Raw genomic sequence first — 60,948 nt, 5'->3', positions numbered from 1 at the left:
TAAAAACGTGCTAGTTTGCCTTAATGAATGCGACCATCCAACAGCACATATAGAGATAGTTTACCAACACGTCCAATGTCAAAGATGCATCGAATTATTACAGATGGTATTCTGGTACTAGAATATTGTCAATATTTTATGGCTGAAATGCAAGTGAAAAAGTATGGTAGCATTTATGCAATTCTATAGGCTATGGACACACACATTTAAATATAATCATCCCACGGTATTCAACACGTTGTTTGCATTCTTTATGCGAAGTTGATGTGACCTATTAAAAAGTGCACCCACAGATCTAGACATACAACCCCACCGAGGAAATCTACAGGAATGTTCATAGGCGCACTACAACTACCGCAAGCAGTAAACTGCGCCGCTCACAGAAACAGCATTGGATTGTGGGTAAAATAATATCTTGTGTTTCCTGAATTAGTTATGGCAACAGTAACAGAAGGTTAACGTTTATAGAAATAACGTTTTTTTCTTTAGTTTAGAATTTCAATTGTATGTCAATTCGCATGAGGCCGCATCTTGTGTAGAACTACAGGTTGACTGCTTGAAAAGTTATAACGGTAGCCAGCAATGAGTTTGAACGAACACTCTTTGCAAGCTCTGTCATGGAGAAAACTTTACTTGAGTCGAGCAAAGCTGAAGGCTACGAGCAGAACTTCTGCTCTCCTGTCGGGTTTCGCGATGGTGAGTACTGGACTCAGAGATTGGAGAGGATTCTGGCAACTTTGCCAAAATTGAGTTATATGACGCACAATTTCTTGACACATGACACCTACCGGCCTATTTGACTATCTAAAAATGTAGCGTTCGTAACCGAGTGGGAAGGTAGTAATTACCAGTTGTAAATACCAATTCAAGTTTTTTGAACTTGTTGAGAAACGCCGATTGGCTAATGTAATGGCCAACAAGCCGTGTCAACCATTAACTGAAAGTGGGCTCACAGCTATCATGTCTGTAAACAAATTATAGTGTTCAAAAACCATAATTAATAGATTGCTTTTTATAAATAATATTTTGTTAAACGTATCTGCCGAAAATGTTATCGAGGTCATTCCCTTAGTAGAAGTCAGAGGTCAGCATGTGGGAGAAGTCAGAACTCAGGGATGATGTCTCATTCAAATCAACTGGGAACTTGGAAATCTCGGACTACAGTGCATTCAAGAAAAATACATTTGATGGATCATCCAACTCGGAATTCCAAGTCGGAAACTCCGGCATCTTTCTAGACCTGAATGACTTGATCTCGTTTTTAGCATTCAGGGCTTGAACCACCCGATTTATAATGGCCATTATAAACTGGGTGGTTCGAGCACTGAATGCTGATTGGCTAACAGCCGTGGTATATCAGACCGTATACAACAGGTATGACGAAACATTTATTTTTACTGCTCTAATTACGTTGGTTTATAATAGCAATAAGGCACCTCGGGGGTTTGTGATATATGGCCAATATACCACGGCTAAGGGTTGTTTCCAGATACTCAGCGTTGCGTTACGCTTAAGAAGAGACATGGTATATTTAAGCAATAAGGCACGAGGGGTTGTGGTATATAGCCAATATACCACGGTTAAGGGCTGTTCTTAAGTACGCCGCGAAGCGGAGTGCCTGGATACAAGCCTTAACAGTGGCATATTGGCCGTAAACCACAAACCCCAGAGGTGCCTATTGCTATTATAAACAGGATACCAACATAAATATAATAGTAAACAACTAGTTTTGCTTCATACCTGTGGTATATTTTCTGATTTACACACGGCTGGAATGTTGTTGTTTCATCATCCAGGACCCAAACTACCTGGTTTATAATGCTGGATAAACCACAACTTTTTCATTGAAAATAACCTGTGGACAGATTTAACGATACAACTTAAAAAAAAATCTGTATGAAACCGGATACTTTGCAATTTGTGACGCATAGATTTGCACACCCACGGCCACGGATGGGGCATAGTTGAATGCATTGAAATGTCTCTGCAAGTTTAAACCTCTATGCAAGGCCAGATGCAAAGTAAGGATGCCATTAGTGAGTCAGAGTCATATCTAAACCTTAACCTACCACAAATTAACTGCAGAATATCCTACTGTACTATACAAGCCAATAACATTTCATCTGACAGTCACTCACCCAACAGACAGTTAGACCCAGTACAGTTGTTACCTGGTCAGAGGGGTTAGGCTACATCTTTCTGTGCAGCCGGCACCCAACAGAGAAAAACATGGAATTGTCACTTGAAGTGGTTGAGCTATAAAATAGATAATTGTCTCTGAATGAAATCCTGGTCGTTGCTTTCTCGGTCAGTGTTTCGTGTTAAAATGCCTCTCTGTATTTCAGGTGGCTATGGTAGAGGTGCAGCTGGAGCCAGATCATGTGTATCCCCCAGGGCTGCTGATAGCCTTCAGCGCCTGCACCACTGTCCTAGTGGCAGTGCACCTCTTCGCCCTGATGATCAGCACCTGTATCCTGCCAAATCTGGAGGCGGTCAGCAACGTTCACAACTTAAACTCGGTCAACGAGTCACCCCATGAGCGCATGCATCGCCACATTGAACTGGCCTGGGCCTTCTCCACTGTTATCGGTACCCTGCTCTTCCTAACCGAGGTGGTTCTGCTGTGCTGGGTCAAGTTCCTGCCCCTCAGGCGCCCCACTGATAATGGCACCATCAGTTCTGGTGAGGCGGCAGCCATTGCCTCCACCTCCATCATGGTGCCATTTGGATTGGTGTTCATCGTCTTCGCTGTGCACTTCTACCGCTCTCTGGTCAGTCACAAAACTGACCGTCAGTTTCAGGAGCTGGAGGAGCTGTCCAATATCACCCGGCTGCAGAACCAGCTGGACCACAGGGCAGAGACGACCAGTCTGCAGCCCTCCTCTGTCCACTTCCCCTAACAGGAACATACACATGAGTAGAGAGAATAGAGCATTAGACAGCTGTACGAAATCTATAATGAAGCATTTTTTTTATCTATTTGCATGAGCACCCTGAGAAAGGATACATTTATAGTAATATATCATTTCTACAGATGTTTTGTATTGGGATTTGGACTCTGCTCTTGGCTTTTTTCTATTTTCTTAAATGGTTGTGGAGAGGTGAGGAGAATTTGCTTTGTATTGTTCATTCGATTGGACTCGAGATACTTTTTGTTTTTACTTTGCTGCATGTCTATTGTCTTCCTTATGTCTTCAGAAACACATCTGAATAGCTGAATGTGAGTGTGAAATTTGTAGTTGAATATTCTTGGATATCTTCATTACATAGATGATATTTGTATTTATATCACATACACATGACTAAACTACATTTTGTCTATGGCGGCTGGGGAACACCAAAAATGTGGGATGAACATTTTGTGAAGTAGCTAGAATTATTCATTTACAAACGATAACCGGCCAATTTCCATGAAAGTAAAACTCCTCAGGAGAGTATAACATGTATTAACTGCCGTAATAGTTATGGTGCAAGCGAAATGCAGAATTCAGATATTTTTTAGTCAGGTGACCTTAATCTGTCCATCAGGTTTGAAATATTTATATTTTATCTTTTTAAACTCAACATTATTGATAATTAAAGATATGCTCTGATGGTTTTTTGATAAGTTAATGCATTTTAAGCACACTACTCATACTGTTGTTACATGATAGATGAACTCTTATACTGTAGTTGCGAAAATATTAGGCTGAAATATTGTCCTCAACATAATGTACTTCCTTTAACAATACTGTAAAGCACTGATTGTTTTGCGTTTATGTGAAGTCACAAGTAGCCACTTCTAAATTAATTTCAATGGAGGCAAAACTTCAGATCTTTATCGTCAACCTTTGAATGTGATCCAAGTGCACATATTACTTTAATAAAATAATGGCATATGATTATTTGCGGTTTTTATTATTTATACATCAGTATATTGGATGATGGTTGACACCTTTTTTTAAAACATCCCCTTTAGATGCCATTTGATGTTTTTAAGATGTTCTGTTTGAGGGCTTATTAAGCCCCACACAATTATGTTTACTCTGACTATACTGCCTTGTGTCTGTTGCCAAATGCAAGAGGTTGAATAGTTTTATAGTCGTATACTGTAAATCTGTTACAATGTGGTGAGTCTCCCCAAAGGTAAGTGAATTGGATTGAGAAAACCTCTTTATTAGACAATCATTAACATTTATGAAATACATTATACATATTTTGTATGTCATATCTGATTACATTCATTGTCATTGGAAGGACTGGAGTCAATGTGCAATTGTTATTATGCATAACAACCCTAGGCTTACCGAATAATGAATTCTACAAGCAAATCCAGATTTATGTTGCTTCATTTAATCATATTAATGTTTTTTTTTTTTTTACATCTATGAGATGTACTATGTGAATTACTGTTTGAGTCAACCTTCTCTTTTGTATAAATTAAAAGATTTGGATGCATCAAAATGAAAAATACAATGGAACCTTCAATTATTATACAATAGTACCTTCAACTTCTTCCTCATGCATCCTTAATTTTCTAAGACCAAATGTCCCCATTTGTGGTTCTATAACTTGAGGGCGTTGTTCATTTCTATTAAAGAAACACATTTTGACAATATGTCAAGAATTAGCAGGAAGGAATAACAAAGGAAGTCGGTTAGCAGAAGGGTAAAATGCAGCAACAATATTATAAGAGGACTCGTAGGGAGAAGTAGTCTGTCATCATCTGTGTTTTCCCTGAGTAGGGCTAGAGTATTGTCTGTTTCAGGAGCTCACGGTGGTGGATAGCATTATCTCTTGGGTCACAGAAGGGCACAGAATCTTTGCCTTTCTGGATTTCCTTGTTGCTGCAAGGGCTCGTTTGGTAGCCTCTCTGAATATGTCCTCCACATTCTCCTTGTATTTGGCTGAACACTCCAAGTAGAGCTCAGCATTGATCTTCCTTTTGGTCTCTTCACCCTGCTCAGATTATTAAAAAAGTTGTGATATTCCTAATTGAGAGGCCAAAAAAACATAAACCTTGTCCTACTACTCTGAGGTAACTCTTCCTGTTAGGTGTTTTTAGAAAAAACCCTGAAGGCACAGTGATGCTGAAACATTGGTGTTTTTTTACCCAATAAATAACTGGGAGGTTATATATATGGAGTCTGTGACTCTCTTTGTTTTTATAGCTTACAGTTTATTCTCTGTTAGTCAGCACCTCTACACTAAATCATTTTCTCTGGGTGTGCGCCAGCTCATGCTGTTTATTAGACAAATATTGTATGACAAAAGTTCCCTCTCTGACATGAACTAGTTCTGTTGTCAAAAAGAAAATGGCAGATAAATAAATTGAGTCCATGTAAAAGGGTTATTCAGAAATTGGATTACCACTCACAAATGTGGGGATTCGCCTTGTAATTACTGTCATAAACATAATATCATCAACGCTCTTGGTCTTTTGAAAATGTTTTTGTTCAAACACTTCTGATCAAAGTCTCCCATTCCAATCACACAACCCTAATTCAACCACTTGTGTTGCATTTTCAATAAACCCAATACTAATTACTTATTATGTAAGTGGCATGGCAAATGTACATTCAATGTATATAAGTTATACATACATACATACATACAGTATGGCTATGTATGAAATCTACCTGGATGTATGTGATGGGGTTCTGGCCTGAAGACCACAGTTTCCTTGCCAAGGCCTTGTCTTTCCGCAGATCTGTTTTGCATCCTACCAGGATAATAGGCACGCCATGGCAGAAGTGATGCACCTCGGGATACCACTGAAATATATGTAAACAGAGTTAGATATTATAAACATTCTACGTCATGCATTCTTGTGAGAGTGACTACATCTACTGTGCAAAAATAATTCACCATGAACCTGATAAATACTTGCTTGAGCAAGTATTCAAATAGATTTCTGATACTGACATATCTTCATATCATATATATATATATATATATCATATTCATATATGATACTGACATCTTCAGCGACTTTAATTCTGTTGTAAATGTCATAAAACTTTATATGGCAAGTATGTTAATAAGGTTTCTTCCTCGTTCTGGGGATTTAAACAGACAAACAAGCAGTAAAGTATGAAGAGAAGACAGTGCAGTACCTTTATTAGGACATTGTCATAACTTGAGGGGCAAATTACATCATAGCAGATCAACACCAGGTTGGCATTCGGATAGGACAGAGGCCGTAATCGGTCATAGTCCGCTTGACCTGAAATACACAGAAATACACAGAAACAGATGGATGTGCATTATTAGTCTGCCATGAAAATAATCGTATAGAAAAATATCACTCTCTTAAGACGTTGGTTACTTAAATTAATGGCAGCCTTATCTGTTATTCCTAAATGTGTTATACCTCTATCTTTCTTTAAAATATAAATGTGTATAACTCTCTCCTGAATTTCACTTAGGCCTATAGTAAATGATTAAGATTATTTAGCAACCAGAGGGTGTTTGTTATTGCATTTCTAAGATATCTTTGACTACTTAATAATAGCACAACACGCCCACCAAAGACTTGGGATACCTGTTTAGCCAGGTGTAAGTGCACTGGTGCTTTCAAAAGCATGGGTATACAAGACCTTACCTGCAGTATCATAGAGGTTCAGGCGAAACTCAGCCCCTCTGTACCTCACCTTGGCGACACATTTTTCAAACACAGAGGGAATATATTTCTGAAATGTATAGACAAAAATGTAGTTATATTTCAAGTCCTGTATTTTTTTTTTTCAGATATGATAGCTAAAAAGGTTGAAATTAACTTTGCTCTTTTCGTCATTTTCGGAGGATATATAAATATAATTTTTGTCACATACAGTCAATTACTTCTCACTATAATTTGCTTACATGCAGAGTAAGAATAGTGCTGAAAAATGAATAACAATAGATAGACACTTCTCACTCAAAGCAAGTGTAAAAAGAGAAGAGAAGCAGCCAGCTGGCTTTGTCAATTGTCTTACCTCTGGAAAGTCTTTTTTAGTGTAAACCATGAGGAGGGAGGTTTTCCCACATCCACAATCACCTACTATCACAACCTTCAACTCCTCTCGCCGCCTGGTATGCCCACTGCTCACGCCTGGCACGTTCTGTGGCATGCCTCTCTCTGAGAAGCTAGATGAAAATGTGGCAAAAGAGCCTCCTCTTGTTGAAGAAGATTTGGTTATCTGGATAACGGCCACAGACCCTTGAGATAAGAATAAATGACAACAAACCCTGAGTGAGAAAACTAGCTTAACATAGTGTGAATAGCACTGTCCATTGTCACCTTGTACATACCTGGGCTGAATATCCAGTGGTTTTAAGGATGCTCCTCTTGGTTGAGTACTTACCCCTCCCACGACAGAAAAGTAGGGCCTCCCCTTTTCTCTGCCCCACCCCACCCATTTATTAATGAATGGGCACATTACCAATGCCTTATCCAGGAACAGGGTTGGGTAGGTTACTTTCTAAATGTAATCCGTTACAGTTACTAGTTACCTGTCCACATTTTTTATCAGTAATGTAACTTTTGGATTACCCAAACTCAAACTAATGTAATCTGATTGCATTCAGTTACTTTTAGATTACTTTCTCCTTAACCAGCATTAGAAGAAGACCAAAATGTATGTTACCAATTGAACGACATCTATTGCAGGATAAATCAATGTTAAAGTTTACATAGCTGGCCATATATGGATATTACATTTGTAATGCGTCTGTGTGTAGCTGGTGTAGGTGAGTTAGGCGCAGGACAGCAGATATGAGTAATGTATGCAATTTTACTCAACAATAATCACAATACATGTCAAATAAATCCAAGGACACAATAACGGACCGCAATACAATAAACAATCACTCACAAACAAACATGTGGGAACAGAGGGATAAATAATGAACAAGTAATTGGGGGATTGAAACCAGGCGTGTAAGACAAGGACAAAACAAATGGAAAATGAAAAGTGGATCATGATGGCTAGAAGGCCGAACGCCGCCCGAACAAGGAGAGGGACCGACTTCGGCGGAAGTCGTGACAACATTTTACTTTATGGGTTGGTTATGTAGGCTTCTTCTAACCCATCGCTTTCTACTACAAATAATAATATGATTAAATTATATCTTTACGTTAAAAACCAAAGTCTATCAGAATTCCAGTCACTCTGTTTTGGTAAAAAGCTGAGTCGATCTGTTTCACCTGTCTTTGTGATTGTCTCCACCTCCCTCCAGGTGTCGCCCATCTTCCCCATTATCTCCAGTGTATTTATACCTGTGTTCTCTGTTTGTCTGTTGCCAGTTCGTTTTGTTTCATCAAGCCTACCAGCGTTTTCCCCTCTGCTCCTGTCTCTCGATTGTTCCAGTTTCCTAGTTTTCCCGATGTTGACCATTCTGCCTGCCCTGACCCTGCCTGCCGTCCTGTACCTTTGCCCCACCTATCTGGATTACTGACCTCTGCCTGCTCGTGACCTGTTTGTTGCCTCCCCCTGTTTGATTAATAAACTGTTGTTCCTTCGATGTTGTCTGCATCTGGGTCTTACCTGAGGCGTGATAGTACGAACAGGCCATGACTGACCCAGCGGACTCAGACCAGCTGCGCAACGCCATCTCCAAAGGAGCCACCATTGGTAGGCATGAGGAATTGCTTCGTGGCCTTTTGGAGGGGGTCCACACCTTCGCTGAACGCCATGACCGGGTGTTGGATATCTTGCTGGAGAAATTCTGCGGGTTGGCTGGGAGGCAGCCTACTATGACGTAACCTCACAGCCCCTCAGTAACTCGGCTGTTAGCAGCGCCGCCTCACCGGTCCCTCCGCCTTCCCGAGAGCCCCGCTTACCTCCCCCAGAATGCTTCAATGGAGAGCCGGGCACCTGTCGGGCATTTCTAGCTCAGAATGCCCTCATCTTTGTGCTTCAGCCCTCCTTCTTCCCCTCGGACCGCTCTAAGATAGCGTACCTTATCACGGTGATGTCCGGGAGGACGCTCGCCTGAGCTACAGCTGTATGGGAGCAACAGCCGACCAGATGCGTCAGTCTGGAGGAGTTCGTAGGAGAGGTTAAGAAGGTGTTTGATGCCCCATTTTCTGGGATAAAGGCTGCCCGGAAGCTACTCCAGCTTCGGCAGGACTCCCGCAGTGTGGCAGACTATGCGGTGGATTTCTGTATGTTGGCTGCTGAGAGTGCCTGGAACCAGGAAGCGCAGTTCGACATGTTCCTACACGGAGTCTCGGAGGAGGTCAAGGACGAGCTTGCAGCCTGGGAATTACCGATGGATATCAATTCCCTCATCACCTTGACCATCAGGATCGATGGGCGACTACGGGAACAACGGAGGGAGAGGAGATTAGATTTCGCTCACCCGTCCAAGGATTCCACCTCGCCTCCGAGGCATCCCGGAAGTCCCCGATGGCCCCATTGCCGAGAGAACCCGACGCTACCCGAGGTTCCCCGAGAGTCACCAAAGACAGCCGAGTCTCCGTTTCCCGAGCCTATGCAACTAGGCAGAGCTGGGTTGTCTCCAGTAGAACGGTTATACAGGCTCAACACTAAGAGTTGCCTGTATTGCGGGACTCGTGGTCATTTTGTGTCCTCTTGTCCGTTAAAAGACCAGGTTTACCTTTAGGAGCGAGTACTCTGGTGGGCCATATGGAGAACTTTTCTGCTTCCCTTACTCGCACTCCGTTTCATTCCATTCTGCTGTGGGGAAATCAGTCGAAATCTCTCCGGGTCCTCATTGACTCTGGGGCCGATGAGAGCTTTTTGGACGCTACCCTGGCTTCCGAGCTGGATATCTCCACTCAGCCCCTCTCCATACCCATGGACGTTAGAGCGCTGGACGGGTGCTCTATTGGTCGGGTTACCCACAATTCCACTCCCATCAACCTACGGGTGTCAGGGAACCACAGCAAGACTATTCAATTTCTGCTCATTAAGTCTCGTCAGATTTCTGTGGTATTGGGATTCCCCTGGCTCCAGCGACATAATCCTCTCATTAACTCGTCTACTGGGGCCATCATAGGCTGGAACCCGTTCTGCCACGCCCATTGCCTGAAGTCAGCAAAACCTGCCCCGGGACGTCTTCCTGGGGGCTTGGAAGTTGCCCCGGACCTCTCCGCCATTCCCGTGGAGTACCAGGACCTTCAGGAGGTGTTCAACAAGGCCCGGGCCACTTCGCTTCCACCGTACAGAGCATATGACTGCGGGATTGACCTTCTGCCCAGCACTACTCCGCCCCGGGGACGACTGTACTCTCTGTCGGGACCGGAGACCAAGGCTATGGAGACCTACATTGGGTACTCCCTAGCTGCAGGATTTATCCGTCCTTCTTCCTCTCTGCCGGTGCAGGGTTATTTTTGTGGAGAAGAAGGACAAGACCCTGTGCCTGTGCATCAACTACCGGGGACTAAATGACATAACGGTGAAAAACTCCTACCTGCTACCACTCATCTCCTTGGTCTTCGAGCCGCTCCAGGGGGGCAACGTGTTTTCCAAGCTAGATCTAAGGAACACCTAACACCTGCTGCAGATAGGAGAGAGGGATGAGTGGAAGACCGCTTTTAACACGACCAGCGGCCACTACGAGTATTTGGTCATGCCATTTGGCCTTACCAACGCCCCTGCTGTGTTCCAGGCTCTGGAAAATGATGTTCTCTGCGACATGTTGAACCGGTTCATCTTCGTCTACATTGATGACATCCTCGTCTTCTCCCTCTCCCCCCAAGAACACGTGCTCCACCTTCGACAGGTTCTTCAACGCCTCCTGGAGAATCAGCTGTTTGTAAAAGCAGAGAAGTGCGAGTTCCATCGCTCCACCATCCCCTTTTTGGGTTACATCATCTCTGCTGGAAGTGGCCAAATGGATCCCAGGAAGGTGGGAGCAGTGATGGATTGGCCCCAGCCTACGTCCAGGGTGCAGCTGCAATGTTTCCTGGGGTTCTCCAACTTTTATCTCCACTTTATCCGGGGTTACAGCACCCTGGCTTCTCCCCTGTCAGCACTTACCTCTCCCAAGGTTCCATTTACGTGGTCCCCTGCTGCTGACCGTACGTTCTGGGACCTCAAACATTGCTTCACTACTGCTCCCATCTTGGTTCATCCTGACCATTCCCGTCAGTTCGTGGTGGAGGCCGATGCTTTTGATGTAGGAGTTGGGGCGGTCCTGTCCCAGCGTTCTGCCCTGGACCTTAAGCTACAATGGCTTGCGAAAGTATTCACCCCCTGGCATTTTTCCTATTTTTTTGCCTTACAACCTGGAATTAAAATTATTTTTTTGTGGGGTTTGTATCATTTGATTTACACAACATGCCTACCACTTTGAAGATGCAAAATATTTTTTATTGTGAAACAAACAAGAAATTAGACAAAAAACTGAAAACTTGAGCGTGTGTAACTATTCACCCCCCTACCCCCCCAAAAGTCAATACTTTGTAGAGCCACCTTTTGCAGCAATTACAGCTGCACGTCTCTTGGGGTATGTCTCTATAAGCTTGGTACATCTAGACACTCTAATTTTTGCCCATTCTTCAAGGCAAAACTTCTCCAGCTCCTTCAAGTTGGATGGATTCCTCTGGTGTACAGCAACCTTTAAGTCATACCACAGATTCTCAATTGGATTGAGGTCTGGGCTTTGACTAGGCCATTCCAAGACATTTAAATGTTTCCCCTGAAACCACTTGAGTGTTGCTTTATCATTATGCTTATGGTTATTGTCCTGCTGGAAGATGAACCTCCGTCCCAGTCTCAAATCTCTGGAAGACTGAAACAGGTTTCCCTCAAGAATTTCCCTGTATTTAGCAGCATCCATCATTCCTTCAATTCTGACAAGTTTCCCAGTCCCTGCCGATGAAAAACATCCCCACAGCATGATGTTGCCACCACCATACTTTACTGTGGGGATGGTGTTCTCAGGGTGATGAGAGGTGTTGGGTTTGCGCCAGACATAGCGTTTTCCTTGAAGCTAAATTTTAGTCTCATCTGACCAGAGTACTTTCTTCCATATGTTTGGGGAGTCTCTCACATGCCTTTTGGCGAACGCCATACATGTTTGCTTATTTTTTTCTGGTCACTCTTTTGTAAAGCCCAGCTCTGTGGAGTGTATGTCTAAAGTGGTCCTATGGACAGATACTCCGATCTCCGCTGTGGAGCTTTGCAGCTCCTTCAGGGCTGTTGCCTTTCTGATTAATGCCCTCCTTGCCTGGTCCGTGAGTTTTGGTGGGCGGCCCTCTCTTGGCAGGTTTGTTATGGTGCCATATTCAATCAGTTTTTTAATAATAGATGTAATGGTGCTTCGTGGGATGTTCAAAGTTTCGGATATTTTTTTTATAACCCAACCCTTATCTGTACTTCTCCACAACTTTGTCCCTGACCTGTTTGGAGAGCTCCTTGGTCTTCATGGTGCTGCTTGCTTGGTGGTGCCCCTTGCTTAGTGGTGTTGCAGACTCTGGGGCCTTTCAGAATGGGTGTATATATACTGAGATCATGTGACAGATCATGTGACACTTAGATTGCACACAGGTGGACTTTATTTAACTAATTATGTGACTTCTGAAGGTAATTGGTTGCACCAGATCTTATTTAGGGGCTTCATAGCAAAGGTGGTGAATACATATGCACACTCCACTTTTCCGTTTATTTTGTGTAAAATAATTTTTTGAAACAAGTCATTTTAAAAATGTCACTTCACCAATTTGGACTATTTTGTGGATGTCTGTTACATGAAATCCATAAAAAAAACATTTAAATTACAGGTTGTAACAAAACAAAATAGGGAAAACGCCAAGGGGGATGAATACTTTTGCAAGGCACTGTACATCCCTGCGCCTTCTTCTCCCACCGCCTCAATGCCACGGAGAAGAACTACAATGTGGGGAATCGTGATCTTCTCGCGGTGAAGATGTCTCTCGATTGTTCCAGTTTCCTAGTTTTCCCGGTGTTGACCATTCTGACCCTGAGCCTGCCTGCCTTCCTGTACCTTTGCTCCACCTATCTGTATTACTGACCTCTGCCTGCCCCTGACCTGTCTGTTGCCTGCCTCTGTTTGATTAATAAACTGTTGTCCTTCGATGTTGTCTGCATCTGGGTCTTACCTGACACATGATACTCAGATTAATAGACAGAGCTATGGATGCAAGGACTGACCATCCATGATATCAAAATTATTGTTTTAACCATGTTAAGAGGATATACCGTGTTTGTTTACATTGACAATGTTTACAAACATTGGAGAAAAACAAGCTTGTCTTTTGGGGTCTCATGGAGTGTGACAGTTTAACTAAGCTCATGAGGCATTTATATACTTCAAGAATAAATGGATATATGGATGTCGCAACTACAGATTCAAGTCTATCAAAAGTGTGTGGGTTTGTCCATTAGGCCTTGGATTTTTTTTTATAAGCATAAATTAGATTGAACAATAAAAACCTCACTTTTATTCCATAGGCTGGGATCCGCACTACGCAGCTGTTGAAAGAATGCATTTTCACTGGCTTCAAAAACAATGATTGATAAGCAGTAGTGGGTTCAAATACACATTTAGATTTGTGAACAGCCATCCACAACAACCACAATCCGTAAAGCACAAATAGCTCAATGAGAGAGCAGCAGTTCACATTACATTTACATCATTTAGCAGATGCTCTTATCCAGAGCAAATGCATACATTTCATAAATTCTTTCTCCATACTGGTCCCCCGTGGGAATCGAACCCACAACGCTGGCGTTGCAAACACCATGCTCTACCAACTGAGCCACAACTTGGACTGTAACCTACAAAAGCCGATTCCATAAAACACATTTGGTGTGTCATCATAGTGGTCTCTGACTTGTGGTCAGACTCGCTCAGGTGGAACAAACTTACATTTGCGCCTTTTTCAGTGTTGATTTGAATGTCATTAAGAAAACAGAAGTGTCCAAGTTTTTTCTCTCACAAACATCCTTTCTGAATTTAAAAGTAATCCTCGAAGTAATCATCTAGTTTTTCAAAAGTATCTGTAATCTGATTACAATAGTTTTGCTGGGAATGTAACGGATTACAGTTATCGTTTTCTGTAATCCCTTACTTGTAACAGATTACATGTAATCCATTACTCTCCAACCCTGTCAAGGAACACATGAAAGCCAGAAGAGACATAATCAAAAGAACCTGAAAAGCCCTTGTTCATTAGCTCCAGAACAAAATCAACCTTTAGCAGGAGAGTGAACAAATGGAAATGCTTTAATATGGGTCATGGAAACAGACCCTTTAGTATTATGGCTGTCTGTTGCAATTGGCGCTGTTCCACCCTTTCAAAACAGATTAAATGTATATGCCACCTAGTGGATCAAATGCTAAAGGATGTTCATCAATCAGATAGTAGATCATTTATGTACGAATACTCTGCTTGTTTGTAGAATCCATAGACCGTAGGTAGAATCTAATAATAATTGAATAATTTATATTTTATAAAAATGATCTAATAAAACACAGTGATCAATAACTGAGGTGGGTGACCTCTACACAGCCTGTACGGTGCTTGTTTTCCTTTCTTTTTGGGGGGGACACCTGATGAATGTTTGTAGATTTAGGTACTTTCTCCAACAATTCGTCGTCTAGATCCTACACTCTCCATATTTCTATTACTTTACATATAGCCTAGCTGTATACCTTTTATATTTTAATGTAGGCCTATTTTATTGACAGAAGCTTGACATTATTTTCTTCAGTTCAAAGTATCGAATGTGCGGAGTGATTCATAAATAGGCTCCCGTCCCCAGTCCCCAATACTGTAAACTGGAAGGAAAAAAGTGCTATGACAACAGGTGCACAATGTAGGTCCGTAGGAAGCAGCTTTCCGTGCAGGTAAGAGAAAATTAGAAATAAAAAACATTGCAACATATTCTCGATTAAAAGAAAAGCGCGATACAAATGTGCTCAAGACTAGCAAAACATGTAAAAGATCACGAATTACAATAACATTGTATTGGTAGCTACAGGTGAATCGCCATCTCTCCATCACCTGTCAGGGCGTGTTTCAATGGCTAGGACCAGATGATAAAATCTCTAACAAGTAGTCAGTCTACCATCACATTTATGCATATTATCGTGTCGCATAGAACAATGTTTCTTTTGTTTTACATGTTATATAAATATTTTCAGCATGGCGTGTAATATTGCGTATGTCGTATGTTCAATAGACCTACTGTTTACGTTTTCAGGTGTGGTGAATGTAATGGAAAACAACCATCAGGTAAATCACGGAGAAAAACATCCTCAGCACTGGAGGAGCTGCAAGTTGATCGTAGACCCTGCGTTGAAGAATGGGTTTTATAAAGTGTATCGTTACGATGGGCAACATTTCAACATGCCAGTGAGTAAATTTAATTTTGGATTTTTACATCTAGTTGTGTTAGGCTACTTGTTGAATGTTATTACAGATACTGTAGCCCTTGACCTAAACTTTCTTTTGACAACACACCTTTTTTCTGTTCCCTCATGAGTGTTCTTACCTCCTTGATGTATACTGTATCAGGTTCAGGACTTAGGGGCATTTCCTGTGGATACTGTCCGCGATCCCAGAATCTGTCGTCTTTGGACCAAATTCAGAGACACTGACCTGCTGGTCCCCAAATTTAAGGTAACACCTCATTTTCTGTGATGACGACATGTGACATGCAATCTTAGATGGATAATAATCATTGTTTACCAACTGACAGTCTGTTATCTGATTAATGTTTATAGATTGATGAATGCTATGTCGGCCCTCCCAAGGAAGTGACATTTGCCAGGTTAAATGACAATGTAAGGGAGGGTTTCTTGACTGACATGTGCATAAAGTACGGACAGATTGAGGAAGTGGAAATCTTATATAATCCTAAAAACAAGAAGCATTTAGGAATTGCTAAAGTCATCTTCGACACAGTCAAGGCTGCAAAGGACACTGTGGAACACCTTCATGACACGTCTGTCATGGGGAACATTATCCACGTGGAACTTGATCCAAAGGGTAGGTTAATATAATAGATTGATAATTGAAAATAGGCTTAATTACACATACATAACTAATGTCAATACATGTGATAATAGATTATGATTTATGATTTTCAATTGGCTTTTGGGTGGTGATCCATCTGACTCTAATCATTTTTTAGGTAAAAACAGAATGCGGTACTTCCATCTTCTTGTTAGTGGACTCTACACCCCTTGGACATTGCCACTGGGCAGTGATGAGCACACCCTCCAACGCCTAACTGAGAGATTGCAGGTAATATAGTTTTACTGCTCTACTGTTCTAATGTGTTCCATTTCTAGTTCTTCGACAGACAGAATTCAATCTATGTTTATTACTGCTCATTAAAATCAAATCAAATTGTATTAGTCACATGTGCCGACCTTACAGTGAAATGCTTACTTACGAGCCCCCAACCAACAATGCAGTTAAAAAAAATACGGATAAGAATAAGAGATAAAGGTAACAAGTAATTAAAGAGCAGCAGTAAAATAACAATAGCGAGACTATATACAGGGTGGTACCGGTACAGAGGCAATGTGCGGGGGCACCGGTTAGTTGAGGTAATATGTACATGTAGCTAGAGTTATTAAAGTGACTATGCATAGATGATAAAAACAGAGAGTAGCAGCGGTGTAAAATAGGGGGGGGGGGCAATGCAAATAGTCTGGGTAGCCATTTGATTAGATGTTCAGGAGTCTTATGGCTTGGGGGTAGAAGCTGTTTAGAAGCCTCTTGGACCTAGACTTGGCACTCCGGTACCGCTTGCCGTGTGGTAGCAGAGAGGAGAGAACAGTCTATGACAAAGGTAGCTGGAGTCTTTGACAATTTTTAGGGCCTTCCTCTGACACCGCCTGGTATAGAGGTCCTGGATGGCAGGAAGCTTGGCCCTAGTGATGTACTGGGCCGTTCGCATTACCCTCTGTAGTGCCTTACAGTCGGAGGACGGGCAGTTGCCATACCAGGCAGTGAAGCAACCAGTCAGGATGCTCTCGATGGTGCAGCTGAAGAACCATTGGAGGGTTCTACAGGACCCATGATCTGAGGACCCATGCCAAATCTTTTCAGTCTCTTGAGGGAGAATAGGTTTGGTGTTGGTGTGCTTGGACCATGTTAGTTTGTTGGTGATGTGGACACCAAGGAACTTGAAGCTCTCAACCTGCTCCACTGCAGCACCATCGATGAGAATGGGGCTGTGCTCGGTCTTGTTTTTCCTGTAGTCCACAATCATCTCCTTTGTCTTGATCACGTTGAGGGAGAGGTTGTTGCCCTGGCATCACACGGCCAGGTCTCTGACCTCCTCCCCATAGGCTGTCTCGTCGGTGTCAGTGATCAGGCCTACCACTGTTGTGTCGACTGCAAACTTAATGATGGTGTTGGAGTCGTGCCTGGCCGTGCAATCATGACTGAACAGGGAGTACAGGAGGGGACTGAGCACGCACCCCTGAGGGGCCCCTGTGTTGAGGATCAGCGTGACGGATATGTTGTTACCTACCCTTACCACCTGGGGGCGGCCCATCAGGAAGTCCAGGATCCAGTTGCAGAGGGAGGTGTTTTGACCCAGGGTCCTTAGCTTATTGATGAGCTTTGAGGGCACTATGGTGTTGAGCGCTGAGCTGTAGTCAATGAATAGCATTCTCACATAGGTGTTCCTTTTGTCCAGGTGGGAAAGGGCAGTGTGGAGTGGATCTGTTGGGGCAGTATGCAAATTGGGGTGGGTCTAGGGTTTTTGGGATAATGGTGTTGATGTGAGCCATGACCAGCCTTTCAAAGCACTTCATGGCTACAGATGTGAGTGCTACGGGTCGGTAGTCATTGAAGCAGGTTACCTTAGTGTTCTTGGGCACAAGCACTATGGTGGTCTGCTTAAAACATGTTGGTATTACAGACTCCGACAGGGAGAGGTTGAAAATGTCAGTGAAGAAACTTGCCAGTTGGTCAGCCCATGCTCGCAGTACATGTCCTGGTAATCCATCTGGCCCTGCAGCCTTGTGAATGTTGACCTGTTTAAAGGTCTTACTCACATCGGCTGCGGAGAGCGTGATCGCACAGTCTTCCAGAACAGCCGGTGCTCTCATGCATGTTTCAGTGTTATTTGCCTCGAAGCGAGCATTGAAGTAGTTTAGCTCATCTGGTAGGCACGTGTCACTTGGCAGCTCTCGACTGTGTTTCCCTTTGTAGACTGTAATGGTTTGCAAGCCCTGCCACATCCGACAAGCGTCAGAGCCAGTGTAGTACGATTCATTTGCATTTACATTTTAGTAATTTAGCAGACACTCTTATCCAGAGCGAGTTACAGTAGTGAATGCATACATTTCATACATTTTTTCTCCGTACTGGTCCCACGTGGGAATCAAACCCACAACCCTGGCGTTGCAAACACCATGCTCTACCAACTGAGCCACACGGAACATTTGATCTTAGTCCTGTATTGACATTTTGCCTGTTTGATGGTTCGTCGGAGGGCATAGCGGGATTTCTTATAACCTTCCGGGTTAGAGTCCCGCTCCTTAAAAGTGGCAGCTCTAGCCTTTAGCTCATTGTGGATGTTGCCAGTAATCAATCCATGGCTTCTGGTTGGGGTATGTACGTGCGGTCACTGTGGGGACGACGTCATCGATGCACTTATTGATGAAGCCAATGACTGATCTGGTGTACTCCTCAATGCCATCGGAGGAATCCCGGAACATATTCCAGTCTGTGCTAGCAAAAAAGTCCAGTAGCTTAGCATCTGCTTCATCTGACTGCTTTTTTATTGATCTAGTCACTGGTGCTTCCTGCTTTAATTTTTGCTTGTATGCAGGAATCAGGAGGATAGAATTATGGTCAGATTTGCAAAATGGGGGGCGAGGAAGAGCTTTGTATGTGTCTTAGTGTGCGGAGTAAAGGTGGTCCAGAGTTTTTTTCCCTCTGGTTGCACATTTAACATGCTGATAGAAATTAGGTAAAACGGATTTAAGTTTCCCAGCATTAAAGTCCCCGGCTACTAGGAGCGCCGCCTCTGGGTGAACGTTTTCTTGTTTGCTTATGGCGGAATACAGCTCATTCAATGCTGTCTTAGTCTGTGGTGGTATGTAAACAGCTACGAACAATACAGCTGGAAACTATCTAGGTAGATAGTGTTGTCTACAGCTTATCATGAGATACTCTACCTCAGGCGAGCAATAGCTCAAAAACAACTTAGAAAAGTTGTTTTTGGTTATGGTGATGTGAGTAGACTCGGCTGAGGCAATGTGAGATGCTTCATTGCTTCATTTTAGCCACTATGTTTTGTTTCCTCCATCTTCAGGACAGCAAACCTCTGCAGAAACTGACTGATGGGAGTTCATCATTGACAAGGTCTATTTCCAGTCCCACCAGCGTGGCTACACCTCTCTCCCTAGACACAGCCTACTCCAGTATCTGGCAGGACACACCGGGCAGCTTTGGGCAGACACCCCTCTCTCAGGGCACCCCTCATACCCCCTGCCTGTCTGGGACCCCCCTCTCTCAGGACTCTTGCTACTCTAGCCAGCACACTACCCCAGTCCACCAAGTCACTCAGGGTGAACATTCCTCATACGGTGCTCACAGACGCTTGAGGCGCGATGTCTGCTATCGTCAACCAGGGAGACCTTATATGAGATCCCACCATCAGAGCTCAGAGCTGAGCTCTCTCCTCAAACACCTCCAACCTCACCGTCCTCTCCAGCCCCAAACCCAGGTTGCTGGCAGCAGCTACAAGTCTTCTTTCTTCTGGTATCAGAACCGCCTGCCCTCGGCTGATGATAACCCTGCCACAGAGCCTCGTCTCCACCTCTCCCTTCCTGAACAGGAGTCCTGGAGGGTGCCCTCTCTACCTCCTGCCTCTGAGGCTTTCCCTCTGAGCAGCAGCTCTGCCAGTGCCACAAGTATGAATGTGGTGCCTCTGAGGGAGAGACCCCAGTCTCCCCCTTCTGGACCTGATGCAGGCCTTATAGAACCGCGCCCTTCCCCTCCCAATAACTCTCCTGGAAGCCCCATCCCAGAGGCAGAGAGCCACAGCCTGGACTCACGCATTGAGATGCTTCTCAGCAAGACTCAGAGTTCCTGCCTCCCTCTACATGGTGAAAGGAGTTTGGATGCTGAAGTGCACTCTCAGGACAGCCCTGTTTCCCCATTCTCCCCTGTCTCGATGTACTCTCCTGGGTCTGACCACACCCCAGCCCGTAGTGGATCTCCCGTGAACTGTACCCACCCCACAACCAGTGATGGTCTGGAGGATATCAGTCCCACTCCCCTCCCTGAGTGGGAAGGAGGCGAGTCCCTTCCAGGGATGCCTTCTCTAATATGGACCTCACAGCCCCCCTGCCCCCCTGGGACACTCTCTCTCACTCAAAGGGAGAGAAGTAAAGGAACAGAGATGGACCATGCAGATCAGACAACCTCTAGTGAAAAGTATATGGGACGGGCCCTCCATTCCTTATCATTTTCTCAGGTATTGGAGAAAATAGAGAGTATGATCACATTGATATGTTTAACGAGATTTACAAGCAACATCATAGATAAAGAATTAGGGACAGATTTCTTGCATTGCACATTGGGGAGGGGGTTACAATCTATTCATTTGACATTTCTTTCACAGGGTCTCCATTTGCCAGGGGAAGATAAGGACATCTCAAATGCGGGGCAATCTGGAATGTCGAATCCCAAAAGCCATTGTTCCAAGAGCATCACAGTCAACTCCTTCATTCCCTCCTTGCGACAGCCTCTTCCAATCTCCTCTCTCAATCACCTTGCTCCAATCCCTCCCTACAATCCTCACTCTTCAGTTCCCTCTTCCAATCCTCCCCCACCAATCACCCACTCCAACCACCCCATTCGATTCTCTCCCTCCAACCCTCACCCTCAAATCCCCCCTTCCACCCATCCCATTCCAGCTCCTCTTTCTATTCCAGTCCCACCTCCAAGATTCCATCTGCTTCCTCCACACATTCCTCCCCCTCTCACTGTCCTTGGGCCTCCTCCAATTATGGCAGCCCCTCCCCCAGTCCTACATCCAGTTTACCCATATCCCTTGAATACGCTGCACACTGTGCATATGGACAAAGTGAATGGTCTGCCAGGGTGTGGCAGTGTGCCAGTGTCTTTTATTGGGCAACCTTGGCCCCTGCCTCCCTTCATGCCCACCTTCAACCCCTCTGTGCCCCCGCCAGGCTACCTGCCTCTGCAGGAGGACCCTCATAAGGCCAGAGTGGAAAAGGTGCTGGCAGTTATTACGGAGGAGCTTAAGTCCATCGTGAAGAGAGACATCAACCGTAAAATGGTTGAGGGGGTAGCCTTCAGGGCGTTTGATGAGTGGTGGGATGGCCAGGAGCAGAAAGCTAAGGTGAGCTACTACCTAGTTGAAGTTCAGTATAGTTGACGATACAGAACTCTTCTACACCACAGCAAAAGTATCTGTTTTGATACTTGTGGTTTGTTGCTATAATGTTTATAATGCTTCTTCATTTTGTCATTTTTCAGATTGCTGTAACTCTTGTGAGTGCCAGAGAGGGTAGAGTGGAGGTGAGGACCAAACCAAGAGACTCCCTAAGACAGAACATTGGCCCGCGTGGTGCCACCAACCTGCCTTCCTTCAAGGTAGGCTTCTGCTGCTGCTACTAAACGTATCATGAAGGAGCTCTAACAAGGTACAGTGTGACTGTGTCTGTGGAGGTAATTATCATGATGAGCGTGACTTGTGTTCATGTGTAGGTAAAGAAGAAAGAGTCCGATGATCCAACTGCCTCAGAGGACCCCAAAGGAAAGTGTCCCTACACACCTCTTAATGATGCGCATGAGAGTGCTGGTTAGTGCTGTGCATTCGGACAAGGCAACATATTTACTCCCCAGTACGATTTCAATTGGTCTTACAATGAAAATATTGTGAATGATTAGCACGCTTTCTTTCTCTTTCCCCTCAGAGCTGGAGAGTAATATAACCAATCACACATTGGACAGGTCCCCAAAAACTGGAAGTATTCCAGCTGTGAGGCGAAGACATGCAAGGCCACTGGAGCTGGACAGTGAGGGGGAAGAGGAGAGCAGAGAGACAGAGGGGGAGCCAACAAGAGGCGAAGAGGAGGATACTGTGGCAGCAGACAAGTTTCCCCAACGCCAGGTACACAGAGGTTTCCAGCTGTCAATCAATATTTCATCAAATTATATGTTTAAGTTGCATTAACCAGTTTATTTTTTTTTCAGCAGAGGGATGAAGATGATGACAGTGAACAAAAAGAGGAAGAAGTGGACGATGATGATGATGAAGATGGGGTCTTCTCTAAAGTTACACGAGGATTACAGTCTCCAAATGAGGGTAATGTTTAAGAAGCTTTGAGTTTTTGTCTTAAGGGGTTTTAATAGTTGCTTAATAAATCTACTTCAATAAATCTGTTACACGTACTGAAATGCACATTATTGTTTTGTCATTTACCAGAAGTTGCCAGGGTAAGCCTCTCAGAGGTAGAGTCTTACTCCTCAGAAGACAGTGAATACCTCTCAGAGTCTGACTCCTCCTTTGAGGAAAGTGAAGACTTCTCAGACTATGACTCCAGTTCTAACCAGGAGACAGAGGAAGAGGAGGAGACAGATGGAGATGCTGATGAGGTCAACAGGGAGGTAGAGTGTGTGGTGTTGTCATCAGATGAGGAGGAGATGGATCTGGAGCCCCCGGCCACACCCTCAGCCCCTCTTACCCCAGGCACAGAGCTGGACCTACTGGATGGGTCAGAGCCGGTCCTGAGGGATCAGCCTGGGGAGGAGAAGTACTCAGTATGTCTGACTCGAGATGTCTTTGGGCGCACCGGCAGCACAAGCCGACCTGACCCAGGGATGGAGCTCCTGTCCAGTGAGCACAACCATGATCTCCAGGCCCCCTCACCCATAGGACTGCCAGGTAGATTTTAAAGATATGCATGTATTGGTAAATAATACAAAAAAAAGTGCTCTTCAATAACATTCAAACAACTCTTATGTATGCATTTTAAGCCTGACAGCAATTACAGGGATTAGATTCAACAAAACAGAGTGTTTGTTTTCCTCTACCAGCAGTGGTGGAGCCTGATTTTGCAGTGGAGATAGATAGCCCTGAATGGAGCGTTGAGTCACCAGTTAACGTGGAGAACCTCCGGCCTCTCACCCCTACTGGCTCTCTGGGGGACAGCGACTCAGACCTGCTGTTCAAGAGCAAACCAAACCCCCCTGCTGTGGAGGAGGTGGAACTGCCACACACTCCTGGTCGGGGAGCAGAGGCCCTCCTTGAGAGTGAGGAGGACTCTATGGACCACCTCCTCTCCCTCTCCCCCACAGACAGTGAGCCTTTGTCCCAGAGCCGCCCCACTCATCCCCCTGCCTTAGCCTCGTACCCAACATACGAAGACATGCCCAAAACACCAGGCAGAGATGAGAGGGGTCTATGGAATCCCCTTACCCCCTGGAGGGTGCCAGTGACACCGGGCAGAGAGACGGGCCTCACAGAGGGAGGCCCAGGGTTTAGTCCCACTCCCTGTAGCCCTTTCCCCCTCCCCTCCATGTCCACCGGCCTCTACATCAGGACCCCACGAACCCCTGGGAGGGACTTCATCCCAACCAAGAGAACACACAGGAATACCACTGTTATGTTGGCCTCTTCACAGAGGACTAATGGTGCTCCTTTATCCTGTGATGAAATGCTTACAGACTCACCTGTTCTAGCTTCTTCTCCTAGCAGCCTGTCTGAGTCATCAGCAGAGACTCCTGGCCATGGGTGTGTGTGGCTTAATCCTAATCCTGGGTCCCAGAGGAAGATACCCCTGCAGGGCCTGGAGAAATGGTCAGGGCTGGCAGATGTGGAGAACCAGAGAGAGATGTTGAAGTGCTCCTGGAGGAGGGTACAACCAAGAATGAGGCGGAAGATGAGGCGGAGGATGAAGCGGAGGATGAGGCGATGGCAAAGGATGAGGTCAGTGCAGAGAGCCATGCCCTCTGTCTTTTCGGCCAGTCCCTGTCGTCGGTCACGAAGAGAGGAGATGACTGTCCTCCACAGTGTCTGGAAGGATGGCCTGGATGAGGAGGATTCCAAGCTGCTGCAGGTCACCTATGACAGGCTGCTACAGCAGGACAATGGCTTCAGCTGGCTCAGTGACACTCTCTGGGTCCCCCACCCTCATATCCTTTACTACAGAGCTGTTATTACCATACTGTCACTGGACACTGATACACTAATGGGATCTCAACTGTTATTGTGTATGTTTTAGAATTCATTTCTTATAGACTAACTGTTGCACATTGACATTAATTAAGAATTGCATACATATTCCTCTATACATCAGTGAATTATTGTCTAGTTCCCTTGACCCCTTTGCACTCACCAGAGTCTTGACGGAGAAGAGGAAGGAGCTCAATGATTGGATGTTGGACCATGTGACAGGATCTGCCCGCAGTGAGGGCTTTTACAAAATCAGCAAGAATGACAAAATAAAATACCTCAACAGCACGTGTTTGACTACAGACCAGCCCCCTGCAGACACCCAGGTATTCACAGAGGAACAGCTCTTCCCCCATGTTAACGTATGCCGTACCTGATAATTGACAGCTTTGATAATGGACTATATTTAATTTCTGCAGGGGGTGAGTCTTTCAGCCCAGCCGCACCCTTCCCTGCGGTCTGGGTCTGAGTTCAGGTCTGAACAACGGCGTCTGCTCTCCTCCTTCAGCTGTGACAGTGACCTGCTCAGGTTTAACCAGCTTAAGGTCAGTCAACCACTCATCTGTGCCCAGACAGACAGTACAGTTCAGTGTATCTCTCTGCAGACGACATGAGGCTTTAGTCACAGACGATATTCCTGTGTTTCAGTTCCGCAAGAAGAGGATTCGTTTCTGCCGCAGTCACATCCATGACTGGGGCCTGTTTGCCCTGGAGCCCATAGCAGCAGATGAGATGGTGATTGAGTATGTGGGCCAGTGCATCAGACAGGTGAGACACAGACTGGGCCACAGTACACAGTAAATAGGTAGGACAATAAGGGACATGAATTCTTATCTGAGTGACTTGTGTGAATGGGCATGCCACCCCTCTCCTCAGGTGATTGCAGATATGCGGGAGAAGCGCTATGAAGATGAGGGGATTGGGAGCAGCTACCTGTTCCGGGTCGATCAGGATACCATCATCGACGCCACTAAATATGGGAACTTGGCCAGATTTATCAACCACAGCTGCAATGTGAGTGGTTTATGGTCTATGGAAATGTTTTGCATTTCAGAACTATTGTGTTGTAAATGGTTTGATTTATAGTACTGATAATTTATTAAACATTTTGGAAACAGATACAATGGTCGGACTATCACACATAGGGGTTGCAAATGGAGGGTATATTACTGGAAACGTTCAAAGTTTACCAGTAAAATACCAGATTTTTTGGGGCATCTTTCAATCTAGCACAAGACACCTAGTGGCTCTTTTTGGGTACTTCAGATTATTACAGGTGTCTAATTCAAATCAAATCAAATTGTATTAGTCATATGTGCTGAATACAACAGGTGTAGACCTTACAGTGAAATGCTTACTTACGAGCCCCCAACCAACAATGCAGTTTCCAAAAATACGGATACGAATAAGAAATAAAAGTAACAAGTAATTAAAGAGCAGCAGTAAAATAACAATAGCTAGACTATATACAGGGGGGTACCGGTACAGAGTCAATGTGTGGGGGCACCGGTTAGTTGAGGTAATATGTACATGTAGGTAGAGTTATTGAAGTGACTATGCATAGATGATAACAGAGAGTAGCAGCGGTGTAAAAGAGGGGGGAATGCAAATAGTCTAGGTAGCCATTTGATTAGATGTCCAGATCTTATGGCTTGGGGGTAGAAGCTGTTTAGAAGCCTCTGGACCTAGACTTGGCGCTCCGGGTACCGCTTGCCGTGCGGTAGCAGAGAGAACAGTCTATGACTAGGGTGGCTGGAGTCTTTGACAATTTTTAGAGCCTTCCTCTGACACCGCCTGGTATAGAGGACCTGGATGGTAGGAAGCTTGGCCCCAATCATGTACTGGGCCATTCACACTACCCTCTGTAGTGCCTTGCGGTCGGAGGCCGAGCAGTTACCATACCAGGTAGTGAATCAACCAGTCAGGATGTTCTCGATGGTGCAGCTGTAGAACCATTTGAGGACCCATGCCAAATCTTTTCAGTGCATTTTAATTATCTCTGGTCCTCTGTGTGTTCAATTAATTAAATAATTGATTAAATAATTAAAAAGATGAATGCTGTAAAACATTATCCTAAATATTTACCATCAACTTAGTTAATACCATTGGTGTTTAATATAAAGTTTTCAGCATGAAATATCCTTTATATTTTTTACAGACTTATTTATTTTACTATGTCAATATGTGTTTGTTGTAAATGTTTTGGCGTCAAACTGCTGGCAGTTGTGAAAAAAGTCAATAGTTGGAAGAGTTTCAGAGTTTATTGAAAATAATGGCATTGTTGATTAGATGCTTTTTTCATTAATTAGGATATTTTCTCTTTAGCCATATGTTATATCCACTACAAACTCATGGACAATATGGACATAGATATAAAAAATGAATACTACACATTAATACATTTTTCAAAAGTTATTCAGCTATAAATTACCAAAGTTATAATAGATTGCCATAGATTTTCTGTTAATGACCAAAATAACTGAATATTCCAGTAACTTTGGTAAATTACCGGTAGCTTAGCAACTCTAATCACACTGATGTCTTAGTAACAATTTTTCTCTCTTCAGCCTAATTGCTATGCAAAAATAATCACAGTGAAATCCCAGAAGAAGATAGTGATCTACTCCCGGCAGCCCATCAGTGTCAATGAGGAGATCACGTATGATTACAAGTTCCCCATCGAGGATGAGAAGATTCCCTGTCTGTGTGGAGCAGAGAACTGCCAGGGCTCCCTCAACTGAACTCTGAACCCTTGTCTCCAGCCCCCCTCTCAAGCACTAACTCCTGACTGTCCTGCTGCCTTATAGTTCCTGACATAGGAAAAATAATACCTCCCTTTCCAACCAAGGTTCATGAAGAGTGGAGCAAGCTGAAGATTCAAAAATGTTCAGCAACTCTTGGGCAGACAATTGAAGTTCCTTTAAAAGAAAGTTATTTATTGTTAAAACAGTTTGTGGAAAAACCACACACCCCCTGCACCAGGGATGGGCGCTGTTCTCCTCTCCCTTAAAAATACTATACAGGATGGGGTATGATATTGCCTTGCCCTGTAGAGGTGATTTCTTGTGCAAATGTGTACATGATGAGTTAAATGTTTTCATTCATGAGAGCTAATGAAGATGTATTCAGCTTGTGTCAAGCATTTTATTAAGTTATTTTGGTAATTGTTCTCTCAGATTGGTTGTTTTAGGCAGAGTGGTCACTATATTTATAAATTATTTGGTTCATTATGTCTTTTTCATAAGTTATCTCTCGCACAGACAAACAAACACTGTGAATGAGGAAGGAGTCACAATGCAGTTGTATTTTTTATTACACACACTTAAAAATGTATGCTGAAAGTATCCAAAGTAAAAAAGGTTACGAGAGCAATTGGGGGAATCACAATGAACAAGTAAAGTGTAAAAAAGACTTTTGGTTCATTGAAAGGATACAATAAACTGACATGTTGTCATTGTGCATCTTATTGAGTCATATGTTGTGGTTTATTACTTCCTTCCACTTAAATAGGATTTTTTCCCAGAAGGCAAATAAGGCAATGTGAAGCTAAGACAGAGTTAATGTCATACTTAAAAATTGCTTGTTATTACCAGATTTGATAGCATAGCTGGCTCAAATCTAATGATGATGTCTGCTCTTTTGCTGTTGCTTTGGATTGTACATCAACACATTTGATCATACTTTGATAGTCACAAAAATGTGTTTTCTAAGCCAAAAACAAATACACAGCCTTCAGAAAGTTGTCACACTCTTTGACTTTTTCCACATTTTGTTGTGTTACAGCCTGAATTTATTACATTGAGATTGTGTGTCACTGGCCACACACAATACCCCATAATGTCAAAGTGGAATTATGTTTTTAGAAATGTTTACAAATGTATTAAAAATGTAAAGATGAAATGTCTTGAGTCAATAAGTATTCAACCCATTTGTTATGGCAAGCCTAAATATGTTCAGGAGTAGAACTTAGTAGAACTTGCTTAAGAAGTCACATAGTAAGCTGCATGGCCTCAGTCTAAGTGCAATAATACTGTTTAACATGACTTTTAAATGACTACCTCATCTCTCACATACAATTATCTGTAAGGTCCCTCAGTCGAGCAGTGAATTTCAAACACAGATTCAACCAGGGAAGTTTTCCAATGTGTCGCAAAGAAGGGCAACTATTGGTAGATGGGTAAAAACAAAACAAAAAAATCAGACATTGAATATCCCTTTGAGCGTGGTGAAGTTATTAATTACACTTCGGATGGTGTATCAATACACCCAGTCACTACAAAGATTCAGGCGTCTCTCCTAACTCAGTTGCCAGAGAAGAAGAAAACCGCTTAGGGATTTCACCATGAGGCCAATGGTGACTTTAAAACAGTTACAGAGTTTAATGGCTGTGATAGGACTGAGGATGGAACAACAACATGTAGTTACTCCGCAATACTAACCTAAATGACACAGTGAAAAGAAGGAAGCCTGTACAAAATATAAATATTCCAAAACATGCATCCTGTTTGCAATGAAGCACTAACGTAAAACTGCAAAAAATGTAGCAAAGAAATGTACTTTATGTCCTGAATACAAAGCGTTATGTTTGGGGCAAATCCAACACATCACTGAGTACCACTCTTCATATTTTCAAGCATGGTGGTTGCTGCATCATGTTATGAGTATGCTTGTCATCGGCAAGGACTAAGGAGTTTTTTAGGATAAAAAGGAACGTAATAGAGCTAAGCATAGGCAAAATCCTAGAGGAAAATCTGGTTCAGTCTGCTTTCCAACAGACACTGGGAGACAAATTCACCTTTCAGCAGGACAATAACCTAAAAAACAACGGCAAATATACACTGGAGTTGCTTACCTAGACGACATTGAATGTTCCTGAGTGACTTAGTTACAGTTTTGACTTTAAATCGACTTGAAAATCTATGGCAAGACTTGAAAATGGCTGTCTAGCAGTGATCAACAACCAACTTGACAGAGGTTGAAGAATTAAAAAAATAATAATATACAAATATTGTGCAATCCAGTTGTGCAAAGCTCTTAGAGACCCAGAAATACTCACAGCTGTAATCGCTGCCAAATGTGATTCTAACATTCTTATGTAAATTAGATATTTCTGTGTTTCATTTTTAATACATTTTCAAAAATGTCTATAAACATGTTTGTAGCCGGGTGACAATTTTTTTTTATTTAATCCATTTTGAATTCAGGCTGTAACACAACAAAATGTGGAATAAGTCAAGGGGTATGAATACTTTCTGAAATCACTGTATTTAAAATTGGCATCAAGTAAAATATATTTTTTATGTTATTTTAGCGACACTATATTATTTGAATAATTAACAATCATTCCTACCTTTGACTCCAGAAGGCATGTCAATCATAATTTAAATTTGAATAGTGTGTGCATAGAGCAGCAATTTATCCATCAAAGTCATTCAACTAGATTCTGGTTCACCTCAGATATAAATTGTTGAACAAATTATTTTCAATATTTCTAAATTAAATGTAAGCTTCAGAGATGATAGACATTATATCAATCGTGTAAATCAGAGAGGTACATCAAATTTGGTTAGACACGCCATTAGGGGTCAGGATAGTCAAGTTCCCTCTAGCATTCTGGTCTGCCTCGATGGCCTCGAAAAGAGCCTTGAAGTTGCCTGCACCAAAGCCCTAGGAAGAGTACAAAGACATGTTTTCACATAGTTTTCAGTCTAAATGTAGATCTGGAAATCAATCTTTATCATCATTACATACTGTAAATTGTTTAAATACACTAACAAAGTCCTAAAATCAAACTGGTTATATACTGTTTAATTGGTAAGGCTATCTGAAATCTCCTGCTCCTCTCACCTGATGGTTGTGTCTCTGAATGACCTCCAGGAACACTGTGGGACGGTCCTGAACAGGCTTGGTGAAGATCTGGAGCAGGTAGCCGTTGTCATCAAAATCCACTAAGATCTTCAGCTCCTGTCAGAGCAATAGGACATAAGAGTGCTTGTCAGGCTCAGTAGCTAAGAACCTACCATAGAAGTTCAAATTAACTGAATTATCATTATAATGCAAATGACCATCAGGTATTTTGATAATTGAAATATAATAAATCATTGAAACATTTATTAAAACATCAGAGAAAATTGTGTCTCTGACCTCCAGAATGTCCAGGTCCTCAGTGACCCTGACTTGCGATTGTTGGAGATTCTTTCTCAGCAGCTGGTAGTAGGTGTCTGGCACACACATAAACTCCATGCCACGCTCCTTCAGGTTACGGATCTACAACAAAGAGAATATACTAACCACACCAATCTTTTAGTCTTCCATCTTCCATTAATGTGTATGTAAAAGTAAGCAGGTTGAGCTTAGCCTTTATGTGTGAAAAGACTTACTGCGGTGATGATGTCTGATGTGTTCATGGCGATGTGCTGGACACCTGGGCCACCATAGTACTCCACATACTCCTGCTAAGTCCAGTGAGTTTAGCGAGGTACAAGTTCAACTCATTACTTTTTTTGTAATGCTGAGTTTTTGAAAGGTACAGTACTGAATACGTGTATGGATGACAATGGCATGTCTGTTACGTTGGTAAACACCTCTTTACATAGTTAATATATTATACATTGAATAACATGGCGATGACTTGCCTGGATCTGGGACTTGCGTTTACCCATGGCTGGCTCATTAATGGGCATCTTCACTGTCTCTTCATAATTGGCCACAACAATGGAGCGCAGTGCACTGAAGTCTGTCTGCAGCTGCTTGTCGTCTACTGACCAGAACCGGTGGAAGAGCAGGTTTTTCTGGTACCTATGGAAACAAAACCTACTCCTCAGGAACCCCTGTGTGTTGGATGGACAGGTGAGAGACCACAATATATCTATCCTACAGCCCTCTTCCCTTCAGAGATCAAACCCATCCCTGTTTTTTTATTTATCTCAGAGCTGCATGGTGGAGCTCTAACTGACTCCAGATGTGGGGAACCCCAGGGACCCAGCTCAAAAACTGTCAAGTCATAGTAGCATCTGGCCTATGCCAAACAGCCTGGGTTACATAATACTGACACCTCCCCCATCCTCCCATTGCTGTTTTTTTATACTGCATTCAGTGTGTGGTAGAAGAACTCTGATGTTCATGGATGTTTTTGTCTGGAATAAAATGTACAGGCCAGTGTGTGTGTTAATACATCCCTGTGCCCTAGGCCAGGCCTAGACAATGCCTTACCATTCCACTACAGGCACCATCTCATCATCCGGCTGGTTCCCCACAACATGGTCAATGAAGTTCAGTAATCCACTGGGTCTGTAACGTTAGATTAGGCCTCACAGTGATGTCAACTGTTTAACTGAAACAGTCACTCGAATTCTGTCTTGTTTACAATGGTCTGTAAAGAGCACTCTCATCTCTAACACCAGATAAAATTGTTCATACTCACAGCTTGGCCAACAAGGGGTCCCGGTGGAGAGGAGTATGGAACCCTGGGAGGAACAGCCCATTGTAGGCCGTCCTCTCCACAAATGTGTGTGTGGTGTCCCCATACTATAGAGATATAAGAGAAAATCTAAAATCTTGAGCATACTGTAAATCTACTTTTCGGCACTCAGTTTCACCAGATATTGATAGACTTACCGTCTGGAGAACAGCTAGTTTTACCCTGCCATATTTGTCCTCCAGTACATACGGCTCTTTCACTATGATGGCACCACGCTCTCTGGCTTTCTGAAGAGTATAATAGACAGATAAACATATGCATGTGATGAAGATCAAGGAAGATTAAAAAAGAATACTCTTTTCAATAAATCAAAGAAAACGATTGCAATCCAACAGAATATTTTTAACCCATCTCATTAGGAAAAAGGTATTCTCCTCATTCCAGAAAGAGCAGTGATATTGGTTTAAATGGCAAGCCTGCTATGGTACCTGCACAAGGTAATCACAGTTCTCCACAGTGAATGCAATATCCTTGGCTCCATCCCCATGTTTGATCAAATGCTCCCCCATTTCTGAATAAAGGAGATGGATAAAAGTATACTCAAATCGGAGTGAGTGAAGTAGCACACTAGTCAGTGACAGCCAATGTCATCATATCTAACGACATGAAGGATGACATTTTTGTGTCATACTGTACCTTTGTTTCCAGGATTGAGGGCGGATGCGAATACATAAATAATCTGTGAAAGAAAAAGAGACAAAACGTTACATGGTGTACAACCAAGGACCTCCATCACTTGTATCAAGTTACCTCACTATTATAAACATGTGCCATAATGAATTCAGAATGCCAACTCTGCTCACCTTGTCTTGTTTGACCACATGGGACACCACATCACGGCAGCCTGTCTCTAAACCCCGATAGGCCAACGGTTCAAATCCAAGCTTGTTACAATAGTAAGATGCTGCCTGTTGAAACAGAAGAAAAAACACTATTGCCACTCACAATCAATCGCCAAGCAATACAATATTTGTACATTTACTATCAGGCTAAAAATCTTAATAACCGTTCTATAGTATGTTGTGAACAGTAAAGGACTGTGGTGGTAGTGCCACCTGCTGGTGATGGTGTGGAAAACCTACAGCTTCTGGATCAAATTAAGAGCAGGGAGAATGGTGGGGTCTACTCTGAGGTTTCATGCCTAATTCCCCCACCCCTTAAGAGAGCCAATAGCCACCCCTCAGTGAACACTCCTTTAACTTGTAGAACGTTCAGGAAAATATTTACCACATGCAAAAAAAAGTGAAAAACAACCATAATGGCATATGATTCTCATACCTGTTTGGCATTTCCAACCCAGAATGTGATGTGGTCGAAACAGACGAACTTGCCGTGGTCGTGCTATGAACAAATCCAGAATAATTTAATACCGGTATGTAAGGGGGGGACACTTAGCATCAGCCCATTCATTCATTTATGACATAGCAATTAGAAATTCTTAGATGTAAGAGAAATATTATTGCACATTTAAACATATTGGTAGGCAATTTACACATTTTAAATAAATTTTTAAGTTTCTCAACTACTGAATCATACTTTGAACTTGTTGAAAGTCCTAATAATAATTATGTGGTCATTTAAATGTCTATGGGCAATTCAAAAATCGAGTAACTAAAGGACTAACCTTTTCACCTCTGTCCATGTAGGTAGTCTAAATAGATAGATACAAAACATTACACATCAGCATTAACGTTAAAGACCATTCTTTCAATAGCTCAAAAATCTTGTCATGTGAAATTGAAATAAGATATTGAATAAGACAATTTTCGAGTAAATATATATTTTATCTTACCATCTTGTACCCTTAGCCTTTCAACTGGTTGAAAAGAAAATCCGTACAATAAAGTCGAGTGTTTAAACGTTCGGAATCAAGTTCGAACTTCCACGCCCCCGGTGTTCGAGGAGGAGGAGAGTGGGAAAGAGAAAGACAGAGAGAAAGATAGAGAAGAACAGTGATGCTCACTTTAGGTTACACAATCATGTCGCATCATAATATACATAAACAAATAATAGTTATCGAACGCTTGACTCTGCATAGAGCTTTGAATACATTTTATACCGAAAGTTTATATTAGGTGAATCTCATAACCAATAGGTGTGTACATCACATATATTATCAAATAATATCAGAAAAGCACGGACTTACCTTCTCTACTCAAACACCTAAATTCTTATGTTATATTTCAAACTGAAATGCAAAGACACAGACATAATGCACTCCTAACCATTTCAACAATCAGGCCATGTGTTTGTATTTAGTCTCGAGAGGAGGTTCACTCATTGAGGTTTCCTATTGGCTGTTCGTTGGGAAGTATGTTGGAGTCAGTCATCCACAATTTTGACATGAAACAAGTTTATGCTTATTGTGGACCATTGCAGTAATTACTATTGGTAGGCTACGATAGCCCCCCTCCCCTTTTCACAATCAGTGGCCTAATCTGTTTATAAATTAGTAGGCCTAATGAATGTATGAGAAAGTGTTTTATACCTCTTGCATCATTCTTTATAAATCCTTTATCATCAACATTTGTATGAAAATGGTTCTTCCAGAGATGTTTCATTGATCTATTGGTGTGTGTGAATACTGCTCAAAAAAATAAAGGGAACACTTAAACAACACAATGTAACTCCAAGTCAATCACACTTCTGTGAAATCAAACTGTCCACTTAGGAAGCAACACTGATTGACAATACATTTCACATGCTGTTGTGCAAATGGAATAGACAACAGGTGGAAATTATAGGCAATTAGCAAGACACCCCCAATAAAGGAGTGGTTCTGCAGGTGGTGACAACAGACCACTTCTCAGTTTCTATGCTTCCTGGCTGATGTTTTGGTCATTTTGAATGCTGGCCGTGCTTTCACTCTAGTGGTAGCATGAGACGGAGTCTACAACCCACACAAGTGGCTCAGGTAGTGCAGCTCATCCAGGATGGCACATCAATGCGAGCTGTGGCAAGAAGGTTTGCTGTGTCTGTCAGCGTAGTGTCCAGAGCATGGAGGTGCTACCAGGAGACAGGCCAGTACATCAGGAGACGTGGAGGAGGCCGTAGGAGGGCAACAACCCAGCAGCAGGACCGCTACCTCTGCCTTTGTGCAAGGAGGAGCAGGAGGAGCACTGCCAGAGCCCTGCAAAATGACCTCCAGCAGGCCACAAATGTGCATGTGTCTGCTCAAACGGTCAGAAACAGACTCCATGAGGGTGGTATGAGGGCCCGACATCCACAGGTGGGGGTTGTGCTTACAGCCCAACACCGTGCAGGACGTTTGGCATTTGCCAGAGAACACCAAGATTGGCAAATTCGCCACTGGCGCCCTGTGCTCTTAACAGATGAAAGCAGGTTCACACTGAGCACGTGACAGATGTGACAGAGTCTGGAGATGCCGTGGAGAACTTTCTGCTGCCTGCAACATCCTCCAGCATGACCGGTTTGGCGGTGGGTCAGTCATGGTGTGGGGTGGGGTGGCATTTCTTTGGGGGGCCGCACAGCCCTCCATGTGCTCGCCAGAGGTAGCCTGACTGCCATTAGGTACCGAGATGAGATCCTCAGACCCCTTGTGAGACCATATGCTGGTGCGGTTGGCCCTGGGTTCCTCCTAATGCAAGACAATGCTAGACCTCATGTGGCTGGAGTGTGTCAGCAGTTCCTGCAAGAGGAAGGCATTGATGCTATGGACTGGCCCGCCCGTTCCCCAGACCTAAATCCAATTGAGCACATCTGGGACATCATGTCTCGCTCCATCCACCAACGCCACATTGCACCACAGACTGTCCAGGAGTTGGCGGATGCTTTAGTCCAGGTCTGGGAGGAGATCCCTCAGAAGACCATCCGCCACCTCATCAGGAGCATGCCCAGGCGTTGTAGGGAGGTCATACAGGCACGTGGAGGCCACACACACTATTGAGCCTCATTTTTACTTGTTTTAAGGACATTACATCAAAGTTGGATCAGCCTGTAGTGTGGTTTTCCACTTTAATTTTGAGTGTGACTCCAAATCCAGACCTCCATGGGTTGATAAATTGGATTTCCATTGATTATTTTTGTGTGATTTTGTTGTCAGCACATTCAACTATGTAAAGGAAAAAGTATTTAATAAGATTATTTCATTCATTCAGATCTATGATGTGTTGTTTAAGTGTTCCCTTTATTTTTTTGAGCAGTATACTTTTGCCCAATGTGCCAATATTGACAGCCCGCACAATTGATTTACTTAGTAGTGAATATGACACACTACAACACTACAGTTCTTCTCCTCAAGTGACCTAATAGTCTCAAAATGGGATGGGAATACATTGTTTAGATTCCTGCATAAATGGGGACACCATGTAACCCTAGTGTGGAAATGTAATGGGAAGGCTGCTGAAAAATGTATTATTCCTACAGAAGATGACATTTGACAGATTGTCGAATTTCACTACAGCAGAAAGAGCTATTCATTGCTTCCTAGATAGTGAGCAGCTTAAGTTTCATAGAGTCCACCAGATCGACACAACAAGAGGTTGCACCTTGTCATAGTGATTATTATATTGTCTTTTTTTTTACAGCCATGTGGCTTTATGTCCCAATGGGGGTGAATAGAATTAAGTACATCAATGAAACAATGCATTTCATAACCCTGTAATTTCCTTCAAGCATACGGTCATTACACTGACTGACCCCTTGTATTCATAGGACTCCATTTTTGAGAAATAAGTGACACTATCCGACAGGTGGTCAGAGCGTTGGGCCAGTTACCAAAAGGTTGCTAGTTCGAATCCCAAGCCGACTAGGTGAAATCTGTCAATCTGCCCTTGAGCAAGGCACTTAACCCTTATTGCTCCTGGGTCGCCATCAATAATGGCTGATCTCTGGCCGTGACCCCAGTCCCAGGGAGAGTGGTATATGCAAAAAACGAATTTCCATTTCCCCCCAACACACTGTACAGGTTATACACATGTACATGTGTGAAACAAGACAAATATAGGGGAAGGGAGAGGGGGGATACCTAGCCAGTTGTACAACTGAATGTCTTCAACTGAAATGTGTCTTCCGCATTTAACCCAACCCCTCTGAACCAGAGAGGTGCGGAATATAAGCAACCCCTATTTGACGTTTGACCATGCAAGCTCTCTGGTGTAACAATATGTACCCAGAGATTCTGTAGAACACAGATACTGTCTGTAGAACAACTCTCCTTAAGTATCCCAACCCTGTGCATATCCCAACCAGAAGCCATGGATTACAGGCCACATCCGCACTTAGCTAAAGCCTAGAGCAGCTGCTTTCAAGGTGTGGGACACTAATCCAGACGCTTATAAGAAATCTTGCTACGCCCTCGGATGAACCATCAAACAGGCAAAATGTCAATACAGGACTAAGATCAAATTCTACTACACCGGCTCTGATGCTCGTCGGATGTGGCAGGGCTTGCAAACTATCACGGATTACAAAGGGAAACTCAGCCATGAGCTGCCTAGTGACGTGAGCCTACCAGACGAGAAAATTTGCCTTCTATAGTCGCTTCGAAGCTAGCAACACTGAACCATCCATGAGAGTACCAGCTGTTCTGGACGACTGTGTGAGCGTGCCCTCCGTACCCGATGTGAGTAAGACCTTTAAACAAGTTAACATTCACAAGGCCGCAGGGCCGGATGGATTACAAGGACGCATACTCAAGAGCATGCACTGAACAACTGGCAAGTGTCCTCACTGACATTTTCAACATATCCATGATCCAGTCTGTAATATTTACATGTTTCAAGCATGTTCCTGTGCCCAAGAATGCCAAGGTAACCTGTCTAAATGACTATCGCCCCATGCACTCACATTTGTAGCCATGAAATGCATTGAAAGGCTGGTCATGACTATTTGCATTGACCCCCTTTTTATTTACACTGACTCTCTTGCACCGGCTCTATGCATACTCACTGGAATCTACCCAGACACGCACACATACTTCACAGACACCCAACACACACACACACTTTCACTCTTTCACACTCTTCATATATGCTGCTGCTCCTCTGTTTATTATCTATCCTGATTGCCTAGTTACTTTTAGCCCAACCTACATGTACATATTACCTCAATTACCTCAACTACCTCATACACCTGTACATTGACTCGGTACCAATCCTCCTTGTATATAGTCTCTTTACTGTTCTTTTATTCTGTAACTATTGTGTAACCTTTTTTATTTGTAGCAAATGTTTCTTACTTTTTAACACTGCATTGCTGGGAAAGGGCTAGTAAGTAAGCATTTCACAGTAAAGTCTACACCTGTTGTGTTCAGCGCATGTGACAAATACAATTTGATTTGATTTGATTAATGAAAGTGCAATGTCACACTAATTAGCATTTGACACCCTCCCTCTGCAACTGTCCCTGATGTGGTTTGTTTTTCTTACTAATACCAGGAGGCCTTTTGCTGTCAAGAGATGCAATTAGAGACAGCAAATGATAATGGTGCTGCTCACACAACAGTGTGATGTTGGAGTGGTAGATGGTTACTCTTTACATTCTGTCCCCGAAAATTGCGTACTACGTCACATATTAGCAGATATGTGCACCACGTCATTGCTCTCTCTCTCTCACTTTGCTGTGTGTGCATCTTGCTAGCTGTCACTCAAATGGCGAGGGGCTGAAGCTCATTGGCTGGAACTTGAATTGCTGGGGGGATGGCCCACTTAGGGGAAAATGTAGGGAAAATGGCACCGCACAACTAGGGATTTCATGGCTAATTGAGGTAAGACAGTAATTCTGCTCATAAATAATGCATGTATGAACTACAAATTGACACACCTAGCCCAAAGCGAGAGGGTTAAAAAACTCTAGTCACTAAAGTTCCGGAGCATGCCTTTAAAATAAAGAAGGATTGTTCATTGTCTAGACACAATGCCTACTGATTTCCACTTATTCTATGTTTTAAGTCAACTGTTTGAGAAAAGACACAAATATTACATTATTGTCTAATTCACATACGATATATAACGACATAATCCAAATACATAATCTAATCAGTACAGGCAGTTTAGGAAAAACGAATACAGTTGAAGTCGGAATTTTACATACACCTTAGCCAAATACATTTAAACTCCGTTTTTCACAATTCCTGACATTTAATCAGAGTAAAAATTCCCTGTCTTAGGTCAGTTAGGATCACCACTTTATTTTAAGAATGTGAAATGTCAGAATAATTGTAGAGAGAACGATTTATTTCAGCTTTTATTTCATTCATCACATTCCCAGTGGGTCAGAAGTTTACATAAACTCAATTAGTATTTAGGAGCATTGCCTTTGAATTGTTTAACTAGGGTCAAATGTGTCGGGTAGCCTTCCACATGCTTCCCACAATAAGTTGGGTGAATTTTGGCCCATTCCTCCTGACAGAGCTTGTGTAGCTGAGTCAGGTTCATAGGCCTCCTTGCTCGCACACACTTTTTCAGTTCTGCCCACAAATTTTTTATAGGATTGAGGTCAGGGATTTGTGATGGCCACTCCAATACCTTGACTTTGTTGTCCTTAAGCCATTTTGCCACAACTTTGGAAGTATGCTTGGGGTCATTGTCCATTTGGAAGACCCATTTGTGACCAAGCTTTAACTTCCTGATTGATGTCTTGAGATGTTGCCTCAATATATCCACATAATTTTCTATCCTCATGATGCAATCTATTTTGTGAAGTGCACCAGTCCCTCCTGCAGCAAAGCACCCCCACAACATGATACTGCCCCCACCGTGCTTCACAGTTGGGATGGTGTTGTTCGCCTTGCAAGCCTCCCCCTTTTTCCTCCAAACATAACGATGGTCATTATGGCCAAACAGTTCTATTTTTGTTTCATCAGACCGGAGGACATTTCTCCACAAAGTACAATCTTTGTCCCCATGTGCAGTTGCAAACCGTAGTCTGGCTTTGTTTATGGCGGTTTTGGAGCAGTGGCTTCTTCCTTGCTGAGTGTCGATATAGAACTCGTTTTACTGTGGATATAGATACTTTTGTATCTGTTTCCTCCAGCATCTTCACAAGGTCCAACGTGCTGTTGTTCTAGGATTGATTTGCACTTTTTGCACCAAAGTACGTTCATCTCTAGGAGACAGAACGCGTCTCCTTCCTGAGTGGTATGACGGCTGCATGGTCCCATGGTATTTAAACTTGCATACTAATGTTTGTACAGATGAACGTGGTACCTTCAGGCATTTGGAAATTGCTCCCAAGGATGAACCAGACTTGTGGAGGTCTACAATTAATTTTCTGAGGTCTTGGCTGATTTCTTTTGATTTTCCCATGATGTCAAGCAAAGAGGCACTGAGTTTGACGGTAGGACTTGAAATACATCCACAGGTACACCTCCAATTGACTCAAATGAAGCTTCTAAATTGACTCAAGTCAGAAGCTTCTAAAGCCATGACATCGTTTTCTGGAATTTTCCAAGCTGTTTAAAGGAACAGTCAACTTAGTGTATGTAAACTTCTGACCCACTGGAATTGTGATACAGTGAATTATAAATTAAATAATCTGTCTGTAAACAATTGTTGGAAAAATTACTTGTGTTATGCACAAAGTAGATGTCCTAACCGACTTGCCAAAACTCTAGTTTGTAAACAATACATTTGTGGAGTGGTTGAAAAACGAGTTTTAATAACTCCAACCTAAGTGTATGTAAACTTTCGACTTCAACTGTATTAACATCAGTTTGATAGCCTTGCAATAAATGGCTTGGGTCATTTGCAGAAACCCAAGTCAGAATGGGACAATTGGGTGTGAAATGCTTACATTTTATTTAATTTTTTATTTTATTTTATTTAACCTTTATTTAATTAGGCAAGTCAGTTAAGAATAAATTCTTATTCACAATGATGGCCTACCAAAAGGCAAAAGGCCAACTGCGGGGATGGGTCTGGGATAAAAAAAAAAAAAGAAATAAAAAATATAGGACAAAACACACATCACGACAAGAGAGACACCACAACACTACATGAAGAGAGACCTAAGACAACAACATACAGTGGCTTGCGAAAGTATTCACCCCCTGGCATTTTTCCTATTTTTTTGCCTTACAACATGGAATTAAAATGAATTTTTACCATTTGATTTACAGAACATGCCTACCACTTTGAAGATGCAAAATATTTTTTATTGTGAAACAAACAAGAAATAAGACAAAAAAAACTGAAAACTTGAGCATGCATAACTATTCACCCCCCCCCCCCCCCCCCCAAAAGTCAATACTTCGTAGAGCCACCTTTTGCAGCAATTACAGCTGCAAATCTCTTGGGGTATGTCTCTATAAGCTTGGTACATCTAGACACTCTAATTTTTGCCCATTCTTCAAGGCAAAACTTCTCCAGCTCCTTCAAGTTGGATGCGTTCCTCTGGTGTGCAGCAATCTTTAGGTCATACCACAGATTCTCAATTGGATTGAGGTCTGGGCTTTGACTAGGCCATTCCAAGACATTTAAATGTTTCCCCTTAAACCACTCAAGTGTTGCTTTAGCAGTATGCTTAGGGTCATTGTCCTGCTGGAAGATGAACCCCCGTCCCAGTCTCAAATCTCTGGAAGACTGAAACAGGTTTCCCTCAAGAATTTCCCTCTATTTAGCGCCATCCATCATTCCTTCAATTCTGACCAGTTTCCCAGTCCCTGCCGATGAAAAACATCCCCACAGCATGATACTGCCACCACCGTGCTTCACTGTGGGGATGGTGTTCTCAGGGTGATGAGAGGTGTTGGGTTTGCGCCAGACATAGCATTTTCCTTGATGTCCAAAAAGCTACATTTTTGTCTCATCTGACCAGAGTACTTTCTTCCATATGTTTGGGGAGTCTCCCACATGTTTTCTGGCCACTCTTCCGTAATGCCCAGCTCTGTGGAGTGTACGGCTAAAGTGGTCCTATGGACAGATACTCCAATCTCCGCTGTGGAGCTTTGCAGCTCCTTCAGGGTTATCTTTGGTCTCTTTGTTGCCTCTATGATTAATGCCCTCCTTGCCTGGTCCGTGAGTTTTGGTGGGCAGCCCTCTCTTGGCAGGTTTGTTGTGGTGCCATATTCGTTCAGTTTTTTAATAATGGATTTAATGGTACTCCATGGGATGTTCAAAGTTTTGGATATTTTTTTATAACCCAACCCTTATTTGTACTTCTCCACAACTTTGTCCCTGACCTGTTTGGAGAGCTCCTTGGTCTTCATGGTGCCGCTTGCTTGTTGGTGCCCCTTACTTAGTGGTGTTGCAGACTGTGGGGCCTTTCAGAACAGGTGTATATGTACTGAGATCATGTGACAGATCATGTGACATTTAGATTGCACACAGGTGGACTTTATTTAACTAATTATGTGACTTCTGAAGGTAATTGGTTGCACCAGATCTTATTTAGGGGCTTCATAGCAAAGGGGGTGAATACATATGCAAGCACCACTTTTCCGTTTTTTATTTTTTATAATTTCTTTAACCTGTTTGGGATAGGGGGCAGTATTTTCACGGCCGGATAAAAAAACATACCCGATTTAATCTGGTTACTACTCCTGCCCAGGAACTAGAATATGCATATAATTAGTAGATTTGGATAGAAAACACTCTAAAGTTTCTAAAACTGTTTGAATGGTGTCTGTGAGTATAACAGAACTCATATGGCAGGTCAAAACCTGAGAAGATTCTATACAGGAAGTGCCCTGTCTGACAATTTGTTCTCCTACTAGGGCATCTCTATCAAAAATACAGCATCTCTGCTGTAACGTGACATTTTCTAAGGCTTCCATTGGCTCTAGGAAGGCGCCAGAAAGTGGAATGAGAGCTCTCCAGTCTCTGGGCGAAAAACAGCAGGGGTTTTTGTGAGTGATCCTTCTGAGAACAATGACACTGAGGCGCGCGTGCACGAGACGACTCCATTTTTTTCTTTCAGTGTTTGAATGAACACAACGTCGCCCGGTTGGAATATTATCGCTATTTTACGAGAAAAATAGCATAAAAATTTATTTTAAACAGTGTTTGACATGCTTCGAAGTACGGTAATGGAATATTTTGAAATTTTTTGTCACGAAATGCGCCGGCGCATCACCCTTCGGATAGTGACTTGAACGCACGAACAAAACGGATTATTTCGAACCAAAACAACATTTGTTGTTGAAGTAGAAGTCCTGGGAGTGCATTCTGACGAAGAACAGCAAAGGTAATCCAATTTTTCTTATAGTAAATCTGAGTTTGGTGAGGGCCAAACTTGGTGGGTGTCAAATTAGCTAGCTGTGATGGCCGGGCTATCTACTCAGAATATTGATATAAATATGAACTTGATTGAACAAAACATGCATGTATTGTATAACATAATGTCCTAGGAGTGTCATCTGATGAAGATCATCAAAGGTTAGTGCTGCATTTAGCTGTGGTTTTGGTTTTTGTGACATATATGCTTGCTTTGAAAATGGCTGCGTGATTATTTTTGGGAGGGTACTCTCCTAACATAATCTAATGTTTTGCTTTCGTTGTAAAGCCTTTTTGAAATCGGGCAATGTGGTTAGATAAAGGAGAGTCTTGTCTTTAAAATGGTGTCAAATAGTCATATGTTTGAGAAATTGAAGTTTTTGCATTTTTGAGGTGTTTGTAATTCACGCCATTCTATACCATTGGATATTGGTGACGTCTGTCCCTAACAGGTTTTAAACAAGTAATTTTTTAAACTTCACTTCACCATTTTGGACTATTTTGTGTATGTCCATTTCATGATATCCAAATAAAAATCAATTTAAATTACAGGTTGTAATGCAACAAAATAGGAAAAATGCCAAGGGGATGAATACTTTTGCAAGGCACTGTAGCATGGCAGCAACACATGACAACACAGCTTGCTAGTCTTTGAATGAAGAGATGGAGATAAAACTGTGTGTTGAGTGTTTGTTGCAGCTCGTTCCAGTTGCTAGCTGCAGCAAACTGAAATGAGGAGCGACCCAGGGATGTGTGTGCTTTGGGGACCTTTAACAGAATTTGACTGGCAGAACGGGTGTTGTATGTGGAGGATGAGGGCTGCAGTGGGTATCTCAGATAGGGGGAGTGAGGCCTAAGAGGGTTTTATAAATAAGCATCCAACAGTGGGTCTTGCGACGGGTATACAGAGATGACCAGTTTACAGAGGAGTATAGAGTGCAGTGATGTGTCCTATAAGGAGCATTGGTGGCAAATCTGATGGCTGAATGGTAACGAACATCTAGCCGCTCGAGAGCACACATACCTGTCGATCTATAAATGACGTCTCCGTAATCTAGCACGGGTAGGATGGTCATCTGAATCAGGGTTAGTTTGGCAGCTGGGGTGAAAGAGGAGCGATTACAATAGAGGAAACCAAGTCTAGATTTAACCTTATCCTGCAACTTTGATATGTGCTGAAAGAAGGACAGTGTACAGTCTAGCCATACTCCCAAGTACTTGTATGAGGTGACTACCTCAAGCTCTAAACCCTCAGAGGTAGTAATCACACCTGTGGGGAGAGGGGCATTCTTCTTACCAAACCACATTACCTTTGTTTTGGAGGTGTTCAGAACAAGGTTAAGGGCAGAGAAAGCTTGTTGGACACTAAGAAAGCTTTGTTATAGAGAGTTTAACACAAAATCCGGTGAGAGGCCAGCTGAGTTCATGACTTTATCATCTGCAAATAAATGGATGAGAGAGCTTCCTACTGCCTGAGCTATGTTGTTGATGTAAATTGAGAAGAGCGTGGGGCCTAGGATCGAGCCTTGGGGTACTCCCTTGACGACAGGCAGTGGCTGAGACAGCAGATGTTCTGACTTTATACACTGCACTCTTTGACAGAGGTAGTTAGCAAACCAGGCCAAAGACCCCCCAGAGACACCAATTCTCCTTAGCCAGCCCACAAGAATGGAATGGTCTACCGTATCAAAAGCTTTGGCCAAGTCAATAAAAATAGCACCACAACATTGCTTAGAATCAAGGGCAATAGTGACATCATTGAGGACATTTAAGGTTGCAGTGACACATCCATAACCTGAGCAGAAACCAGATTGCGTACAAGAGAATACTATAGACATCAAGAAAGCTAGTCAGTTGATTATTGACAAGTTTTTCCAACACTTTTGATAAACAGGGCAAAATAGAAATAGGCCTATAAGAGTAGGGTTCTTCCTCCTGTTCCCTCGTGTCTAAGTCAATGGATCACTTGGATACCCCATGGCTCCTGAAAGTATCAAATCAAATTGTATTGGTCACATACACGTGTTTAGCAGGTGTTATTGCGGGTGTAGCGAAATACTTGTGTTTCTAGCTCCAACAGTGCCGTAATATTTAACGAGTAATATCTAACAATTTCACAACAATACCCACAATGTACACAAATCTAAGTAAAGGAATGGAATTAAGAATATATAAATATATGGATGAGCAATGTCAGAGCGGCATAGACTAAGGTACAGTAGAATAGAATACAGTATATACATATAAGATGAGTAATACAAAATACATGTATGTAAACATTATCAAAGTGATTTGTGTTCCATTATTAAAGTGGCCAGTGATTTCAAGTCTATATATTTAGGCAGCAGCCTCTAATGTGCTTGTGATGGCTATTTAACAGTCTGATGGCCTTGAGAAAGAAGCTGTTTTTCAGTCTCTCGGTCCCAGCTTTGATGCACTTGTACTGACCTCGCCTTCTGGATGATAGCGGGGTGAACAGGCAGTGGCTCGGGTGATTGTTGTCCTTGAGGATCTTTTCGGACTTCCCGTGACATCGGGTGAGGTACAGTATCTGTATGACGGTCCAGTGACTTAGTGAAATGTGACTTAGCCTAGTTAATCAATTAGACTGTGTTACAAATGCTGTTATTATTTCTAAGCCTAAAGTATCCAAACTATTAAAAAATACAAAAGTGATTGTTCACTTTAAACACAAAGGCCTGTGACAAATTCCAGGTTTGTGAGAACTATTCATATAACTGAATATGAGGCAGATTGCAGTGTATTCCTATGACATCTTGACACCTTTAGGGGAAATAAACAACACCTCAGGCAATTAAGACCCTCGTAGTCCCAGGGCTTAGAGAACAGTGTATAGTCACAGAGTTTACAGATCAGTGTATCTATTTAGTGCAGGAGAACAAGACAGCAGCACAGACCAAGCACTGAGTTGAGGTATAACAATTAGTGAGTTATCTTCAGATAAACCACCACAGCAACTGGATGCGGGGACACCAGGAGAACAGGATGGAGAGGAGTTTCTTAACAAAGCAGTGGACGTTCCTCAACCCATCTCTCTCCTAATTAATTCTGTTAAACTCAGTGACGAAGGCTTGGAGGACTGCATCCCAGCAGAGAGGACTACTCAAGCAAAGACGAGGTCTGTTTTCCAGCAGGTGCGCAAGCAGGTCAAATCCCAGCTGAGCATGTACGTCCCAAGGAATGGCATTCGGGAACTAGTTCAGAAGGTCTAAAGCAGAGAGCTGGAGATGGCATTGGCGAATGGCCCCAATGACACTGAGAAGGCAGGTGCAGAGATTTTGGAAGACGAGTGTACAGGTGAGATGGATGTCAAAAGGGAGGAGCTTATAGCGTTTTTTCAACAGGAGCTGAAGGCCAGTAAAGAGGTACTGAGGTGTGAGTTTAAAGAGCAAATAACCCAACTGCGGATAGAAATGCAAGTCTACACAGGCCAGACTCTGAAGGGTCTGGAGTCCAAGGTGCAGAACAGGCAAACATACTCCCATAGTGTACTCCAGCGGCTGTATCAAGCAGTACAGTCAGAGACCAGAAGGCTTGAGAAGAAGAAGTTTCCAGCAGCACCCTTACCGGGCCCTGGTAAGACCAGAGTTCTGAGCAGAACCACGACAAATCTCACCCCCAAGACATGTCCTCCGATTGTCCTCTTGCCTTGCTCTAAATCAGAGACCTTGATCTCCTCCATGGATAACAGTACCCTGCTTCTCCTCAAGGATCCAGACTTCTTTGTTCTCCTATCTCTGAACACCAAGTACCATCAGTCCTGTGGACCTCTACCCCTACCTGCCCCCCACGTCACAATCGCAAAAAAGCCTCGCCGCACCAATGTAACCTTCTCATAAGCTGCCTTATCTGATGTTAGTGCAGCCAGCCACACAGACCTGTTGAGTTGGTGGGCTCAACATCAGGTGGGATGCAGTTGTTTACATTATATTTTCACTATAAGTGAAATAGTACTTTCACTTATGTTGCATATAAATGTTGCATATTATGTTGCATATAAACGTCTACAGAAAATAAAGTAATGCCAATGGTGGAGATGTTGCTGTTTATATTCAGAACCACAGTCCTGTGAAGCTTATAGAGGATCTCATGTTAAATACTGTTGAAGTAATATGGCTACAGGTTCCTCTGCCTTACCGTAAGCAAATTTTTGTGAGACGTTGCTATAGACCACCATGTGTTAACAGTCAGTGTCTGGATAACATGTGTGAAATGCTTGATAATGTATGTGATATCAACATAGTTATATTTTCTGGGTGATTTAACTATTGACTGGCTTTCATCAGGATGCCCACTCAAGAAAAAGCTTCAAACTGTAACCAGTGCCTGTAACCTGGTTCAGGTTATCAGTCAACCTACCAGGGTAGTTACAAACAGCACAGGAATGAAATTATCAACATGTATTGATCACTGCTTTACTAATGCTGCAGAAATTTGATTTCAAGCAGTATCCAAACCCATTAGATGTAGTGATCAGAATATAATACCCGTATCTAGGAAAACCAAAGTTACAAAGGCTGGGCCTAATTTAGTGTATAAGAGGTCATACAATACGTTTTGTAGTGATTCCTATGTTGTTGATGTAAAGAATATTTTTTGGTCTGTTGTGTGTAATGAGGAGCAACCAGACACTGCACTTGACACATTTATGAAATTGCTAATTCCAATTACTAATAAGCATGCACCAATTAAGAAAATGACTAAAAACTGTTAAATCCCCATGGATTGATGAGGAATTGACAAATTGTATGGTTGAGAGGGATGAGGCAAAAAGGAATGGCAAATATGTCTGGCTGCAAAACTGATTGGCAAATGTACTGCAAATTGAGAAATCATGTGACTAAACTGAATAAAATGAAGAAACTGTACTATGAAACAAGGATAAATTATATAAAGAATGATAGTAAAAAGCTTTGAATCATTCATTGATTCAAAGCACTGGGTTCTGACAACTTGGATGGAAAATTTCTGAGGATAATAGCGGATGATATTGCCACTCCTATTTGCCATATGTTCAATCTAAGCCTACTAGAAAGTGTGTGCCCTCAGGCCTGGAGGGAAGCAACATTAATTCTGCTACCCAAGAATAGTAAAGCCCCCTTTACTGGCACAAATAGCTGACCAACCAACCCTTAGTAAACTTTTGGAAGAAATTGTGTTTGACCAGAAACAATGCTATTTTACTGGAAACAAATTGACAACGGATTTCAGCAAGCTTATAGGGAAGGACATTCAAAAAGCACGACACTTACACAAATTAAATTTATGATAAAAAAGATTGTGGGAGTGTCACAGGCGTTAAAATGAGTAGACCAAGGTGCAGCGTGGAATATGTTCATCTTGAGTTTAATGAAGAAATGAACACCTTACAAATTAAACAAAAAATGACAGCAGACAGTTCCGTCAGGTACTTACAACGAAACGGAAAACAACTACCCACAAAACACAAAGGAAAAACAGGCTGCCTAAGTATGGCTTCCAATCAGAGACAACGACAGACACCTGCCTCTGATTGGAAACCATACCCGGCCAAAACATAGAAAACCGAACATAGAATGCCCACCCACCTATCACACCCTGGCCTAGCTAAACAGAGAAAACCACAGCTCTCCTAGGTCAGGGCGTGACAGGGAGCTGTTTTGTTAGACTTCATTGCGGCTTTTGACATTATTGATCAGTGTCTGCTGATGGAAAAAAGTATGTGTAATGGCTTTACACCTGCTATATTGTGGATAAAGAGTGGCCTGTCTAACAGAACACAGAGGGTGTTCTTTAATGGAAGCCTCTCCAACATAACCCAGGTAGAATCGGGAATTCCCAAGGGCAGCTGTCTAGGCCCCTTACTCTTTTCAATCTTTACTAATGACATGCCACTGGCTTTGAGTAAAGCCAGTGTGTCTATGTATGCGGATGACTCAACACTATACATGTCAGCTACTACAGAGAGTGAAATCACTGTAACACTTAACAAAGAGCAGCAGTTAGTTTCAGAATGGATGGCAAGGAATAAGTTAGTCCTAAATATTTCAAAAACTAAAAGCATTGTATTTGGGACAAATCATTAACTAAACCCTAAACCTTAACTAAATAAATAATAAATGTAATTAATCATGTGGAAATTGGCCAAGTTAAGGTTTAGTCTCCCGACCCCTCCTGTCTCAGCCTCCAGTATTTATGCTGCAATAGCTTATGTGTCGGGGAGCTAGGGTCAGTCTGTTATATCTGGAGTATTTCTCCTGTCTTATCCTGTGTCCTGTGTGAATTTAAGTATGCTCCCTCTAATTCTCTCTCTCTCCCTCTCCCTCCCCTCCCGGAGGACCTGAGCCCTGGGACCATGCCTCAGGACTACCTGGCCTGATGACTCCTTGCTGTCCCCAGTCCACCTGTTCGTGCTGCTGCTCCAGTTTCAACTGTTCAACTGTTCTGCCTGCGGCTATGGAACCCTGACCTGCTCAGCTATGAAAAGCCAACTGACATTTACTCCTGAGGTGCTGACCTGTTGCACCCTCTACAACTACTGTGATTGTTATTATTTGACCCTGCTGGTCATCCATGAACGTTTGAACATCTTGGCCATGTACTGTTATAATCTCTACTAGGCACAGCTAGAAGAGGACTGGCCACCCCTCAGAGCCTGTTTCCTCTATAGGTTTCTTCCGAGGTTCCTACCTTTCTAGGGAGTTTTTCCTAGACACTATGCTTCTACATCTATATTGCTTGCTGATTGGGGTTTTAGGCTGCGTTTCTATATAGCACTTTGTGACATCAGCTGATGTAAAAAGGACTTTATAAATACATTTGATTGATTGAATTTGATTGACTGCTTGGAGTTACCCTGGATTGTAAAGTTTCATGGTCAAAACATATTGATACAACAGTAGCTAAGATGGGGAGAAGTCTGTCCATAATAAAGCGCTACTCTGCCTTTTTAACAACACTATCAACAAGGCAAGTCCTACAGGCCCTAGTTTTGTCGCACCTACCACAAAGAGGGACCTCAGAAAGTAAAAATTGGCTCAGAACAGGGCAGCACGGCTGGCCCTTAAATGTACATGGAGAGCAAACATTAATAATATACATGTCAGTCTCTCATGGCTCAAAGGGGGGGAGAGATTGACTTCATCACTATTTGTTTTTGTAAGAAGTGTTGACATGCTGAATGCGAAGTGTCTGTTTAAACTACTAGCACACAGTTCGGACACCCATGCATATCCCATAAGACACCAAAGGTCTCTTCACAATCCCCAAGTCAAGACTATGGGAGGCGCACAGTACTACATAGAGCCATGGCTACATGGAACTCTATTCCACATCAGGTAACTGATGCAAGCAGTAGAATCAGATGTAAAAAATGGGTAAAAATACACCTTATAGAACAGCAGGGACTGTGAAGAGACACACACACAGGCGAGGTCAGTACAGGTGCATCAAAGCTGGAACCGAGAGACTGAAAAACAGCTTCTATCTCAAGGCCATCAGACTGTTAAACAGCCATCACTACATTGAGTGGCTGCTGCCAACATAATGACTCAACTCCAGCCACTTTAATAATGAAAAAATTGATGTAACAAATGTATCACTAGCCACTTTAAACAATGCCACTTCATATAGTGTTTACATACCCTACATTACTCATCTCATATGTATATACTGTACTCTGTACCATCTACTGCATCTTGCCATCTTGATGTAATGTATCACTAGCCACTTTAAACAATGCCACTTTTATATGTTTACATACCCTACATTACTCATCTCATATGTATATACTGTACTCTATACCATCCACTGCATCTTGCCTATGCCGTTCTATACCATCACTTATTCATATATTTTTCTTATGTACATATTCTTATTCATTCCTTTACGCTTGTGTGTATAAGGTAATTGTTGTGAAATTGTTAGGTTAGATTACTCGTTGGATATTACTACATTGTCGGAACTAGAAGCACAGTCATTTATCTACACTCGCATTAACATCTGCTAACCATGTGTTTGTGTCAAATAAAATTTGATTTGATTTGATGTGAAAACTTGCTGCGCCTGAGTCACTCTCATTTCAGGATTATGGATGGGCTATATATTTAAATCACTTCAGTCAGTTGCATTTTAGTTCACGCTTTTCCTAACCAATACCTAATTCTCATAACGAAAAGTAAATTAACATATTTCGTACGGTACTACCAAAGATGTATATAACTGAACCAAGATAGAACAAAGCCTGTCGTTTCCAATGGGAACAAACGAGCCATAGTGGGCAAAACAAGCAAGGAGGGGGTAGAGCCAAGCACAAGCTAGCGAGATCCTATTGGCGCGTTCTAGCATCATCTACATATTTCCGTTAGGGAACGCCTACTCTGTGACGTTTGCGTGTGCAACGACTCAATTCGCCTTTGCACTCCTTCTAAATAACGATATAGGGTAGGGTAAAGTCTACTCTGTCCACTCTGTTCATAACATATTTTAGTTTGGGAACAGAAAACTGTATTGAGATCAAATGTTTCATCGATGACAAAATGTGCATAATGTCGGCCAAAATTAATCTCGTTCCATCTTCTCCCTCTGCCAGCCAGTGGGCTTCCTTTCACTACCATATTTGGTAGTGAGTGGAAACGCCAAGCGGATGCTTCACATTTATACATCCAGTGAAATATCTGTCTCGTCGTTCTATCTCATCGTCTCATCTGTGGTACTACGGTGTGTAACCGCAGTCTAAATCTGGAAATTGACGTTGATTGGTTCAAATGGTTCGCGGCTCGCGCTGAGGGTGCAGGAGGATTTCTTTCTTCAACTTTTGCTGCCATCTGCTGACTAAAGTGGGGGATTGCAAACTGCTCTGTTACCTCTTTTTGGTCAGCAGATGGCAGCTTCATAAAATACGTTTATTTTCATCAACATAAACGTTTCTGCTGGAAATGTAATTGGAGTAGGTGTTTGAAATTTGTAGTTTGTATTTGCAACTTGAAGTAATGACTTTAATACTACTTTATACTTTATATCGAATCCCCGAGCTGACAAGGTACACATTTGTCGTTCTGCCCCTGAGCAAGGCAGTTAACCCACTGTTCCCCAGGCGCCGAAGACGTGGATATCGATTAACACCATGCCCAAACCTGACGCGATTTAGGCAGCCCCCCGCACCTCTCTGATTCAGAGGGGTTGGGTTAAATGCGGAAGACACATTTCAGTTGAAGGCATTCAGTTGTACAACTGACTAGGTATCGCCCCTATCCCCATCTGTCCCAAGCTCCCTGCTTGCCTTAGCTCGCACATGAAGCTAACTTACACTGGGGCACCTGTCAGGAAGAAAGGATGGGGGAAGGGGGTATATGGCGGTGGTTGGTTGTCTCTACAGGCCCTAGGATTCACGATGCAGGAGAATGGGAGGGGGTATGTGAGAGGAAGGAGGTGTAGACAGAGCACAGCATCACACCAAGTAATAACTGAGGCAGCTTTGTTCTGTTATATTTGTGTAGCAATGGCCCCTATTGATATCTGTGCTCAAATTGAGGAAACTGTCAAGGGCACCTGGCAAGGGTTAGAGACAATAATGTTAATGGTGTCGCTTGAGGTCTACTGGGTGAGACACGGTGAGAAATATGGAAGAACACTGATATATATTATAATGATCTATCTAAGTCATAGCCTCGGAAGCCCAGGCTTTTCACTTCAACGAAACGAGATTTGGAAGACTGGCCATGTGAGACTATCTAAATCTCCTGAATGAGTCCAATTCTTATATGTCAGAACTTATCATTTGAGTTTGGGGACAATTGGTTTAAAGTTTTTAAAATTCAAGAGTTCTTCTTTTTGAATATTTTTGCAGGATCCGAGCACCTGAATGCATCCAGCTGAACTGGCACTGGCTACGGGCAATGACAGGAGATGCATTTAAGTCCGTAACGGGCATGGGGGGCCGTGTGCCCAGAGGCACCCCTCTCTCACAATGGATGGGATAGAAGATGTTGTGAAGAGGAGCTTTGTACCCCAGGGAGGATGAGCTCTGAGCGCCCAAATCCGGAGGGCCACGAGCCGAGCACATTCAGTTCTGGCCAAGGCACGCTGTCATCGGAAGCATCGCATCTCTGCTAACGATGTCCACCCAAAGCAATGCTAATTAACATCTGTATGCCTTGGTTTCTGTTGTGATAGATGTTATTTGACATTTCTTAATATTATAAGGAATCTAGTCATCACTCAGTTTAGTTCAGTAATAATATAAGTCAGCAGGGCTTCAAACATTTTTAAAATATTTTTATGTCCAGGTTGATTTTTCATCCATCCTTGCCCAATGATTTTGAAAACCAAGGTGGAAAAACAGGAAAGCTCACTGAAGACCACATGGTCATTAACTGACAGGATGAGGGATCCAGGCGGCACCGTGTCTGTCCATCCGTATTACCCCCCTCCCCATTGTTCATTTCCCTCAAACCACATATGCACTTCCTCCTTTTTATACCTTTTTAACAGCTTATTGATGTTTATTGCAAAGTTAAAACTGATGACAAAGTTATTGGTGTTGTGTTGGTGTTGACGTGTTGTATTGACATGGGAGCAGAGTGATTTTACTGCTCTCTTCCTTCATAAAAGAGTTGCTTTCTTTTAAAAAAGATCCCCTGAAGCTTTTTTTTAATGGGCCATGATTTTTACCTTCTCAATCACATTTGAAAAGTGACAAATTTATCAAATTATCAGCAAAGAACACAGATCATCAATGAGTGAAGCTTTATTCTATGCATATCTAATTTGGGCATTACTAATTATCATACACCCACACTAGCTGACTGAAACAATATAAAAAACATCTTCAGAGGGAGGACGGATGACGACCCACGTAGACAGAAAAGGCTGACAGTCTATGAGATCCACTCTCTAAAAGATATCTTGACTGTCTGCTATACAAGTAACTTAATCTCAGTAAACATTGTATTTGAATGATAGTCCATGCCTGAAACTGACTCAGGATGATCAGGTCCTATTAACAGCTCACCCATTAGAAGGACAATGAGGAAGGAAGTCCCCCGTTTTGAGGTCAATCAGTGTCACGCCCTCTGTGTTTATATCAGTCTCTTCTACAACACAGCTGTCTCTCAGGAATACACGTTGTACTCTCTGTTGTGTAGAAAAAGCTTGTCATGTTTGACCGAGATAGGTAGTATTATTGCTGAGTTTATGACGCTACTTAAAATGTAGAGTATGCTTCTTACAATGTAGAGTATTTTAATTTCCTGTAAAATGTCCATCATCAGAATTCTACTAGAGGTGCAGCCATACCTTCTGATTTACATGTAGTGTTTTATGCTTCACTTATTGAATTACAACATGAAAGGGTCTTAGTCTTCATGGTTTATATCCTCTTATGCACTTGTCGAACTGACTGAAATCCTTCTCACCCAAACAGACCTGTATGACACTGGGTGGAATAAGGTGTGGTCCTGGGCCTGAACAAAACAACAAGTCAAAACAATGTCGGTCCATTCAGAGAATCTGCTTTAATTAGATGCCTGTTTGTGAATTTTCAGATCTCCCACCCATTGAAGGCCCAAATGGCCAAACTACCATTATCATCCCAATGCTACTGCCTTACTGTAAACAGTACACATGTCTTGGCCATCTCACCTGTATTGTAAAATGTGTTGGTGTAACAGGTTAGTGAGGGCAGAGCACTTCCTGGTCGAGCAGGACAGGTGATTCTGTAATGGATCACTACTCAACACAGAGCCTTGGGGCACAGAGACTATCTGGAAAAACAACTTCTTACATTACACTTCTAGAAAGAAACACAGTACAGTGTACTACAGAGAATAACAAACAAATAGAAAGAGGGAGGGGGAGAGAGAGAGAGGGTGAGAGAGAGAGAGAGAGAGAGAGGGAGGGAGGAGAAGGGAAGAGAATGGTTCTAGACTGTAACATCATGGGTGTGTATTGGCCATCCAGTGGCCCTCCTTTCCATTGTAATGCATAAAGACCTGCATTTTTCATTTAGCTCAGAGTACAGGATCTGTAATTGCCATCTTTGTTTGGGTTTAAATCCCAATCATTGAGTGATTGTTGACAATTTGCTGGACATATTATGATTTTTACAATTCTCCCCCATTCTCTAATAAATTACACTATCTTAATTTTTCAACATCCATTGTCCATTATGGTTGTTATTTTAGTCACCATTCATCAAAGCTCGAGTGTCTCACAAAGACAGACAGTAGCCATGACAGTATTATTTAAGAATAGTTATTCCTATCAATCATTATCAATGGAGCTTTGTGTTAATGTTTTGCTCTGCAAACCGATTTGAAAAGTATAGGGACATCTATAAATGAAACATTGGGTCATATGAAAAACCTAATCTTCAAATAAGCGACAAGAGTGTTGAGATAACTTGTGGTATTGATCAACAGTGATAATCTATGCCTGGGGTTCCTTTTGTCCTCTCTGACCTTTCAGAGCGAAGAGAATCAAGTCCAAACAGAGGATAGAGATCTGCCCTGAGAGCTCTGTGGATGGATCTGCTCTCATGAAATTAGTTAAGGTTTGTGCTGCAGTCATAAAATGATTATGAGGGGGTCCTGACAGAGTGGACGTGGACTGTCAGACTGTAAAGGGGTTCTGCCCTTTGATCCCAACAGATTTGAACCAGCCAGGTGGATTAACGGGCTCCCCACCTGCCTGCCCTTTTGCTGAGGTTTGAAAAATACCAATGGAAATCAGAATTTTCTCTATCTGCGTTTTGCTCATCTATGTTTCTCCTCTTTTCATACACTCACAACCAGCAATTTCTTGGGAGATGCCACACACAGGTGAGAATGCTGGTTGTGTATCGGAGTCGTGGCTCACAAACACCATGGTGGGAGCATGTGTGCAGAGTGAGTGCTTCACATACGTTAAGAATGGGGGAGAGTGATCAGAATGCTTGCAACAGAGACTGATGTTTCCACACAACACAAGGCAGCTGGTAAGGCTGAAGTGTATCGGACATAGCTGAGCAATTGTTCAAGCACTGCAATGGAGGCTTGCCTTGGAAAATGCCAAAATGAATTTTCCAGAATGTGTAAAGGTATATGTCATGAAATTAGAGGAAAATGATGAAATGTAATCATGAAGACTCAAGCAGAGGTTTAAATCTGAGAGGAGATATTAGGATATTGAACTTTGCGGTTCCAAAAGATGAACTGTTCTCAGTGTCAGTTATTTACTTTATCTTTGTAAGCTCTTCGAATATTTATTACACTGTGACACTGTCTGCTCTCGTTTACAGAAGGATAGAAGGCTCCTTTGAACTGGGGTAAAGCTGGGGATTGTTGACATTGGTTGAGTAGGTTCCTGTGTTGTTAAAGTGTTTAACCTCAAGCTAATGTACTTTTCTCTATTCAATTCAATTGAAGGTGCTTTCTGCTCGTTACGGTGGAGAAGCAGGGTGGGGTGTGGGGATATCTAAAATATCAAAGGATCTCACTTTGGGGGCACCTCTGTGAAAGAAGAGAGAGACAACCCACAGAGTGGAGGGGTGTGTTTAAAGGTTTGGTCAACTGCAAATAACTTGAAATATAGGCTATACAAGCATTTTTAATGAATTACCTATATGTCCTTATATAGGATAAAGCTAACTCCATCTTCTAGAGAGGAAATCAGACAGTTTAACCCACCCAGACAGGAAAGGGGTACCTGCTACTTTCTGGGGTCCTCTTCCAGAGCTCAGACTTGGTCATGGCGAGCCCACTTGTTTTGATGGATCAGAGGCTCTATTGTCTAGACTGGCGTGGAGCCCATACACAGACACATTAAGTTATTAACAGTGATGTGTGAGTCCTAATCCTCCAGCCAGATAGGGTTTCCCCTCACGGACAAGCAGACATCAGTCCCCCCACAAGCCCACAGTCTCAACTCAGCCTGTTTTTATCATTAGCCAGCATACATTTACATAATCACCAATAACGCACTGCTCGTGCTAGAGATCACAGTCAATATACTGTACATCCAATTACATCATGCTTCACATCAAACCTGAGGCTTATGGTCATATCTGATGTTGGTAGTATTTTTGGAATGGTCACTCAAATCTTGTTGAATCTGTTGAATCTGACACACTCTGTCATTCTACATTTAGCTTATGTTAACTTTTCATTAGATAGATATCCTGTCCTTTCATTCTTTCCATCTATCCTTCTTTTTCTTTCCCTCCCAAGCGGGACCAAATTGTGTTCCATTAAAGTGCCCCTAACCTGATCCCCTGATCGTGGGCTACAGTAGATCCAGGGTGTTCCAGCTCACAGGTATTCCTCACCCTGTGCTAAGCATGATGACACCCCAGGCCTCTTTGATCTGTGGATGGAGTGGGGGAGGTGAGGGGTCCCTAAACCTCTGTCCTCACAGCTCACTTGTTCCATTCTCTATGGTAACTTCACCAATGGGTTTTCTGATGTAAGTCTTAGTGTGTACAGACATGCCTTTAGGAAGTGCATTTTTTGTTGTTTGATGAACATTGGAGTATTTGAGGAACTTTTTGTATTTTGATATACCTATGTATGTGTGTAAATGTGTTATGGGCTACATTCTCTGATCTCAGTGTGGTTTTTAGAACTTTATTTTGACATATGATACTGTGTGTGCGTGTATGTATGTATGTTCATGAGACAGGTGGACAGATGCTGGGGGGGGAGTAGGCACAGTGTTGACAGGCTAGGGTACGTGTCACATCTCTGTTTACACGCACACATTCATTACTTTGTGTTTCTGTGCACTTGGGTGCGCTCGAAATGTGTGTGTGCATTTGTCACAGTGTGGGTGGGATAGGAAAGCAGGGAGATCTGAGGGGAGGTCCAGAGTAGCGGCCTGTCTGTGTTGTGTTAAGTTGTGGGGTGCTCAGATGCTCCGTTTGGGTGTGGCAGCTCACACTGATGACACCACTCGAGGACAGACACCTGTTGGACTGGTGGTGAACATCGATTAAGCAGGGTATATGCTGCAGGGCTTTCTCCATTTTGACAAGGGATGACAGCTGTGTGACCGTTGAAGATAAACACAAGCGTCCTCCCAAGCAAGCCCCCACCCTGATGAGGCATTTCTGTTATTCATTGGGTGGGGTCTTGAACACTGAAAAAAAGGTTGAACAACAACAAAACATGAAGGATTTCATTTAGAACACAAAGCATAAATGTAAACATGTATGATGCACTTAAACACACATGCGCTCACTCAGGCACACACGCACACGCAAACACAATCACAGAAAACATGTCTGTGCTTTTAAAGAGCTAACATTTGTGTTTTTTCACTGGCTTTAGCGTCCATATCCCCACGCTGCCTTGGTCAGCTTGTATTCTGGGTGAGTTTTCCAAAGGGGCCTTACTGGCTAACACCATCAGACAGCTGTCAGTCCAATTGGTTTAAATAACAACAACAGGTCTGGCCAGTCTACCATGTGCAAGATTCGCTACACCCTATCTTTTATTACATTATCCATTATCAGTCATTTGTTTATAATCAGCTAATCAGGTGTAATGATCAACATGCTTAGTCTGTCAAACTTAAATGCTTGAATTGACTTGTGTCCTTTAAGGGATGAGGTTATGGCATAAGAACAGAATTACAATCATATGTGATTTATTTCATGCTTTATCATTGTCAAATATTTTCCATTTCCCCAGATGGTAAACGGGTAATATGATCTCTCACGTACAAAAATATGAATTACTTCTCTCTCTCACTATTTCACATATGTAGTTTGATTTGGCTGTGTTAAAGGATAAAATATGACAAAACTGTAAATATATGATCTTTTCCAATAACTCTCTATCTCTCTGTCTGTCTCCCACCCTCTGATCACCACAGGAAGAGTCCTCCGCTCTTATCACCGGCGTCTGTCGGTTTGAGCATCTGCAGACACCCCACTCCTCCCCCCACCTCCTCCCTACTCAGTGCTTCTAACTGCAATCTCTTGTCAACAGGGACAAACATTGACTTGTCCTGCAGCCCAACTTCTGCCAGGATTAGGAACCTAGACCCCCTCTTCCATCCAATCTAAACTCAGTGATTATGTCCAACAGAGCTCATTACTGCCAAATCAAAGGGCCCCTTAGAGGAGTCACTCATTGGTAATTACCCCACTATTCAGCCAACATGTGGGGGCTTGGCCTGCAAACTGCTCAGTGAATACAGCCCAGTCCAGTAGAACTGGAACTAGAGGTTCCCCTACTGGTGCTATGGGATAGACAGTGATTCACAATGTGACAATATTTGTTTTTATTTATATGGCATGATACATGTATTTTATTGTTATTCGTTATTCACTGTGTATTTATTCCTCATGTCACTATATATACAGTACCAGTCAAAAGTTTGGACACACCTACTCATTCCAGGGTTTTTCTTTATTTTTACAATTTTCTACATTGTAGAATAATAGTGAAGACGTCAGAACTATGAAATAACATGTTAAACAAATTAAAATATATTTTATATTTGAGATTCCTCAAAGTAGCCACCTTTTGCCTTGATGACAGCTTTGCACAATCTTGGCATTCTCTCAACCAGCTTCATGAGGTAGTCACCTGGAATGCAATGTCTTTCCTTCTTAATGCGTTTGAGCCATCAGTTGTGTTGTGAAAAGGTAGGGGTGGTATACAGAAGATATCCCTATTGGTAAAAGACCAAGTCCATATTGTGGCGGGAACAGCTCAAATAATTATTACTTTAAGACATGAAGGTCAGTCAATCCAGAAAATGTCAAGAACTTTTAAAATTTCTTCAAGTGCAGTCGCAAAAGCCATCAAGCGCTATGATGAAACTGGCTCTCATGAGGACCGCCACAGGAATTAGATTTTTTAAATTTAACCTATATTTAACTAGGCAAGCCAGTTAAGAATAAATTGTTATTTACAATGACGGCCTACCCAGGCCAAACCCTAAACCGGACGGCACTGGGCCAATTGTGCGCCGCCCTCCCAATCACAGCCTGTTCTGATACAGCCTGGAATTGAATCAGGGTCTGTAGTGACACCCCTAGCACTGAGTATCTTAGACCGCTGTGCCACTCGGGAGCCCAGAGTTACCTCTGCTGCTGCAAAGGATAAATTACTTAGAGTTAACTTTACCTCAGATTGCAGCCCAAATAAATGCTTTACAGAGTTCAAGTAATAGACGCATCTCGAAATCAACTGTTCAGAGGAGACTACGCAAATCAGGCTTTATTCTACAATGTAGAAAATAGTAAAAGAAGAAGAAAAACCCTTGAATGAGTAGGTGTGTCCAAACTTTTGACTGGTACTGTATATATATGTATTTTTTTATTTTTTTACTCTGCATTGTTGGAAAAGGACCAGTAATTAAGCATTTCACTGTTAGTCTACACCTGTTGTTTACGAAGCAAGTGACAAACAAAATATTTGATGTAATAATCTCTAGACACCGTTAAGTACTACACTTTTTTCAAACCTCTGCATGGAATATACGTTCACAGGAGAAATGTTTTTTCCTTATCGTTCAGATCTGTATATTGGTTTTGATTGAATAGGGTCTTAGTGTTTGGTCCAGTGCTGTAGACCAAGAAGAAGACATTCATAGCAGAGCTGCAGCCCTCTAGACATCCTTATCACTGAAATAACTGGATGATGTTGAAATCCTATACTGAATAAACTAATGTGAAAGTTCACATGTGCAGAATGAATGAAGCATTAACACACCATAACGATTAATCATGAATTTCCTCAAAGACAGAACTTTGTGTGTTACATCAAACACGACCAAAGTTAAAGAGAATACACATACCCCTATTCGTTGAGATAAAATTCTACATAAAGATCAACAAGGAGATCCATTTCATAGATCATATTTCTTTAATACAGTAGTTAGTTACACAGATGTCAAAAACATATATGCAATACAATAAAACATTCATGAAGTTCCCTTTCCTCCCCGGCACCAGAGGGCACTGTAAAGCCCCCACCCACTTCCCTGACAACATTTGTCAGCTGCCATCTGCCTGTCTGCCCCTGTCTCCTCCTCAAACTCTGTAATTAAGCTGCAACACCTTTCCTCCTCTTACACCCCCCCTCCTCTGCCCTGTCTCCTACCTCCACAAACAACAACCTGAAGAAGATATGGTCTCTTTGCAAACACATTTTCCCCTCTTTTACATTTCATT

General features: G+C 42.6%; 5 protein-coding genes across 7 annotated transcripts in view; 2 read left to right on the top strand and 3 right to left on the bottom strand.

The window, feature by feature from the left end:
- The first annotated feature begins 278 nt into the window (after positions 1–278).
- On the top strand, positions 279–3,882 carry LOC115164624 (calcium release-activated calcium channel protein 1). The gene is made up of 2 exons (XM_029717306.1): positions 279–696; positions 2,346–3,882. The coding sequence occupies exons 1-2, from the start codon at positions 583–585 to the stop codon at positions 2,898–2,900; spliced, it is 669 nt and encodes a 222-aa protein (XP_029573166.1). The 5' UTR covers positions 279–582; the 3' UTR covers positions 2,901–3,882.
- A 257-nt stretch (positions 3,883–4,139) lies between these two features.
- On the bottom strand, positions 4,140–7,280 carry LOC115164626 (rho-related GTP-binding protein RhoF). Its single transcript, XM_029717307.1, has 6 exons — positions 7,273–7,280; positions 6,957–7,180; positions 6,584–6,671; positions 6,096–6,205; positions 5,619–5,753; positions 4,140–4,938 (listed from the first exon to the last, which is right to left on the bottom strand). The coding sequence occupies exons 2-6, from the start codon at positions 7,089–7,091 to the stop codon at positions 4,744–4,746; spliced, it is 663 nt and encodes a 220-aa protein (XP_029573167.1). The 5' UTR covers positions 7,092–7,180; positions 7,273–7,280; the 3' UTR covers positions 4,140–4,743.
- Positions 7,281–15,161: 7,881 nt separating this feature from the next.
- On the top strand, positions 15,162–27,681 carry LOC115164067 (histone-lysine N-methyltransferase SETD1B-A-like). Its single transcript, XM_029716184.1, has 17 exons — positions 15,162–15,310; positions 15,473–15,577; positions 15,682–15,946; positions 16,092–16,204; positions 19,239–20,405; positions 20,553–21,296; positions 21,434–21,550; positions 21,665–21,758; positions 21,874–22,070; positions 22,154–22,265; positions 22,386–22,844; positions 22,997–24,114; positions 24,314–24,460; positions 24,554–24,679; positions 24,783–24,902; positions 25,011–25,148; positions 26,702–27,681. Exons 1-17 carry the CDS (start codon positions 15,173–15,175, stop codon positions 26,873–26,875), a joined length of 5,334 nt encoding a protein of 1,777 aa, XP_029572044.1. The 5' UTR covers positions 15,162–15,172; the 3' UTR covers positions 26,876–27,681.
- Positions 27,682–29,301: 1,620 nt separating this feature from the next.
- Positions 29,302–33,858, bottom strand: LOC115164623 (4-hydroxyphenylpyruvate dioxygenase). Of its 3 annotated transcripts, none has more exons than XM_029717303.1 (15): positions 33,761–33,858; positions 33,407–33,493; positions 33,239–33,265; positions 32,893–32,955; positions 32,418–32,522; positions 32,251–32,293; positions 32,043–32,125; positions 31,752–31,841; positions 31,558–31,661; positions 31,347–31,424; positions 30,770–30,932; positions 30,515–30,586; positions 30,279–30,401; positions 29,982–30,098; positions 29,302–29,801 (listed from the first exon to the last, which is right to left on the bottom strand). In XM_029717303.1, exons 2-15 carry the CDS (start codon positions 33,407–33,409, stop codon positions 29,691–29,693), a joined length of 1,182 nt encoding a protein of 393 aa, XP_029573163.1. In that variant the 5' UTR covers positions 33,410–33,493; positions 33,761–33,858; the 3' UTR covers positions 29,302–29,690. The 3 variants fall into 3 exon arrangements, with proteins under 3 accessions (XP_029573163.1, XP_029573165.1, XP_029573164.1); XM_029717305.1 differs by having other exon boundaries at positions 33,407–33,430; XM_029717304.1 differs by lacking the exon at positions 33,761–33,858 and having other exon boundaries at positions 33,407–33,527.
- A 26,763-nt stretch (positions 33,859–60,621) lies between these two features.
- LOC115164622 (apelin receptor A) overlaps positions 60,622–60,948 on the bottom strand; it is a 2,224-nt gene continuing 1,897 nt past the window's right edge. The window contains exon 1 of the mRNA XM_029717302.1: positions 60,622–60,948. This exon is cut by the window's right edge and continues 1,897 nt beyond it. The gene's annotated coding sequence lies outside the window, so the exon portion shown is untranslated.

This window comes from Salmo trutta, chromosome 27, assembly GCF_901001165.1.
Source record: "Salmo trutta chromosome 27, fSalTru1.1, whole genome shotgun sequence".
NCBI classification, from domain to species: Eukaryota; Metazoa; Chordata; class Actinopteri; order Salmoniformes; family Salmonidae; genus Salmo; species Salmo trutta.
Note: the sequence above shows the minus strand (reverse complement) of the source record. Positions and strands in the feature narration are given on the sequence as shown.

Coding starts and splice junctions, on each gene's coding strand:
- LOC115164623 (XM_029717303.1), bottom strand. Junction 31,842..32,042: donor ACTGTGATTACCTTGTGCAG/GTACCATAGCAG, acceptor TATACTCTTCAG/AAAGCCAGAGAGCGTGGTGC. Junction 30,099..30,278: donor AGGACCTGGACATTCTGGAG/GTCAGAGACACA, acceptor TTGCTCTGACAG/GAGCTGAAGATCTTAGTGGA.
- LOC115164626 (XM_029717307.1), bottom strand. CDS start 7,091: ATGCCACAGAACGTGCCAGGCGTGAGCAGTGGGCATACCAGGCGGCGA. Junction 6,672..6,956: donor CTAAAAAAGACTTTCCAGAG/GTAAGACAATTG, acceptor TATACATTTCAG/AAATATATTCCCTCTGTGTT. Junction 4,939..5,618: donor ACCCCATCACATACATCCAG/GTAGATTTCATA, acceptor TAATCTGAGCAG/GGTGAAGAGACCAAAAGGAA.
- LOC115164067 (XM_029716184.1), top strand. CDS start 15,173: ATGGAAAACAACCATCAGGTAAATCACGGAGAAAAACATCCTCAGCAC. Junction 21,551..21,664: donor CCAACCTGCCTTCCTTCAAG/GTAGGCTTCTGC, acceptor GTTCATGTGTAG/GTAAAGAAGAAAGAGTCCGA. Junction 22,845..22,996: donor CTCACCCATAGGACTGCCAG/GTAGATTTTAAA, acceptor TTCCTCTACCAG/CAGTGGTGGAGCCTGATTTT.
- LOC115164624 (XM_029717306.1), top strand. CDS start 583: ATGAGTTTGAACGAACACTCTTTGCAAGCTCTGTCATGGAGAAAACTT. Junction 697..2,345: donor TCCTGTCGGGTTTCGCGATG/GTGAGTACTGGA, acceptor TCTGTATTTCAG/GTGGCTATGGTAGAGGTGCA.